Source organism: Camellia sinensis, chromosome 5 (genome assembly GCF_055761805.1).
Source record: "Camellia sinensis isolate YWXY chromosome 5, ASM5576180v1, whole genome shotgun sequence".
In the NCBI taxonomy this organism is placed as follows: Eukaryota; Viridiplantae; Streptophyta; class Magnoliopsida; order Ericales; family Theaceae; genus Camellia; species Camellia sinensis.
This window is the reverse complement of record NC_138965.1, coordinates 185,773,341-185,845,429: the sequence shown is the minus strand read 5'-3', so window position 1 is coordinate 185,845,429 and position 72,089 is coordinate 185,773,341. Positions and strand designations below refer to the sequence as shown.

The 72,089-nt window shown below is 37.9% G+C and overlaps 2 protein-coding genes and 1 non-coding gene across 14 annotated transcripts; 1 reads left to right on the top strand and 2 right to left on the bottom strand.

Annotated features, from left to right (window-relative positions):
- Positions 1 to 11,913: 11,913 nt before the first annotated feature.
- On the bottom strand, positions 11,914 to 59,176 carry LOC114290287 (DEAD/DEAH box RNA helicase family protein). 12 transcript variants are annotated; one of them, XR_014330700.1, is made up of 19 exons: positions 58,979 to 59,163; positions 52,418 to 52,511; positions 51,068 to 51,150; positions 50,844 to 50,979; positions 48,427 to 48,990; positions 48,218 to 48,330; positions 45,773 to 46,004; positions 43,775 to 43,938; positions 35,068 to 35,149; positions 30,808 to 30,897; positions 28,838 to 29,071; positions 28,007 to 28,078; positions 27,669 to 27,821; positions 27,444 to 27,587; positions 22,540 to 22,701; positions 21,846 to 21,929; positions 16,198 to 16,458; positions 15,081 to 15,653; positions 11,914 to 12,410 (listed from the first exon to the last, which is right to left on the bottom strand). XR_014330700.1 is itself a non-coding variant. In XM_082870766.1 (18 exons), the coding sequence occupies exons 2-18, from the start codon at positions 52,454 to 52,456 to the stop codon at positions 12,318 to 12,320; spliced, it is 3,018 nt and encodes a 1,005-aa protein (XP_082726892.1). In that variant the 5' UTR covers positions 52,457 to 52,511; positions 58,979 to 59,176; the 3' UTR covers positions 11,914 to 12,317. The 12 variants fall into 12 exon arrangements, 11 of the variants coding, with proteins under 11 accessions (XP_082726892.1, XP_082726895.1, XP_082726898.1 ...); XM_082870766.1 differs by lacking the exon at positions 16,198 to 16,458 and having other exon boundaries at positions 58,979 to 59,176; XM_082870769.1 differs by lacking the exon at positions 16,198 to 16,458 and having other exon boundaries at positions 11,914 to 12,427.
- On the bottom strand, positions 19,961 to 20,803 carry LOC145790386 (uncharacterized; the record flags this gene model as incomplete). The annotated part of the gene is made up of 1 exon (XM_082868118.1): positions 19,961 to 20,803. A coding segment is annotated over one exon (663 nt), but the record flags the coding sequence as incomplete, so codon positions are not given.
- On the top strand, positions 48,062 to 48,164 carry LOC114290292 (U6 spliceosomal RNA). Its single transcript, XR_003638961.1, has one exon. It is a non-coding gene; the product is annotated as a U6 spliceosomal RNA (small nuclear RNA).
- Positions 59,177 to 72,089: the final 12,913 nt, after the last annotated feature.

The following is a 72,089-nucleotide window of genomic DNA, read 5'->3' as shown; positions in this document are numbered from 1 at the left end:
ACAGAAATCATGTAAATGAATAATCATAACCATGGTACAAAACAGAACAAAGGTCACAGAAGTGACAGTCAGAACAGAGGTCAATGGATCCATGACAAACAGAGGACCACGAAGTGGCCAAACAGAGGCCAATGGCTATTTAAGTCCCCAAGGCGTGGGACTTCCGTGGTAGTACTTATAAAACATAATTGTTTATAAGGTTATAGTCAAATATTCTTTAAAATATAAACAAACATATTCATGGGTTTCATTTTCACAAATGGGATTCAAAAATTAAACCACGTGACTGAAATAATAATATAACTTATACTAATTTATAAAACATAGCTTGTATAAACTAGGTATGGTAAGTCAAAACATACGTAAAATATATTATGGTAACTCAAGGTATAATATAACTCACCTTAATATTGACCCCTAGCCTTACTCCACTAACACAACCTTTTTACTATAAGCTCCTTACTCCAGTATTCACGTACCTCTCTCTCGTTTTTCTTTCTTTCTTGGCTCATCCTAATTCCACAGCACCTTCCTTCCTATTTATACACATGGCTAGCAGTGATGACTCACCTGTCCATGTTGGCCTACGTGATGAATCACTCCCGTCTCCTAACCTAGATGTACAGATGGCTCATTTCATTTCTTTAACAATATTTATAAATCTATTCATTAATGCTTAATATATTTGCAAATCTATTCCTAATTATTCAGATTCGGAAATCTATTATCGTCATTAATTAAAGATCTGATATCACTTATATATATATATATATATATATATATATATATATATATATATATATATATATATATATTATTACATTTATTATATTTATCTATTTATTTATTTACTATTTTTAACTTTAATTTGACCCAACTAGTATTAGAATTTCATATTTCTGTTAATTTGGCTCCAAATAAAAATCCCTAATTAATCCCATATAACCCAGTGCCAAATTAGATTCTGTATTTATTATTAATTATTTAATAATATATTATCACATAGACCCACAATTAGGGGTGTGCGCGGTGCGGGTCGGTGCGATTTGAGAGAAAAATAGAAACCGTATGGCGGGTGGTGGATTGATAAAAGTGTCACTAGAATTTGCTATTTTCCTTATCAAAAACCGGCGGTTCAGTTGGCAAATAATGGCGGATTTGCTTTGGCGGTTCGGGCGGATTGGCGGTTTATAAAAAATATAATTCAAATTACAAAACTTAAATCAAAGAGTAAAAAAAAGACGAGAGATATCATGATGTTAAGCATCTTACGAAGGTTTCTTCTGATGCAGCAAGTGTAGCAACAACATGATAATATCAACGACTATGCCATCAGTTCATTACAAGCATCTGTGGAAGCTACAATAATCAAATACAATACATAAAATTCCCCTCGAGTAGTAATGTAATACTATATTCTAAGATATAGAACAACAAGCAAACTTAAGTAAAAAAGAATTTTTAGAATCCTATAAAACATGATTTAATAGCGGTGCGGGTCGGTGCGGTTTGGAAGAAAAATAGAAACCGGCGGATTGATGAAAGTGTCACTAGAATTTGCCATTTTTCTTACCAAAAACCGGCGATTCGATTGACAAATAATAACGAATTTGCCTTGGCGGTACGGTTCGGTGCGGTTTTGGCGGTTTCGGCGGTATTATGCACACCCCTACCCACAATTATATATAACTATAAATATTTATGTAGTGTTTAATTAAACGTTCAGGGTGTCACAGCTAGGGTTACTAGCGGTGATCTTAAAGGTAAGAGAGTGAGACACTGTTGCAATGACAAGTGGTACAAGACTACATTATAAAATGATGCAACAAGATGCCCCGTGTCAGGCATAGTCATCTAACAATCAAAGCTTGGGCTATTTTCAAAATATGAAAGGATGTGTGTCAGCTCCTTAACCCTCTCATGCGACCCATATAGTACGACGTATTCATCTCTGTGATTATTCAATTCAAGTAGCAGATCACGCCTAACTTGCACCTAGTCATTCTCTCCAAGACCAAGTAAACCTGCAATAGCTCTAAATCCACAATTCTCATCACTACCGACATCCTTCATCCACTTTATGAATGATATTAACATAGGCGGGAAGTCAGCAGCATATGCACTCGGTAAACTTGTTCTTGTACGATATGTCTTTGTCTTCACATTCCGCTTCTTCTCATGCACTTTTGAAGTTCTCTTTTTCTTTGACTGACTGGAAGCTAATGTGCTCTGGTTATCATGTCCATCGTCAACCAACTCAAATGCACACGGGTCACAACGACAAGATATATCAATTTTCTTATGTCCTCGACGTGGATAAGGTTTCACATCGGGCTCAATAAAAAAAGTGCTCGCTGGATTTGCAATTTCCCTCAACTTCTTCAACATATCCAATTGCGTGTGTAACAACCCTCGTCACTGTTTACCGAATAACCACTGATTACCGTTAAACTGAAACTGATTATGATTGATAATTGAACTGATTGAAATACTGAACTGACTGACTGAAATATGGAATTGATTTGACTAAGTATATCTGTTTAACTGTATGTCTATCTGTTGACTGTTTAATTATCTGTTCAGTTTTTATGTTTAAACTGCAAATTGAAGGCCTTGTCGGCGGCCGAACCGGAAACCGATTAGTGTTTTATGATCATCGTAATTAATGTAATTTTATGGTCTATTTATCTGAAAACTGATTAGGTACGATTAAATTAGGTTAATTATTGAGAAATTACATAGTTTGACTTAGCTACAACCTTGCCATTTGAGTGGGCCACTACACCAAACCTTGTCTAAGGCTTAGTCTTGCATTACAAATATTTGCTCAGCCATTACTCTTGAGTGTATAGCCGACTAGAGAGAGAGAATAGGGAGTTAGAGTGAATTCATCTTGAATTGCTTGGAATCTTTAAGAAATTGTGAGAGATTTGCCTTCTTGAGCCTCCATACCTCTAATTCAAGACTTAGGTAAGGAATTTCAACCTCTCCTTGTTATATTTAAGCTTGTTCATGCGTGGTTCTTGAGCCTCTAGTGATTGAAGTCAAGTTTTGGTCTCATGATATTGAATTGGAGCCTAGTTCTTGCATGCATGCCTTTACTTTGAAGTTTGAAGTTTGAAGTTGTCCTTCATGAAATTGTCACATGCATGCTTATGGTTATGTTAAGTCCATGATTTCATCTTGTTTTAAAAAGAATTGGCTCACTAGAGCATCAAATTGAAGCTTTGAAATGGTTTAAATCCATGCATGTCATGTTTCTTGCATGTTCATGAAAATTGGTTTCAAATTGAGTTTGTTTGAAACACCCTTGGGCTTTGATTTTACAAATTGAGCTTTGAATCATGTTAAAGTATGAGTTTTGATGAGTTTTCTGGAAAATTGGCCCAAGAGGATCGAAATTTATGGTTTAAAACTTGGTTTTGAGCTTGATGTTCAAATCTGGAATTTTCAGAATTTGGACTCACGCTCGAGTGGGGTGACTGGCGCTCGAGCGTGGAAATCGTGCTCCCAGTATTCTTGTTCTGTTTTGAAGTCCGCTCGAGCGGAATAATTGGCGCTCGAGCGGGACATTGTGTCTCATGCTCGAGCGGGTGTCGAGCGCCCAATCGAGCGTGACTTTCACCCATCCAGCACTTTTGACTGTTTTGCAGAACGCTCGAACGGGTAAGTCTACGCTCGAGCGAAAACCTTTGTCTGCATGGCCGCTCGAGCGGAGTAACCTACGCTCGAGCGTGACCCCTGTTTTCTGAAACTTCTGAAAATGCTTTTAAAGTGCATCTTTGCATCCTCATCTTATTCTAGGCATTCTTAGGCTTAGTTTAAAACATCTTAATGAGGATATAGATGTAGAACCACACCGAGGCAATTAGGGATTAAGTTATTATCTTTCCCAACTGTGTAGCTTAGTGTGTGTTCAATCTGTAACTGTGTAGGGTTGGCGATTGGGGACGCGCTCTAGCTTTACTGTAGCCCAGAATTCTGTGAGTAACAACTGTGTAAAGATATGTTCAAAATGATTATCTTCTGAACAATTGAACTGTACTGCTTTTTGAACTGATACTGTTGATTGAATGAATGTATGTTCTATATTCTGAACTGTACTGTGGCATCCTTAGCAACTACTGTTTACTGTTTACTGTTACAGAGATCTCTGTCGATTCCCTTGTTGGAACCACTACTGTTTACTGATTGATGGCCATCATTTACTGCTCGGTCTTTTATGACCTACTGTTTACTGTACTATTATGCTAATGGATGTACCACATATGACTGCACTGACTGAACGACTGAAATACTGATTTAATGAACTGTTTTCATTACTGTAAGGACATTCATTCTTAACCCCTTTACGCATTGTGTTATTCACTAGGCTTTAGCTCACTGTTCATATATATATGTAGGTGTACAGGCACCAGACCGCAGCTAGAAACGTCGGGGTAACTCCAGTTTTATCGAGCCAACCTATGTGCCTCAAAGCGAGGTTCCGAGCCTAGTAAGTTATGGCTTAGGGGTGTTTTAATTCCCCCTTCTGTCTCTGTAATCGTTTTGTAGACTGTACTGTACTGTTTAATAGGGACTAGGTCCCTGAACTGAATGATTGTATATATATGTACATATTGTTTCGTCTGACCGTATATATTTGAATGAAAAGTCTTTTTGCATACAGATTATCACAGCTCATTGGACATTGTTTATTTACTGTATTAGCTTCTGCCAGCCCCTGTACTCTGTATTACTGTATTACTGTGAAGTAGGCCTTCGGTAATCTCGGATTACTGGCCGGTTACGGTGCTAAACCCATAGGGGCGGGTTTGGGTCGTGACAGAGTGGTATCAGAGCGATACTTACCACGAGTTATACCGCACACACGTGTCCAAATGAGCTATAGGGTGTCCTAGAAAAGTAAATAGGGCATCACATGAGCATGATAAGTGTGTGTGGCTATGACATAACTAAATGTATGCTAATGTGTTAATCTGTTTAAACAAATGACTGCCTATGTTGATAACTGTTATAACTGCCTATAGTGAAATGGATAATGCGAGAACTGCAAATGAATCTGAAACCTCATCCTTTGAGGCAAGAATGGCAAGACTGGAGAGAATGATGGAACTAATAACTGAAAGGTTAGGGCAACAACAGAACCAACAGCCCCCACCTCCTCCAGTACAGCCAGAACTACCTATTAATGATGGCATAATTGCTCTCACCCGGAAGTTCAGCAAAATGAAACCGCCATCGTTTCAGGGAGGCCTTGAACCGTTAAAGGCTGAAGCTTGGGTGCTTGAGACAAAAAAATTGTTTGAAGTCTTTCCGTGCTCTGAAGCACATAAAGTACTGCTAGCTACCTTTACACTACAAGAAGAGGCCAGAAGGTGGTGGATGTTAGTCCGCGACACCAACACCGTTATGACTTGGGCTCAATTCAAATGAGCCTTCTTCGAAAAGTATTTCCCTCAGTGTGTCAGGGATAGAAAAGTAACTAAGTTTGAACAACTGAGACAGGGCACAATGTCTGTTGCTGAATATGAAACAAAATTCACCGAACTTGCTAGATATGCACCACACATGGTGGACACCGAGTACAAGAAGGCCAGGAAGTTCGAAGGTGGCCTTAATGTTGCAATTCTCGACAGAATTAATGTTCTGAAGCTACCAAACTATGTAAATGTTCTTGACCGAGCCTTGATGGCTGAATCGAACATCGAGGCACTGAAAACTGAAACACTAGTGTCTGAATGGCATGGTAAAAGGCAGGGTTTTAAATTCAAGAAAGGCAAGCATAACTCATTGAACAAGAAACAGAATACGGGGTCAACAACTAGCCCCAGCCAAGGAAGTGGTTACATACAACCCTATTCTGAGTGTGGCAAGAAGCACAAAGGGGTTTGTTATAAAATATCTGAAGCCTGTTATAGGTGTGGCAAGGTGGGCCACATGGTTAAAGACTGCCCCTCTGCTCCGCAAGCCAATAGTAAAGCTGCACCAAACGTGGCAGCGTCAACTGTTGCACCAAAACCGAACCCCAAAGCTACCGGGAAAGAGCCTATGAGACAGGGCCGAGTATTCGCCCTAGTACCGGGAGACGTGCAGAATACCGAGACCGTTGTGTTAGGTATTCTCTTTATTTGTACTCAAAATGCTTATGTACTGATTGATTCGGGGTCTACGCATTCGTATGTATCGCATGCTTTTTCGCGAAAACTGAATAGACCATTAGAACCCATGAATTATCTGTTAGCTGTATCATCACCCATTGGGGAATCTATGACCTGTGCATACATGTATCTTGCTTGTGAAATTATTCTTGGAGATGCACATTTGTTTATTGACTTACTGCCTCTGAACATTGATCATTTTGACGTAATATTGGGAATGGACTGGTTAGCGAAATACCATGCTACCATAAACTGTGTAACGAAACAAGTAATTTTCCGTCCACCGGGTTTACCCAAATTTGTGTTTAATGGGGTTGGAGTAGTACTTCCTTCGTATTTGATTTCATCTGTGAAAGTTGTTAAATTGATTAGAAAGGGGTGTAAGGGATATCTGTGTTCTGTATTGATTGTATCTACTAACGATGATGCTAGCGTGAACAGTATTCCTATAGTCAGAGAATTCCCAGATGTTTTCCTAGATAATCTGCCAGGGGGTTTGACTGACAGAGAGATTGAATTTACTATTGATGTGATTCCGGGAACGCAGCCAGTATCTAAAGCTCCTTACCGAATGGCTTCAACTGAACTGAAAGAATTGAAAGTGCAACTGCAAGAACTGCTGGATAAGAAATTCATCAGGCCTAGCACTTCGCCATGGGGCACTCCTGTTTTATTTGTAAAGAAGAAAGACGGCTCACTGAGACTGTGCATTGACTACCGTGAACTGAACAAGGTAACTGTGAAAAATAAATACCCATTACCGCGTATTGATGACTTATTTGATCAGTTACAAGGTGCTCAAGTGTTCTCTAAGATCGACCTCAGATCAAGATACCATCAGTTGAAGGTTAAACCAGAGGACATTGACAAAACTGCTTTTCGAACGAGGTATGGACATTACGAGTTTTTAGTTATGCCTTTTGGAGTTACCAATGCACCTGCTGCATTTATGGACCTCATGAACAGAATCTTTAAACCATTCCTCGATGACTTTATTGTTGTATTCATTGATGACATCCTGATTTATTCTAAGACTAGAGAAGAACATGAACAACATCTGAGACTTGCGCTACAGACCCTAAGAGAACAGAAACTTTATGCTAAACTGTCTAAATGCGAATTTTGGCTTGATCATGTTATGTTTTTAGGGCATGTTGTTAGCAAAGATGGAATTTCTGTTGATCCGTAGAAAATTGAAGCTGTAGTGAACTGGCCTAGACCAACAAATGTGACAGAAGTTCAAAGCTTTTTGGGACTAGCCGGGTATTATAGAAGATTTGTCAAAGACTTCTCCAAAATTGCCTTACCATTAACTCAACTGACACAGAAGGGGATGTCATTTGACTGGACTGACCAAAGGGAATCAGCTTTCCAAGAGTTGAAGACTCGACTCGTGACTACACCAGTTCTTACCTTACCTTCAGGCACGGATGGTTTTACCATATTTAGTGATGCTTCTCATAAGGGTTTGGGGTGTGTTTTAATGCAGAATGGGAGAGTAATTGCCTATGCTTCCCGACAATTGAGACCGCATGAAAAGAACTACCCGACCCATGATCTGGAACTTGCTGCAGTAGTATTTGCACTGAAAATCTGGCGTCACTATCTGTATGGGGCGACATGTGAAGTATATACCGACCACAAGAGTCTGAAATATTTCTTCACACAGAAAGAACTGAACATGAGACAGCGGAGATGGCTAGAACTGATTAAAGACTATGACCTACAGATTTTGTACCATCCGGGAAAAGCCAACACCGTTGCCGATGCACTGAGCCGGAAATCGACTGGAAATTTAGCTTGTTTGCTTACCGGGCAGAAAGAATTACTTTGTGACCTTGAAAAATATGAGATTGAAATTGTTTTACGAGAACAAGGTGGAACAATAGTTGCTATTTTAGCTCAACCAGCACTGATTGAAGAGATTAAAGAAAAACAGCAACTGGATGACTTCTTGAAAAAGATCATCGAAAAAAGGGAATCCAAACCAAGACCGGGTTTCAAATTCGAAAGTAATATACTGAAATTTCAAGAAATTTCAAATTCGAAAGACTGTGCGTACCAAATGATTCTGAATTGAAAAGAAGAGTTCTGCAAAAGGGCCACAATTCAAAATTTTCTATCCATCCAGGGAATACGAAAATGTATCAAGATCTAAAACTGAATTTCTGGTGGCCAGGAATGAAGAAAGAAATTGCTGACTTTGTATCGAAATGTCTTCATTGCCAACAAGTCAAAGCCGAATATCAACGACCCGCAGGCTTATTGCAGCCCTTACCGATACCGGAGTGAAAATGGGAGCATATCACCATGGATTTCATTGTGGGATTGCCTCGCTCCAGTAAAGGTATGGACTCAATTTGGGTTATCATTGATAGACTGACTAAATCTGCTCACTTCTTACCTGTTAAGACAATTTATAATGCGAACAAATTGAATATACTCTATATTGATGAAATTGTTAGACTGCATGGAGTGCCTGTGTCCATTGTTTCTGACAGGAATTCAAAGTTTACATCGAGATTTTGGCAAAGCTTACAGACTGCATTGGGTACTGAATTGAGACTGAATAGTGCCTATCATCCTCAAACAGATGGTCAATCAGAAAGGACCATCCAGACTCTGGAGGATTTATTGAGAATGTGTGTCCTTGATTTTCAGGGAAATTGGGAAAGCCATTTGCCCTTACCTGAATTCGCCTACAACAACAGCTATCATTCGAGTATTGGTATGGCGCATTTCGAGGCACTGTATGGTAGAAAATGTAGATCTCCGATTTGCTGGGCAGAAGTTGGAGATGGGCCTTTGCTTGGGCCCGAGATTGTATACGAAACGACTGAGAAAGTGAAACTGATACGACAGAGACTGAAAACCGCGCAGAGTAGACAGAAAAGTTATGTTGATGTCAGAAGACGGGATAGAGAATATGAAATGGGTGATCACGTGTTTATGAAAGTGACACCGATGAAAGGCCAGACTCGTTTTGGAGTCAAAGGCAAGTTAGCGCCGAGATACGTCGGACCATATGAAATTATTGAGAAAATCAATCCGGTGGCGTATCAAGTCGCGCTTCCTCCGGAAATGGAGCATATGCACAACGTCTTCCACATTTCTATGTTGAGGGACTACCTCCGGGATCCTTTCCATGTGATAGAGCCTACTCGTGTAGTGCTAAATGATAACTACACTTACGAGGAGCGGGCTATTCAGATTGTAAACAGACAGATCAAGAAATTGAGAAACAAAGAGATCCCGTTAATGAAAGTTGACTGGCAAAACCATGGTGGCGTGTATGCCACTTTGGGAGAGGGAAGATGACATGGCTAAAAGATATCCTGAACTGTTTCCACTGAACCCTATTTTCTTCCAGAATGAAGGTAATTCGAGTTTAGAGGACTAAACTCTTTTTAAGGAGGGGAGACTGTAACAACCCTCGTCACTATTTACCGAATAACCACTGATTACCGTTAAACTGAAACTGATTATGATTGATAATTGAACTGATTGAAATACTGAACTGACTGACGGAAATATGGAATTGATTTGACTAAGTATATCTGTTTAACTGTATGTCTATCTGTTGACTGTTTAATTATCTGTTCAGTTTTTATGTTTAAACTGCAAATTGAAGGCCTTATCGGCGGCCAAACCGGAAACCGATTAGTGTTTTATGATCATCGTAATTAATGTAATTTTATGGTCTATTTATTTGAAAACTGATTAGGTACGATTAAATTAGGTTAATTATTGAGAAATTACATAGTTTGACTTAGCTACAACCTTGCCATTTGAGTGGGCCACTACACCAAACCTTGTCTAAGGCTTAGTCTTGCATTACAAACATTTGCTCAGCCATTACTCTTGAGTGTATAGCCGACTAGAGAGGGAGAATAGGGAGTTAGAGTGAATTCATCTTGAATTGCTTGGAATCTTGAAGAAATTGTGAGAGATTTGCCTTCTTGAGCCTCCATACCTCTAATTCAAGACTTAGGTAAGGAATTTCAACCTCTCCTTGTTGTATTTAAGCTTGTTCATGCGTGGTTCTTGAGCCTCTAGTGATTGAAGTTAAGTTTTGGTCTCATGATATTGAATTGGAGCCTAGTTCTTGCATGCATGCCTTTACTTTGAAGTTTGAAGTTTGAAGTTGTCCTTCATGAAATTGTCACATGCATGCTCATGGTTATGTTAAGTCCATGATTTCATCTTGTTTTAAAAAGAATTGGCTCACTAGAGCATCAAATTGAAGCTTTGAAATGGTTTAAATCCATGCATGTCATGTTTCTTGCATGTTCATGAAAATTGGTTTCAAATTGAGTTTGTTTGAAACACCCTTGGGCTTTGATTTTACAAATTGAGCTTTGAATCATGTTAAAGTATGAGTTTTGATGAGTTTTCTGAAAAATTGGTCCAAGAGGATCGAAATTTATGGTTTAAAACTTGGTTTTGAGTTTGAGGTTCAAATCTGGAATTTCCAGAATTTGGACTCACGCTCGAGCGGGGTGACTGGCGCTCGAGCGTGGAAATCGTGCTCCCAGCATTCTTGTTCTGTTTTGAAGTCCGCTCGAGTGGAATAATTGGCGCTCGAGCAGGACATTGTGTCTCATGCTCGAGCGGGTGTCGAGCGCCCAATCGAGCGTGATTTTCACCCATCCAGCACTTTTGACTGTTTTGCAGAACGCTCGAGCAGGTAAGTCTACGCTCAAGCGGAAACCTTTGTCTGCATGGCCGCTCGAGCGGAGTAACCTATGCTCAAGCGTGACCCCTATTTTCTGAAACTTTTGAAAATGCTTTTAAAGTGCATCTTTGTATCCTCATCTTATTCTAGGCATTCTTAGGCCTAGTTTAAAACATCTTAATGAGGATATAGATGTAGAACCACACCGAGGCAATTAGGGATTAAGTTATTATCTTTCCCAACTGTGTAACTTAGTGGGTGTTCAATCTGTAACTGTGTAGGGTTGGCGACTGGGGACGCGCTCTAGCTTTACTGTAGCCCAGTACATGACATTTATCCCAATATGGGTGTTCCAGGACCATAACTGAGACCCTTTGAGCTTCTTAGGAGCATACAAAATGGAATAGTTTAATTATGTGTTAAAAGTATGTTTTAATTTTTATATATATATATATATATATATATATATATATATATATATATTATAAAACTAAGATTTAATTTCGCGTTTTAAGGGCATTATAATTTTAAAAATGAATAGGTGATTTAATATTGTAGCCAAGGTGTGTATTAAATGTATATATAATTTTAAAATTGGAAAAATGAGTTCTCTCTATCTACTATCTCTCTCTTTAGCAACTGCAGAAGTTGCCCTAAAAGACAGTGGATGGCTAACCTTACAACCCCCAACCCCAAAAAACAAAAAACAAAAAACAAAAATGTATAATTAATTGCCATAACCATGTAATGATTGACACTGATAACAGATTTAATTGGACCTATGAGTTAGTAAAAAAATGGTACTCCATTCTGCTTTAACCGGTGTAAATATGAAAATTTTTATGGTGCACATTGCTTAGAAGAGTGTATGGTATCACTCCTAACAGATAATTGTTTGGTAGTTTTGACGCACATTGACATATTGTTTCTAAACCAAAAATAAGTATGAGTAAACTAACTTCTTTTTTAATAATCAGAAACCGTGTCCTAGATAGAGTCCAATGAGTAAACCAACTTAACTCATCTTGGTTGGATGCATAAGAGATAAGATCATTTCCATCCATTACACTAGCAGCATTGAAACAGACAATGCATTCAAAACTGTTATATTTTGTTTGGATCCTGAATTTGCACAAGAACAAAGAAAGGGAAAACGTAGAAAAAGAAAATGAGGAAAAATAAGTAAAATTATCCTCAGTTTTGGCCATCTTTTGTTTGACCACTAGATGAACATATGTCAGTCCACATGTTTTTCGATTTACAGTGCATTACAGTTTTTGTACACCTTTTATTCAATTGATTTTTCACAAAATAAATACAACAATGTTATCTTCCAAAGTAGCTGTACAAGTCGGAGAGGAGAATGAAGCTCAAAGGTTACACACTACAGAGCTCCCGGAAACATTTTGAGATGAAATCACAGCCACAGGAACTGGACGGACATTTGAGGTTCAAAAGTATGGGGCCTGACAAATACCGTCTCAGTCACCTAACAGGCACAGTGGCTGTCGCATGCTAAGCTCTGCTTTGAGTTCTGGGAATTTCTCCAAATCATGAGATGAACCTAGAATTCTCTGCATGTATAAGAAAACTAACATTCAATATGTCATTAACAGAGCACATCATTTATTGGGTTATTTTTTCCTAAGTAAAAAGGAGTTAATAAACCAAACAAGAATAATATGTTTCATTACAACACGAAATTTTGTTTGCGAAGAGTTGAGGCAAAGGGAACCAAAACCCATATGGATGTCTGCAATGACCCGGACATGCATCTAATTAATTAGTCATCTAATTGCATTGTTATGTGCTATTTGATTATGTGTTTGTTATGAAATTGTATGTCTAAGGGTGTGAATTAGAAGGATTTGAATTTATATCTATTGATTGTAGAAAAACTTATTGAAATTACAACTTTAAACTGAAAATTGAAGGTCTTAGAGGTGCCATAAACCAAAACCGAGTACATAGTTATAATTAACATGATTTTTAGGACTTACTGAGAAGTTTTGTAAAAATTCAATTCGTATTGAATTAATTGGATTTAATTAAATATTGTATATATATATGAGCCTTGGTTGAGTCTAAGACTCAACAAACAAAAATCTAGAGAGAGAGAGAGAAGGAACAAGAAAGTGCTAGAGAACTCAAGAGGAAGAAAGGAAAAAAAGGGGATTTGAGCCAAATCTTCACCAATTCAACCATCTAAGGTAAGAATTCCTCAACTTCTTGCATTGAAGATGTTATACTCATAAATTTATGGAATCTAAGGCTAATCAAGAAGTAAATTGTGGAAGAAAAGATAGGAATGGACAAGATAAGAGAAGACTTGTAGCGATTAGCTCTCATATCAACATACATGGCATGATTTCACGAATTTCTTGTTCATCCCTACAATTCTTGCATGGTTCTTCAACTTTGGGGGAAACCCCCATGGATTTTGAGGCTTGAACTCATATATGCATCTTTTGACGGTTCTGCACTCTAAGTTCAAGATTTGAGTTTTGTTTTAAAGTAATGGTTTGAGTTTGAAGTTAAACATGCGTAATTCAACATGTTTTTAAGAGTTTTAGGCTTTAATTTGCATGAAAATGAAGTTGAGAGTGCAAAAGTTGAGCCTCAAAATATGAAGCACATTTTCAGATTTCACTCTACCCAGACCACACGTGCGGCCTGAGTCCCGCACGTGTGGCTAGACCTCCCCTGTTCCGAGCTCCTTTCTACAAAAATTGCACGTTCGATTTTCAAAGCAGATTTTTGGTTTTGTTTTCTCTCCATTTTTCTAAGGTTCGGGCCTTCATTTGCATGGTTTCCAACTGTATTTCAAAGTCATGTGCATATCAGGAGCACGAAAGAAATTATAGAATGAATAGAAACAACTGAATGAGCAAGTAACGAGTAAACCGACGGAATGAATTGCATGTGCTTTAAGATGTTGTGCTATGAATGTTTGTGTTTGTAGGTCAAGGTTCATAGACCGATCAACCGGTTTTGGAAGCACTGTGAGTAACATTACTGTAAAGATATGTTCATATGAAATATATTTGAAATGCTATTTGATATGTTATGTTTTATGAAACATTATTTTGCTTAAGTGAACGAATATCTGATTTTGAATCTACTGTGGCATCCAAAGAATGGTCCCAAGTCATAAGGGACAGCATGTTAATGCGGGTTCATGACATATATGTGATTACGAGATATCGTTAGCCACTTGACAAAGTGGTGATATGTTTAATCAGTATCCGGAGCCGATTACTCTAGTCGGAAGACGATATGATGTGTTCCATTGGATGTATCATTATTTTGTTCAGATATGAGATTGGTTTGTTATGATCTGTTTTATATATATGACATGTATGGAATTCGTTCACTAACCTTTTTACTTTAATGTTATTCACTAGGCTTTAACTCACTATGTGTATATATATATGTATAGGTGAGCGTCATGAACAGCAAGCCCAGAAGGAATCCTCTAGCCGAGCCACCGTTTAAAGCTTTTGGAGCTTTGTTTTGGTGCCTCCGAGTTGAGGTTAGGTCCAGAAGACCGTTGTCAAGTTTTTGATCATGATGTTGATATTTTGATATATGTGTATTTGTAGATGAATGTTTTTGTACAAGATGTGATGTATATAACACAGTGTGGGTAAATTAACGTTGTGTGCATGTGTTATTTCATATAGAATCACAGCTCATTGGACTACATGTTATATATATTTTATATTAAGTTTGAGCTAGCCCCGATTATTTTTATTTGTACAGGAAGGCCTTTAGTAATCTCGGATTATTGACCAGTTATGACGCTAAACCTATAGGAGTGGGTTTGGGTCGTGACAATGAGACTAACCAATAGAGTTGAACAGGTTACCATAAATAAATGTGAGCAGACTTGGTTACCATATATTACTATGAATGCTTTTTTTTTTTTTTAACAAGTGAAATTTGCAGTCAATAGTATTAGAACATTTGCATAAAAGGTTTCACATGAATAAATGATCTACATGCATATTTGTGATTGTGTATAGACCTAGTTATATATATGCCCGCCAGGTGGATGACCACAGAAAGAAATAACCATATGCGTGGGTCAATATTGCCAAACATATAACATCAAAAAAAGTATATGCAAACAGATAACGATGTACATATATTTTACTTGAAATTAGAAGATTCATAAATATGGATCAACTAAAAACATCACTAGATTTCTAAAGAAGAGGAAGTAAAGAGGAATCATATTTTACCAATGCAGCATGATGTGCTTCTTGTAGAATATTTCCATCTATCTCTAATCTGGCAATAGGAAACTCTGGAAGGTGTCCCGACTGCTTCTTACCGAGCAAGTCACCAGGTCCACGTAGAAGAAGATCCATGTTTGCTAAATAAAAACCATCAGATGATTTCTCCAGCACCTTCAACCGGTTTATGCTACTGGCCATGGATGCTAACAAAACACACTTAGACTTCCTTACTCCGCGCCCAACTCGTCCTCTAAGTTGGTGTAACTGAGCTATTCCGAATCTCTCAGCATTCATAACAACCATCATGGATGCATCCGGAACATCAACACCAATCTCAATTACTTGAGTAGAGAGCAGTACACATATTTCTCCTGATCTAAATCGTCTTAATGCATCATCTTTCTCATCGCTCCTCATTTTTCCATGTAGTAACCCACAGCTGTAAGCTTCAAACCTCTTAGATATAGTTTCAAGATCAGCTGAAGCAGCACGAAGCTGAGGCAGTTGCTCAGATTGCTCAATGACTGGATACACTAGATATATTTTTCCTCCTGCTTCCAGCTCATCTGTCATCATCTATTAAAAACAAAAAACAAAACAAGTCGTACAAGATAAGATTTCAAATTTAGAAGAAAAGAAAAAAAGATTGGTTCACTACAATTAACATTTGAAAATTTTAGGTAGTGTTTGGTAGAGTTTTAGAATTATGATTTGAGAATAAAATTGTATTTTGAGTTTGTGAGTTTTGAAATTATGATGTGTGGAAAATTTGTTTGGTTATAAGTTTTGAAAAGAGTTTTAAAAAGAGTTTTAAATTGAAAAAAAAAAACCGAACACTGTTCCGGTCAACCGGTGGGACGACCGGTTAGCCCAAATTTTCCTGCCTCGGAAAGAGTTTCAAAAGTTAGTGTAGAATTAATTTTTAAAAGCTGTAAACAAACAGCACGTTCAAAATAAAGAATAGAACTAAAGTTTGAGAGCTCCACCAAATGGAGCCTTAGATTCTCTTCTCTTCAATGGATATGATCCTTAAAAGTTTGCAATATTGACACAAGCAGATAACTTGAGATACAACTTAATTTTTAGAGATGATACAACAATCAATAATACATGAACACACCCAATTCAAAAGGCTTCCATGTTGAGCATGCTGCTATGATCAACAATGCCTTTCATCTCACATGGGAAGAATAATGAATCATGCAATATGGTTCGTGGCAATTGCTAGAATTTTATCATATACTACAATCTTCTGGAGCATTGGCACCCAAGGACAAAATTATAACGGTTGTGCCAGAGTGATTTGCCTTTTTTCCTTTTCCTTTTTTTTTCCCTCCAAGATTTGACTTGACCTAGAGCAATGGCAAATGCTATCCACTTCCTGCATTGTGGCACAGGTTCGAGAAATGAAAATCAGCATCTCCACAAACAAAAAGTGGGGGAAAGGTTTTCTATCTATTACCTCTCCCAAACCCTACCGTAAGTGGGAGTCTTGTGCACTGGGTATGACCTTCGTAACACTTGCCATGACTCTCCTCAAAAGATGCACATGCACGCGCACGCATTTTTACCTGAACCTATGCTCCATAAAAACATTGACAAAAACACATACCTAGGCCTGGGTGAATAGATTTTTACAAATCATCATGACTAAAAAGCTAGTTGATGTCATTCATCCACTAAATTTGTGATCTTTTAAAATGTGCTTAACACCCCAATTCTGGCAACCATGAGTTTGTAAAACATTTGTATACTGAAGTGATGGGAATCCACTAGAAATCTAAAAACTCGTGTAGCCAGCTTTTCAGTGAATAGAAAATTGAACCGAGGACTTTCAGACACGAAATTTATCAATATCACACTGACATCTCTGTCCTGTGATAATATAACAAACATATTCAGAAGCAGAGAACTATCCTAGGCACCATCTTAATTTGAAAGTGAATCCAAATAGAGTGAGAAGGGTGAATAGCTGAGGTATTGATTGCGATCAACAATATGGCTTTAATCTGCAGAGATATGTGTAATTAATCAGGACATGCATGTTGCTCCTTTTTTTCATTTTAGTTATTTGTTCTTTTATTATTCCTTTTCCTTTTCCAGTGAAAAGAAACTGCTCTGGATAAATAAGTTAAGGGTTCAACACTAGAAAACATCTGGAAAAAGCAAATACCCTCAGTTACTCAGCATCAGGACAGAGCAAATTTACAGTATAGGGGGGAGTTGGGGAAAAGACTCCTAGGCTAAAGCATATGCACACCTATTATCTTCTTCAACTACACCAAGAAAGCAAAATTCCAGTTTTTAAGTGCCATAGTGACCAGGCTTTTGTTTAAACTAGGTCACTTAGAAGTTAAACTAAATACATTAAAATGGTGATTTTCATTGTATGGTAACAATTGGATGTGAAAGACATTCTCACAATTTGGACAGTTTTAAACATATATTAGTCATGTGGAATTTGGCAATCATATTTACTATGCAAAGACTAAGAACTAGACCTCATTCAAGTGATTTCTTTTGAAGAGTTGCAGTTCATAAAATTCAGAGAAGTGAACTTTGAATGACTTCCAGTCTATATCATTTGGTTGATTGGGATGTTTATTCTCCTTTAGAAGCACAAGATCCAAGTATGACAAAAACTTAGATTATTGGACAAGCGTCCCTGGGTAAGCGGTTATGAAGATATGCTATATAAAGGAAATGTTTGTGGAAGATCATGATGATGGGCCAAAAAAGTGGAGAATTTCATCTAGTAAGGCAAATCTTATTACCTAGGACCATTAAAAATGCGAGTAGAATAGATAATTCATAAGAATATAAAATCTATATGAGGGACCATAAGGGCTGTAAAGGTGCAAAAGTATTGGTCCATACAGAACGTTATGGTAATTGTAGAAAATTTAATCTATAAAGAGAAATAGAGAATTGTATTATTGATTGATATTAATGTTATGGTTACAATGATTCCTATATATAGGAGAGGGTGAGTGTGTAGTAGGTGAGGAGTAGGTGAAGTGGAGGTGGTAGTGGTGTAGTGGGTTAGGTTTAGTGGAGTAGGTTTAAGTGGGTGAAGTAGGTGAGGTGAGGTGGATTTTAACAGCCCCCCGCAAACTCAAGGGGGATAGGAACTAACCAACTTGAGTTTGGAGAGAGTAACAAAACAAGAAAATACATAAAAATAAAAGAGGATAGGTGACACTGTATGGTCGTGTCAGACCATTGGTGAAGACACTGGATGGAGGTGTCATAACGTTGTAGAGGACACTGTATGGGGGTGTCATAACGTTGTAGAGGACACTGTATGGTGGTGTCATAACGGTGTAGAGGACACTGGATGGCGGTGTCAGACCGATGTAGAAGACAGTTTATGGGGTCATGTCGGACCGTTGTAGCAGACAATGTTGTGACAGTTTACGGAGTCTTGCTGGACCCTTGTAGAAACTAACCGGAATCAATGTCGGGACAGTTTACAGAGTCTTGTCGGACCCATAAAGGAGCTAACCGGAATCAATGTCGGGACAGTTTACAGAGTCTTGTCGGACCCTTATAAAGTCGCACCCTCAAAAGGTGTGCCCAATCTTTCAAAAGGCGTGCCATCAAAAGGCGTGCCCAATCCATAAAAAGGCGTGCCATCAAAAGGCGTGCCCAATCCATAAAAAGGCGTGCCATCAAAAGGTGCGCCAGACACGCGGCGATGCACGTGATCGACAGAACGCGTGTCGGCCTCTTTGTCATGGTCTTTATAAACCGAAGCGGAGGCTGAGGCTTGGAAGCAGAGACAAAAACCTGCTAGAAAAACTCTGAAAAACTCTTCGTTTTCTGAGAGAGATTTCTGAGAGAGATACTCTGTAACACTCTGTTTTCTGAGAGAGATACTCTGTAACACTCTGTTGTCTGAGAGAGATTTCTGAGAGAGATACTCTGTAACACTCTGTTTTCTGAGAGAGATTTCTGAGAGAGACACTCTGTAACACTCTGTTGTCCAGAAAATGGCTTCGTCTTCCCGTAGTCTGCTCACTCTCTTTCCAGACCTTAACGAGTCAACAAGAGAGATAACTGGTGCGGGGGCCAGTGAACCTCAACCAAGCGCCCCAGGGTTTGCTCCGTTGAACTTTCCTATGCGGTCTGTTGAGCAAAAAATGGCAGTGCAAACTGACATTGAAGCCAATCAGTATACTTTGAAGTCCTGTGTGGAGACGATGACGGCAGTCACAAACTTGTCGCACCGGCTGCAGAGTAGGACAAATGAGGTGCAGCATTTAAACGGCCAATTGGCTCTGCTCCAGCGCATGTATAAGGATGCGCGAGCAGAGATAAGTGTGCTGAAGGCGGAAAACAAGGAGCTGAAGCGGAAGGCTACCGTGATGTTCCGATTTGGAGGTCCACCATATGCTGTAGTGGAGGAGCAGGGTGGAGTGAACGTGCTCGGTGGAGTGGGTAGTATGGAGGCAGCGCCGGTAAGGGACACCCAAGAGAAAAGCAAGAAGAAGAGACCTGCAGCAGAGTAGAGAAGAAAAATCCCACTGTGGGTGCGGGTGTGTTGTGGTGGTTTGTTTGTTTGTTGGTTTTTTTTTTTTTTTTTTTTTTGTGTAAAATTGTGATCGGGGTTGATCCCTGAGATGAATAAAATATGATTTGGTGTGCAAAGCTATATGGTATGAAGGGAATTGGAAAAAAGATTAAAAAGAATGTGAAAGAAAAATAAAGAAAAAATAATAAAAATATATTTGAAATCAAAAAATGAAAGATGGAGGAAATAAGGAAAGTGGTTTGGAGAAAATAAATAAAAATAAAAATAATGGAGTTGGAAATCAAACGGAGGAGAGATGAAGATATTTTTTTTTTTATTTTTAATATAATATAATAAAAAGAGATATATATATATATATATATATATATAATAAAGAAAGTGGGGAACAAGAGTGTAAAGAAAAGAAAAAGTATAGGTTGCATCGTGGGTCACATGGGTGAGTAAAAGAAAACAATAAAGAAATGAGTGGGTGCCCCCCATGTGCAAGGATAGTGCTGGCATTTCAATAGGTGGTACAGCCTACTGAGCATCAGCTTTGACAGGAGCTGCCTTTGGACCTTTTCTCTAATAAATGCGTCAAACTGTTGCTGTTGGTGTTATCAAGAATGTGGAGAAGAGGAGGCTTGTCTAATGGCCTCTTGGGCTGTGTAATCATATCGAGGTTGGTGGACCTCTCAATCATGTTGTCACCCTCAAAACCAGAGATGGGGACAAAAGGAATTTTGTCAGGGTTGTAACCAACCTTCTTCAGATAGGAAGAGACTTCCTGCACAATTTCATCATACCTTGCTTTTGAGTACTTAGGAGTGGTAGCATCCATCTTGTTACAGCAGCAAATCATCTGCCTCACTCCACGAGTAAAAGGAAGGAGAGCATGTTCACGGAAGAACTTGGGCTCCTTCTCAATCTCCTTGCCAGATCGACGATCAATCTCAGCAAACTTGACAGTAATGTGGGAGGTGTGGCAGTCAAGAACTGGAGCATACCCATTACCAATCTGACCTGGGTGATTCATAATAATAACCTGGGAGGTGAAATTTGCAGCTTCCTTGGCTGGATCATCCTTTGAGTTGGATGCAACAAAACCACGCTTGAGATCCTTCACTGCAACATTGTAGATGAAGACGACCGAGACGGTGGTGTATGGGAGGACAACAGTGAGAGGAGGGGCAGTGGTGGTGGACTCGAAGAAATTTCAAGGTATGTGTAGAAAATTCTAGCAGATTAGGTTGAGGTCCGGCGGGCGGCCAAGGCGAGGTTGCCGCCCGCCGGTGAAGCGAAAAATACTAAGTGCTTAACCTTGCTCTGATACCATGTAGAAAATTTAATCTATAAAGAGAAATAGAGAATTGTATTATTGATTGATATTAATGTTATGGTTACAATGATTCCTATATATAGGAGAGGGTGAGTGTGTAGTAGGTGAGGAGTAGGTGAAGTGGAGGTGGTAGTGGTGTAGTGGGTTAGGTTTAGTGGAGTAGGTTTAAGTGGGTGAAGTAGGTGAGGTGAGGTGGATTTTAACAGTAATGTAACGGCCGTAATGCCTGATATGGCTGCAAATGTTTTCTTGTATCAGATAAATAGTGTTGTGGTTGTAATGGAGCACCAAAATTTTGTTACGTAATGTAAAGGCCGTTACTTAAAACCATTTTGTACATGCTAGAGATCCATGCACCAACTTCAGACAGAGTGTTAAGAAATAATAATAATAATAATAAATAAAGGAGAGCATTCTCAGTAAGGGTTATACTTTCCTCTTCTTCCATGTTAAGCTTTATAACCTATTTTATCTACTCTCTTTCTCTTTCTCTAATCTTCATATCAGTTATTTCTACAGAGGTGTCAAGAACTTGGCAAGCAGTTGAGTCAGAAATAGGTGTACGCAGGCCTGAACACCACTTCATTCCTTCTCCTGTGGAGTGTTTAGAAGAAGTTTAACTGGTATCTTGAAGATGTCGACATGCCACTCTAAAGATTGAAGTAAGATATGCTCAGAACTCTTTTTCAAAAAGAAACAAAGCACTATAAAGGAAAGAAGTACATAAGGACTAACAAGGATGAATAATCCACCAAAAAAAGGAAACAATATTTTAAATCACAAAAAGCGCACAAATCTCTAGAGATCAAAAACAAAGGAATCTCTTTGACTAGAGGAGAAGCCGAAGCCCAAAAGGAAGACGAAAAATAATAATACATGACAACATTCTTTATACAAGATAAAAGAGCACACTCACTTGGTAGACCTTCTCAAAGCCCCAGTCATTTCCTTCAATGATGCAAGTTTCAACTGGTAGTCGCCCAGGTGGTAAATCAGTTATCTGTCATTTTAAGAAACAAAGAAAATCTATCACCAGGTAGTAACCACTGCATCATCAAGTATCATATAAGAGACTTAATTCAATTAGAATACCACAAGATTTCAGTCAAATCTGAGATGCATAGAAATTATTACTCTCAAATCCTAGATCTGTATGCTTTAACATGCAACTAAACCTTGCCATAGACATCCTTCTCTAGACTTAATCATATAAAAATTAGAAGAAAAAAATGAGGGGGAGAGACAGAGAGAGAGTATCCAAAGCTCATGGAGTCCAATAAAAAAAAAAAAAAAATTGACAAATGATAGAAATGGAAAACTAAAAAATGTCCTTTTCATCAATAATCCGAAAACCCTCTTTATGCTGTACACAAAGAAAAAGGTCAGACAAAGTCCAGAACGAAACAGTAAGCCCATTTTGATGTAATGAAGGATCCAACTTTGTTTCATTAGTTCAACATTTATTTCCTAGCATACCAAAATTTGCTTCTTTTTTTTTCCTACATTTCTCAAAATCATTCTGTAATTTCATGAACATTTGTTCAAACATGACAAGGAACTGAATAGTATGCTACTAAATATAAAAACAAAAGATAGCATACTTAACATACTTGTGTCAGGGACATGTCCCCATACAAAGCCAGAGCAAGTGTCCTTGGGATTGGAGTGGCTGACATAGCAAGAACATGAGGGGCCATATAGACATCACCTTTCAAGGCGCCATTTGATGAACTAGTCACAGCCATTCTTGAACTTATTGAGGTATAATATAACTGCAGGATAAGAAGCTACATTGATCAGGTCATGTTACAAAAAGAATAAATGCACAAAGGAAATCAAAGTCCCCAGGATCAGAGTATTATTTTCTGCAAAACTTATGAGGCAACGGACAACCTTTCAAGAGGATGCAACAAACATCATCACATATATGATCACTGGTGATGCCTAAATAAACATTTCTTAATCCTGGACGAGGGAGAAGGAAATAGTGGGGGTAATTGGATGGCAGTTTCTGTTCTCTACCAATACACTGACAGTAGTCTGTAGCATTCTAAAAGTGGATCACAGCTACGATGCACTGATCTATGGTTCTGTTAAAAAATACTGTATTATTGATTGATATCTTGATGTTATTTTATCTTCTGTCTATTACAAATGGTTCCTTATATAGATGTAGGTGTAGTGGATGGTGGTAGTGGTGTAGTGGGTTAGGTTTAGTGGAGTAGGTGAGGTGGTAGTGGTGGTAGGTGATGGTAAATTCTAACAGCCCCCCGCAAACTCAAGGAGGATAGAAACTAACCAACTTGAGTTTGAAGAGAGGAACAAAACAAGAAAATACATAAAAATAAAAAAGGATAGGAGACACTGTATGGTCGTGTCAGACCATTGGTGAAGACACTGAATGGTGGTGTCATAATGTTGTAGAGGACACTGTATGGTGGTGTCATAACGTTGTAGAGGACACTGTATGGGGGTGTCATAACGTTGTAGAGGACACTGTATGGTGGTGTCAAACCGATGTAGAAGACAGTTGATGGGGTCATGTCGGACCGTTGTAGCAGACAATGTTGTGACAGTTGTTGTGACAGTTTACAGAGTCTTGCTGGACCCTTGTAGAAACTAACCGGAATCAATGTCGGGACAGTTTACAGAGTCTTGTCGGACCCTTGAAGGAGCTAACCGGAATCAATGTCGGGACAGTTTACAGAGTCTTGTCGGACCCCTTAAAACGTCGCACCCTTAAAAGGTGTGCCAAATCTTTCAAAAAGGCGTGCCATCAAAAGGCGTGCCCAATCATCAAAAGGTGTGCCGGACATGATGGCGAGGCACGTGAGTGCCTTGGTTGGCGCGCCCGTTTGTCGTCTGGCGTCAAGGGGCGCGCGATACGCGTGGCTGCCTTGGCTATTTAACCAAGACGAAGGCTGAGGAAACCAAACCAAGCTAAAATCTCTGAACATTGTCATTCTTAAATACTCGGTGAAAGACTCTGTATCCAACCCTTCTCTGAAACACTCAACAACCCAAAACATGGCCTCGTCTTCCCGTTCAGCTACCCAGAATATGGCCTCTTCGTCCCGTGGTCTGCTCACTCTTTTTCCCGACCTCAATGAGTCAACAAGAGAGAGAACTGGTGCGGTGGCCAGTGAACCTCAACCAAACACCTCTGTGTTTGCTCCGTTGAACTTTCCGATGCAGTCGGTGGAGCAAAAAATGGCGGTGCAAACTGATATTGAGGCCAATCAGTATACTCTGAAGTCATGTGTGGAAACCATGACTGCGGTCACAAACTTGTCGCACCGGCTGCAGAGCAGGACAAATGAGGTGCAACAGTTAAACTCCCAGCTGGCTCTGCTCCAACGCATGTATAAGGATGCGCGAGCAGAGATAAGTGTGCTAAAGGCAGAAAACAAGGAGCTGAAGCGGAAAGCCACCGTGATGTTTCGATTTGGAGGTCCGCCATATGCTGCAGTGGAGGAGCAGGGTGGAGTGATCGTGCCCAGTGGAGTGGGAAACACGGAGGCAGCACCGTCAAGGACTGTCCAAGACGGAGGCAAGAAAAAGAGACCGGCGGCAGAGTAGAGAAGAAAAATCCCACTGTTCCGATTTGTGTTTGTTTTGTTTTTTTTTTTTTTTTTTTTTTTTTTTTTTTTGGGTGTAAAATGGTGATCGGGGTGGATCCCTGAGATGAATAAAATATGGTTTGGTGTGCAAAGCTATATGGTATGAATGGAAGTGGAAAAAGATTAAAAATAATGTGAAAAAAAATAAATAAATAAAGAAAGAAATAATAAAAATATAATTGAAATCAAAAATGAAAGATGGGAAAATAAGGAAAGTGGTTTGGAGAAATAAATAAAAATAATGGAGTTGGAAAGTAGACGGAGGAGAGATGATGATTTTTTTTTTTTTTTTTTTTAATATAATACAATAAAAAGATATATATATATATAAAATAACGAAAGTGGGGAACAAGGAGTGCACCAATAAGCTGTATAATAAAAAAAAAGTTTGGGCGGTAGATGCAAAGTGAGGAGAGAGAGTGGGTGTAAAGTGATGTAAAGAAAAAATAAAAACAAAAAAATAATGTGAGTGGAGCACACGGTATTCTTTAGTAAAAGGTAGTTTGGTTCGCAAAAAAGTGACTTTATATCTCTGTTTACTTCGGATTCTCGATTTTGCTTAAAGATCAAAATACCCGTGGTCTGTAGCTGTAGCTACAAAAGTTGAGAGTTGAAAGAGAGAGAAGAGGGAGCTCTGTGTTTTTTTTTAACTCAGATCAAGAGAAGTTGAGTGATGAAGAACCAAGATCTCTGGAACAGAATCTCAAGGCTCTTGACGAGTTGGTGTCGGCCATCCGAGAATGGACCCCCATGGCCGGAGATAAACCCGTCGCCACCTGTCTCCATCGTGCCGACGATTTGCTCCAGCAATCGATGTTCCGGCTGGACGACGAGTTCAGGCTGGAAGACGAGGCCAGAGACGGTGAGGAGGATGCCGGGACGGCCAGTGAGGAAGCCGTAGGCAGAGGCGGTGTAACCGGCGGACTGCTCGTTGTGGAAGGCGATGAATCAAACGCCGAGAGCATTGTTGTGTTGGTTTTGGAGAACAGATCTTTTGATCACATGATTGGTTGGATGAAGAACTCTATCAACCCATCAATCAATGGTGTCACAGGTAAAGAATGCAACCCAGTTTCAACCAAAGACCAAGACCAACCTCAAACTCAATCCATCTGTTTCAAAGATGATGCTGAGTTTGTGGATCCGGATCCGGGTCACTCATTTGAAGCTGTTGAACAACAGGTATTTGGGTCTGGTCCCATCCCTTCAATGACTGGCTTTGTAGAACAAGCTCTTTCCATGTCTCAGAACCTCACTGAAACTAACTTGTCGGTGATCGAGCCGAGATACTTTGACATAAAGGGACTGCCTGCAAATGATGATCATCCATCACATGATGTTGCTAATGGGCAGAAGCTAGTGAAGGAGGTTTATGAGACACTGAGAGCTAGTCCTCAGTGGAATGAGACACTGTTGGTTATTACTTATGATGAGCATGGTGTGTTGGGTCTGTTGAACATAAAACCAGCAAGAGAGAGGAAGCTTGTGTGTTGTGGGGTTGTTCTCCCTCCCCTGCACACCGAGAGAAAAAAAAAAAGAGAGGAGGAGTTGTATTAGTTGGATGATGAGAGGTCCGGCGGGCGGCCAAGGCGAGGCTGCCGCCCGCCGGTGAAGCGAAAATATGAGGTTCTTAACAAAGCTCTGATACCATGTTAAAAAAAATACTGTATTATTGATTGATATCTTGATATTATTTTATCTTCTGTCTATTACAAATGGTTCCTTATATAGATGTAGGTGTAGTGGATGGTGGTAGTGGTGTAGTGGGTTAGGTTTAGTGGAGTAGGTGAGGTGGTAGTGGTGTAGTGGGTTAGGTTTAGTGGAGTAGGTGAGGTGGTAGTGGTGGTAGGTGATGGTAAATTCTAACAGGTTCACATAAGGACAAACATAAATCAACATTTTTGCAGGGATTTAATACAGGAAAGTAACAACAAAAATATTAAGGCAGCGAGAAGAATGCAAAAGGACCAAATTTTAATGAAAATGATAAGAAGATAGATTGTGTTAAGAACGGTATAACCATAACAAACACCAACAGCAAAGTGATCTAACAAGTTACGCAATGGCATTCTAATCGAGTTTGTTTCGATATTTCAAAAGCACCAGAAATATCATCTATGCTTTCCATTCAAATAATTTGATTCGTAATTATTCTCTAGTGCATCTTCAGCATTAACTAAGGTTACACTGTAAATTTCCATATTTTGCACCATTTTCAAAAGTTCACTCACAATTTTTTTTGCTTAACATCGTATCAAGCTCTACACTAATATCTATGCATTCATTGAAACTAAACATTTTTTCCTTTTATCTCCCTTCTGGATCAAAGATTGAGTAGAATCCCACAATTAGAGACTGATTAAAGCACTGATTTCTTGCCTTTATGCTTGCATAAATAAATAACAGATTATATCAGGAATGTTCTCCCAAGAGTTCTGAACTGGAAAGGTAATTGGACTTGAAGATCTAATAATGGTCTGCCTATATATATGGCCAGTGGATATGAAGAAACAAGGTCTCTGGGTTACTAGATAAGGATGCAGTTCCACAGGTGGTTAAAGTTGTCTGCTTACCTCCATGTTACAGTGGTTTTTCTTTTTCGTACTCTTTGACTTTTTCATTTTTTTATCTTCAGTTTGTTGCTCCAAAGATACTAGCAAAGGAAAATGTTTGAGACACAAAAAAAGCTCCCACAATTTGACCCACAATGATGTAGTATGATAGGTGTCAACTTTTGATTTGTTACACACCCAATGATATAATGCCTAACTACCTTGCTACATCATTGTGGGTCTAAAATAGTGGGTCTCTAACATTCTCATTAGCAAAATAGTGACTTTTTCTTTGATAATTTTAGCAGAGATATAATCTCAGGGCAGTGAAAACAAAGCCACCTTGCTGTTAAACCTTCCTCTCTGGATCACACCAAAACGATGTTGCTCGTCTACCACTGCAATGCGTAAAGCTGAGAATTCCACCTTTTCTGCTATTAGACTGTGGGTACCAATGACCAATGAGATATCTCCACTCTGGAGACCCTGCCAACCAATAATAGAAAAGATAAAAATCTTTAAAATGTCATAATCTACTATTCATAACTGCCACATTACAATACATGCCTCACGAACGAGCCGTGATTGTTTCGATGGGGTTGAGCCCGTTAGCAAAGCGACAGAAGGTTTACAATCAACATGCTCCATATTCTCTAGCAAATTAAGAAAGTGCTCATAGTGCTGGACAGCAAGCAACTCAGTTGGAACCATGAAAGCTGCCTACAAATAAACAAAGTAATCTAACAATCAATTTAATTCTGTAAGATTACGTATGGAGCAAATGTTGAGACTAAACACCATGCTGAGAAATCCATTATCAAACAAACAAATTAGACTCTGAAATCTCATAATTGAAGTCAATCACTACTATCCAATATCAATAATGAAAAGTTTACATGGCCTACCTGATAACCTGCACCAATAACCTCCATACATGCCAAAAAAGCTACCACAGTCTTCCCACAACCAACATCTCCCTGAGAAGAAAAAAATGATTGAGATAATCAAAACAAAGAGATTCCCTTAAAAGAAGATGTCACTGAAGGCTAAAAGGAAGACAAATAATAAATTGTTTTTGGGTAAGTGACAAAATAAATCTTACATCTCTTTCCAACCAAATCCCCCTATGTCTTATCCATCAAATAAAGAATATATGATATGGTAGAGACATATAAGGTCGAAGTAGTTGCAAGGATTTTACCCAAACCGACGGTGTAACAATGTTGTATAGTTGACTTCTATCTATGAATGAGTTCGTGTGCAAGTGTGTGTGGGGTAGGGTGACAAATGGGTGGGTGTGGGTGCCTAGTTATGTGAATGTGTCTATGCTAAATGGGGTAAAGAAATTAGGATGAATATAAGTTCACTGTCTTAGATTACCAATTCTCTCAAAATTTTAAGTTGTTAGGAAATGTCCAATATATATCAAGCTATCTAACACCCTCCCTCTCTCACATGGACAAGCAAGGAGGATATATAATCTCAACTAAGGAGCACAAACACACAAAACACAGTGCACAATAAACAACACAGCTAGGGAACAAATACATACTAGGTGACTGCAACCCAAAATAAAAGTAAAAATTCATTGACAAAATCCAAAAATAGCAACTTAAAAGTCTCACAACATCTATTGAAGTTCAAATTTTAATTTGAAAACAACAACAATTGTTTAGATATGAGATACAAATTAAAGAACAACAGTATGTTAAGGGAAAAAAATATAAATCCAATACCTGCAAAAGTCGATTCATGGGAACTGGCCGCTTGAGATCCCAAATAATCTCTGAAACAGCAGTTAACTGACTTGAAGTAAGAGAGTAAGGAAGAGCCTTCAAAAAATTCTTTGTAAGACTAGACCATTCCTCCATAAATACAGAATTCAATACAGGCTTCCTATACTTATCCAACAATACATCTTTCTCTATCTGTGTACCAAGACCTTCAAGCATTTGAAACAAACGGCCCAACTGACAAAAGAGGATAACAGCGATAGTCAGGGGTTGCATGCAATCAATGCACAAAAAAGGCAAGATGGACGAGCACCAGCATCAACAAATTGACGACGAGACATTTTTTTGATAAATAATAAATTTTATAGAGAAAGCATAAAGATGATGCAACTAAAACAAAACAACCAATAGAAGGAAACAAAACTCGCCTAACCAATTACATCATCCAAAAAATCTAAGAAAGAAAAAAGATTCGGATCAACTTTACACTCCAACCCCAAACCTAAACATGCCCCACCATACTTTACCCATCCTCACCCCAAATAGGTTGTATGACAAACAAATGCAATATCATAACAGATTTGAGAGGAGGAGGATGTTCAAAACTAACTTATATGTGGTATCAAATATAGAGATGGCCATGGGATAAAAAAACGGGGAAATGAAAAATCTAATCTCAACTTCTATTTCAACATTGGGCCTAGGAGGGGTGATCTTTATCTTCTCTGATCCATTTTGCGCTACATACACACACACACACACACACACACACACATATATATATATGTCATACCCGGTATAAGGTACTGCAGCACATAGGAGTAGTAGATAACAATCTTACCTCCAGCTATATGCAGAGAAGCTGATTCTCATGACCCCCACCACAGTGCTGGGCAAAATGAGCACTTACAGCAATGCCACGTAATGGCATCACTTACTTACATATATAATACGCACACTACACGTATAACACATGTGAATGGTTGAAAGATATACGAATGTATCTTAAATTGGAGAAAGGAACGGCATGAGAATGATTGATGACGAGCATGGAAAAAAGCAAAAGGGAAAGTATGAAATTTCACATGAAGGGCACCTAGGCCTTTATGTAATCAAAAAGGTATTTGGTGGCTGCAAACGTGAGAGCTGTTTATCAATTCACTTGGAAGATCAAACTTCTAAAATCAAATCGATATGATTGATAAATAAATAAGCAACCTAGAGGTGACACCTTGTGCTTGTACAGTGGACAAAATTTTAAGGCTTGTACAGCAGGAAACGAAGGTGTGCCAGGAGAATAGTGCAACCATTCTGTACCATGTGATAAGCATATACCAATAACATTGATACAAATATAAGCTCCATAACCATAAGTATAATTTCGTTCACGCTCAACCATGTGATAAGCATAGAATACTCAAATTAAAAGAAATTAATAGAACATGAAAACAACCTAAACTGCAAGGAAAGAAAAAAATAACATTTTCATGAGAAAGATTTACCGATGAATAATGTTGAGTGAAAGCTCGATCAGGAGAGCAGGGATGGAAGTAATGAGAGAGTGGCACAGAGAAATACACACAGGAACTAGATATCGTTCTAGTAGACAAAAGAGGCTCTCAAATCCACAAGAAATATAGGGCCTCTTTCTTTTTTTTGATCGGCGAAAGTTAGTGGTTAGTGGTTAATTGTTAGATTAATACATTGGAGGAGTTGAACTCACACCCTCTCCTTGCATGAACTTACGTCTTGCCTCCCATTCCACTCCTAAGAGTGGAACCCAAGACCTCCCCTTAGGAGAGACTTGGTGATCTCCCCTTAGGGTAACAGACAACAAACAGAATGATAAGGGTAACACACCATACACACAATGATAAGGTTTGAGATGATGCAAGTAACCAATTATTTTAGAGGAAAATTACCTTAACAATATGTGGAAAAATTTCAATTACAAATAACAAGTTATATATCACCTGAAGATAAAAAAACTCATCAAATATAAGCCTTTTGCGAGCTAAATCAGCCTCATCCAAATTCTTCGGCTGGTGGATACCCAAATATGCCTGCATTGTTCACAAAAGGCATTTATGTCTCTCTGCTGCTGAAAAATGCACTGAGAACTAACAGTTTCATAAATACATACATCACATGTGCGCAAGCAACTTGCATGATGAATCTAAGCAGCAAAACCCGAATGCTCTTAATGATTTCTAAACTTTATAGAAATTGGAAGCCAGGTCAGGAGACTCAAGACTACTTTCATGAAGTCCAAGACACTAGTTTACTGTAGACATCAAGGATGTGATAGAATCATCAACTCCCTCCCAAACCCAGCGAAGTAATCAACAGCAATAAACAACATTGAGAAACTCCACCAAACAAGCACCTTATCTCTATGGTAAAGTGGGTTAGTTATAAAACTCATGTATGGCTTGAAGCAGACCCCAAAGGCTTGATTTGAGAGATTAAGCCGCTTATCCAAAAGTAAGGGTATAACCAAAGCCAGGTTGATCATACACTTTATTATCTTATTATGCATATACAGGATCAAGTTATTGTCCATATTGTCTATACTCATGATGAATTAGTGCCAATAAAAAATGAAAAGATTTAAAAAAATTGTGTATTGTTATCTTGTGAAGGAGTTTGATTCTTAATTACTTTCTTAGGTTTGCAGATCATACTATGTTCATCAAATGAGGTAGACAATGATATGGAAGAAGTGTCCCAACTCAAATCACTTTTACCCAAGGAGTTTGAAATTAAAAAATTAGATCCATTGAGGTACTTTCTTGATATTGAAGTTGCCAGATTTTATAAGGGCATTTTTATTTTCCAGAGGAAGTATATCCTTAATCTCCTTTAAAAAACAGGCATTAGTTTTCACAAACAAAATGCACAGGAAACAAAAAAACAAAAAAAAAAACAAAGAATATGTCTAATCATTAGAAGATTAGAGCATTCTTTTGGATAATTCAGTTCAATGGAAATAATATTTCATTTTAAATGGTAAGTACGAAACTAAGTGCGTAATTGAACAATGCAGCTAATGGTAATTAGGAACATGTAAGAAATAATGTATAGAGAAAGAGAGAGAATAAATTGTATGTATTATTATTGATTGATATATATTGATATCTATTACAATGATTCATGATTCCTATATATAGAAGAGGGTGAGTGTGTAGTAGGTAAGGAGTAGGTGAAGTGGAGGTGGTAGTGGTGTAGTGGGTTAGGTTTAGTGGAGTAGGTGAGGTGGTAGTGGTGTAGTGGGTTAGGTTTAGTGGAGTAGGTGAGGTGGTAGTGGTGTAGTGGGTTAGGTTTAGTGGAGTAGGTTTAAGTGGGTGAAGTAGGTGGAGAGTAGGTGGATTTTAACAGCCCCCCGCAAACTCAAGGGGGATAGGAACTAACCAACTTGAGTTTGGAGAGAGTAACAAAACAAGAAAATACATAAAAATAAAAGAGGATAAGAGACACTGAATGGTCGTGTCAGACCATTGGTGAAGACACTGGATGGTGGTGTCATAACGTTGTAGAGGACACTGTATGGGGGTGTCATAACCATGTAGAAGACAGTTTATGGGGTCATGTCGGACCGTTGTAGCAGACAATGTGGTGACAGTTGTTGTGACAGTTTACGGAGTCTTGCTGGACCCTTGTAGAAACTAACCGGAATCAATGTCGGGACAGTTTACAGAGTCTTGTCGGACCCTTGGAAAAGCTAACCGGAATCAAATGTCGGGACAGTTTACAGAGTCTTGTCGGACCCATATAGAAACTAACCGGAATCAATGTCGGGACAGTTTACAGAGTCTTGTCGGACCCATGTAGAAACTAACCGGAATCAATGTCGGGACAGTTTACAGAGTCTTGTCGGACCCTTGGAAAAGCTAACCGGAATCAAATGTCGGGACAGTTTACAGAGTCTTGTCGGACCCCTAAAAAGTCGCACCCTCAAAAGGTGTGCCCAATCTTTCAAAAGGCGTGCCATCAAAAGGCGTGCCCAATCCATAAAAAGGCGTGCCATCAAAAGGCGTGTCCACTTTATCAAAAGATGTGCCATGAAAAGGCGTGCCAGTTTGTCGGGCGTCAAGAGGCGCGCGATGCGCGTGGCCGCCTTGGCTATTTAACCAAGACGAAGGCAGAGGCTGAGGCAGAGAAAAACTGAGAGAAACCTCTGAAAAATCCTTCGTGTTGCTGAGAAAGAGAGTTCCTTGTGCTGAGAGAGAAACTCTGTAATACTCTGTTGCGAGAGATATTCTGTAACACTCTGTTGCCCAGAAAATGGCCTCGTCTTCCCGGAGTCTGCTCACTCTCTTTCCAGACCTCAACGAGTCAACAAGAGAGAAAACTGGTGCGGTGGCACTGGAACCTCAACCAAGCGCCCCGGAGTTTGCTCCGTTGAACTTTCCGATGCGGTCGGTGGAGCAAAAAATGGCAGTGCAAACGGATGTGGAGGCTAATCAGTATACTTTGAAGGCATGTGTGGAGTCCATGACGGCGGTCACAAACTTGTCGCACCGGCTGCAGAGTAGGACAAATGAGGTGCAGCAATTAAACTCCCAGCTGGCTCTGCTCCAACGCATGTATAAGGATGCGCGAGCAGAGATAAGTGTGCTAAAGGCGGAAAACAAGGAGCTGAAGCGGAAGGCCAGTTTTATGTTCCGATTTGGAGGGCCGCCATATGCTGCAGTGGAGGAGCAGGGAGTAGTGATCATGCCCAGTGGAGTGGGAAACACGGAGGCAACACCGGCAAGGGCCGCCCAGGACGGAGGCAAGAAGAAAAGACCGGCGGCAGAGTAGAGAAGAAAAAATCCCACCTGTGAATGTGGTTGTTTGTTTGTTTGTTTTTTTTTTGTTTTTTTTTTTTTTTTTTTGTAAAATTGTGATCGGGGTTGATCCCTGAGATGAATAAAATATGGTTTGGTGTGCAAAGCTAGATGGTATGAATGGAATTGGAAAAAGATTAAAAATAAGGTGAAAGAAAAATAAAGAAAGAAATAATAAAAATATATTTGAAATCAAAAATGAAAGATGGGGAAATAAGGAAAGTGGTTTGGAGAAAATAAATAAAAATAATGGAGTTTGAAATCAAACGGAGGAGAGATGATGTTTTTTTTTTTTTTTTTTTTTTTATAATAAAAAAAAGAGATATATATATATATATATAAAATAAAGAAAGTGGGGAAAGTGGCGGTGGATGCAAAGTGGGTTGGAAAGTGAAAAGATGAGAGAGAGAAGGCATGTGGGTGGTTGTCCATTGTGGAGGACAAACATAGTGGGTTATATTATATTCAGAAAGTTGTCCATTGTGAATGATGGTTTTGATGATGGTGATGGAGGAGTGAGTGTGGAGAGTGAAGGGTATTGAAGAAGAGTGAGGAACGATGGGTCTGTGAGACATATGCTTGTGAGAGAAAAGGAATCTGAAAGAAAGAAGAGATGGGTGTTGTAGCTTTCTCTCTCATCCTGGCATTACCGTAAGGGATGAGCTCGGAAAATGGAAGACATGAACACGACTGGACATTCAGCACTCCACATGTCAACCTTGGCATCATATTGCTGAAATTGCAGAATTTCTGGGGCCATATACAGTGGAGACCTGCAAACTGTCTCTGCGTGATCATTAGGATGTAAAATTCTTGAGAGACCAAAAACAGCAATCTTTAGCACTGCATCACTGTGAGGGCTTGAAAGCAAAATGTTCTCTGGTTTCAAAGTGAAGGTATGTGTTGTGTAGAAAATAAGCGGAATAGGTTGAGGTCCGGCGGGCGGCTAAGGTGAGGTTGCCGCCCGCCGGGGAAGCGAAAATACTAGGTTTTAAACCAGCTCTGATACCATGTAAGAAATAATGTATAGAGAAAGAGAGAGAATAAATTGTATGTATTATTATTGATTGATATATATTGATATCTATTACAATGATTCATGATTCCTATATATAGAAGAGGGTGAGTGTGTAGTAGGTAAGGAGTAGGTGAAGTGGAGGTGGTAGTGGTGTAGTGGGTTAGGTTTAGTGGAGTAGGTGAGGTGGTAGTGGTGTAGTGGGTTAGGTTTAGTGGAGTAGGTGAGGTGGTAGTGGTGTAGTGGGTTAGGTTTAGTGGAGTAGGTTTAAGTGGGTGAAGTAGGTGGAGAGTAGGTGGATTTTAACAAAAATGGACAATTCTGAATAACAATGAACAGCATACGTATAGATCAAGGAAACCTTAAGCATATGATGCTTTATTACTCACATCATGTAGGGATACAAGTCCAAAATCCCGAGTGACATCTTGAGGAATAGGATCCACATTATCGGGCAAGGATTTTAAAGCACTGAGAGACAAAAAATAATTATAAACAAGTGAAATAGTTAAGAAATGCACAAAAACACTTTACCAAATCAATATACATAAACATTCAAACCAACTCCAAGGAGATAATTCCAACTCCCACATACCACTAAAAAGGTAGCACAAAGTACTTAAATCTACATTTTTACAAGGACATGGAGACATGCCAACACAGAAGATCCTGAAGGTGAAAAAAATGGTGGAAATGAATGGGAGTGGACCCTGAAAATTCTTTCTTGAAGGATCTGAGGCAAAAGTTATATTCCTCTATAGCAAGCCTAGCATAGACAATAGAACAACTGAGCCCGATTAATAGTCATAACAAGCTCTTCAATAACCATTATTCATTTCCTATAAACCTATGCCTTGGACACATGGTCCTACACAAACCTAACCCTAGCCAGCCAACTAATCCAAACTAAAGCCTAACTCAATTCCCTCGCCATCCGTAAATTCCGGCAAGCAATTACTTTTAGCCTAAAAGGAATTAAACTATTACTTTATCCATAAACCTTACCCTATCAAACTTAAACCCTCAAATTAAATCCCTAACTTAAAACCCAAAGATTAAAGCCCTTGCCCACCATATTTGACCTTCTGTGTGCCTCAATCAGGTCCATCCTTCATCAGGGCAATGAGGTCATAGAATTGAATACAACTGTTTCCATTCTTATATATACGTGTGTGTGTGTGTGTAACGAAATGAATGTGTTTTTTAGTATATAAATCAAATATATATTTTTTATGTCACCCTCTTGTTTCACCTAACAACGACTCATACTCTTATAGTACACCCTCCTTTTATGTCATTCCTGAAAATAACCAAATTTTTCATAATTTCTTTCAAAACCAATCGCATATTTTCTTTTGAAACCAATATAATATAATTTTTCTATCTTAACATTTACACACTTCTTCAATAGGCAGTAAAGTTAAAGGAAAAACCAATTCATGGGGATGAACCAAAATCATGAACCCAGCTTTGTCCAAACTCCAAACCCAAATCATGGATTCAGCTTTGATTATTTGAGTAACATCTCCCAGTTCCTTCACATTATCTCCCAATTGTCAAAGCCAAGGCTGACCATCTATGTACTGTATACACAACAAATAAGGTTTTCAAAACTCAAATAGATGTATAGGCCAATCCGCACAAATCTTAGCACACCAAAGCCTTACCAGACACAACCATGACTCTATGTCAATGCTTCTATGCTAAGTAGTTAAATATCTAGCGCTAATGTACTCAACATAGACCAACATCATAGATGAAATGACAGATTTAACACTGATTTACTAACTCAACATATACACATACATGCAGACAAAAAAAAGATTTTTTTCAAATAATTCTACTATATATTGCAGACGTATGCGACAAATAAAGCTGGAAACATCACATAAACAGCCAATCTTGGTATTTTTAAGATAAAATGGATATGTTCCAATGTCAAGTTGGGATCTGATAACCCAATAAAAGAACTACTAAGATAATTAATAAAACAAACTTAAATGTGATGACCAAAAGAGTCGTTACTACCTTTGCATACTTCTTATGTCATTAACTTAGAAAATATGAGGAAGAAGAACTCCGAAAATATGAGGAAGAAGGAATATATTTTTGTTATATTCAAAACTTCTTATTTTACAAGACCAAATGACACTCCTTATATAGGAGATATTACAAACATCATTATAACCCATTATATGCCACTTACATATTATATATTACCACTATCTACCACTATCATATTATATACATGCCACTATCTACCACCAACACCACTATCATATTCTATACATGCCACTATCTACCACCAACACCACTATCATATTCTATACATGCCACTATCTACCACCAACACCACTATCATATGCCACTATCTTATTATATGCATTAACACAAATTTCCAGCACTCCCCCTCAAGCTGGTTTGAAGATATCTTCCATAGCCAGCTTGCTAGTCAGCTTATCAAATTGCATCTTGTGTAGTCCCTTCGTTAGCACATCAGCTAATTGTTCACCTGTTGGAAGGTAGGTCATACAGATTATGCCAGCATTGATTTTCTCCTTGATGAAATGTTTATCCACTTCTATATGTTTTGTGCGATCATGTAGAACTGGATTATGAGCTATAGATATAGCTGCTTTGTTGTCACAATAGACCTTCATAGGTGTCGGGTGAGAAAGCTTTAATTCTTCAAGAATTCTTTTAATCCACATTACTTCACAGATTCCGTGGGCAACAGCTCTGAACTCTGCTTCTGCACTACTTCTAGCTACCACATTCTGTTTTTTACTCCGCCATGTAACTAGGTTCCCACCTACAAAGGAGCAGTATCCAGATGTTGATCTCCTGTCTGTAACACTTCCTGCCCAGTCTGCATCTGTGTATACTTCAACTTGAAGATGTCCATGTTTCTTGAACAGTAAGCCTCTCCCTGGAGTTTCTTTCAAATATCTTAAGATCTTATAAACGGCCTCAAAGTGCTCTGCCCCTGGTGAGTGCATGAACTGACTTACCATGCTGACTGCAAAGGCAATATCAGGCCGCGTATGAGACAAGTAAATCAATTTCCCGACAAGTCGCTGATATTGTTCCCTCTCTTTGACTTCTTCAGCCTTAGCAGCTTGTAACTTCAAGTTAGGCTCGATCGGAGTCTCCACCATCTTACAACCAAGCATACCTGTTTCTCCAAGGAGATCAAGAACATATTTTCTCTGATTAACGAATATACCTTCCTTGGATCTTGCAAATTCCATTCCGAGGAAATACTTGAGGGCTCCCAGATCCTTAATGTGAAATTCTTTTGCGAGTTTCTCTTTGAGGGCTGCTAACTCTGCTTCATCATTACCAGTTAAAATGATGTCATCAACATAAACAATCAAAATTGCAATTTTACTGTTTTTTGAATGTTTATAAAATATTGTGTGATCTGCTTGACTCTACGAGAAGCCACAACTGATAACTGCCTTCCCAAAGCGTTCAAACCACGCTCTTGGTGATTGTTTGAGTCCGTATAATGACTTGTTCAATCTGCATACTGTGTCGCTTCCAAGTCTCTGCTCAAATCCCGGCGGTAGGCTCATGAACACCTCCTCTTCAAGATCACCATTGAGAAATGCATTTTTAATGTCAAGTTGATGTAGAGGCCAATCTGAATTTACTGCAAGAGATAACAGTACTCTGATGGAATTTATTTTAGCAACAGGAGCAAACGTCTCCTGATAGTCGATCCCATAAGTTTGAGTGAAGCCTTTAGCCACCAGTCTCGCCTTGTATCTCTCAACGCTTCCATCTGCGTTACATTTTATCGTAAACACCCATTTACACCCAACTGTTTTCTTGTCTTTGGGTAGATCAACTATCTCCCAAGTACCACTTCTCCTTAAAGCATTCATCTCCTCCATGACTGCTAATTTCCAATTCGGATCATCCAATGCTTCCTGTATATTCCTTGGAACAAACAAGTGTGAAATCCTAGATGTGAAAGCTCTATGGTTTTTAGACAGTCTTTGATAGGAGAAGTAATTTGCATTTTGCAATAGGATGTTTAATGCAATTTCGGACACCTTTCCTAATTGCTATAGGAACATCAAGGTCGGAAACAGAAGGAATAGGATTACCTAAAATTTCGATGCCAGAACTCGGGTGGACATTCGGGCCATTAGGATGGACATTCGGGTCATTATTCCTCAGATGAAATCGCTTCCTAGTATAAACCTGAAGCTCAGGATTTAGATCATTTTGTAGTACTTCTCCCCCTAAACAAGAATCTTCTTGACTAGGCACCATAGAACTTGGTTCTCCTAAGTGATTATTATCAGACAGATGTGGTTTTTGTGTAGGATAAATGACATTGGGGAGCGGGATAGAAATATCCCAAAAACGGTCTTCTACTCCACTTGTCTCCCCCTGAAGAGAAGTGTTGGGGAAATAGGATTTTGTTTCCACAAATGACACATCCATACTCACATGAAATTTCTTGGTTTGAGGATCGAAACACTTATACCCCTTTTTGTTTGAGGAATAACCCAAAAAAACACATTTTATAGCACGGGGGTCAAGTTTTGAACGAAATTGACTAGGAACATGAACATAAGCAGTACATCCAAAAACTTTGGCGGGTAAATCAGAAAACAACCTCGTGTCAGGAAAAAAAGTTTTGAGACAATCGAAAGGTGTTTTGTATGTTAACACCTTTGAAGGCATCCTGTTTATCAAATAAGAGGCTGTTAAAATTGCTTCACCCCATAAATATTTAGGAACATGCATGTAAAACATTATAGCACGTGCTACTTCAAGTAGATGTTTATTTTTTCGTTCTGCAATGCCATTTTGTTGAGGGGTATCCCGACATGTAGATTGATGAAAAATCCCCTTTTTTTCCAAAAACTCACCCTTGCTCATTGAAATATTCTGTTCCATTATCAGAATGTAAAATACCAATTTTGGTTTGAAATTGGTTTTCAATCATATTGTAAAAATTTGTGAATAAATTTTTCACATCAGATTTTTTATTCATCAAATAAATCCAACATAAGCGGGTATGGTCATCAATAAATGTAACAAACCATCTTTTACCAGAAAGAATAGTGATTTTAGAAGGGCCCCAAACATCACTATGAATCAAATAAAAAGGTTTGGAAGCCTGGTAAGGTTTTGGCAAATAAGTAGAGCGATGAAATTTTGCAAAAATGCAACTTTCACAATGAAAAGAAGAACAATCAATCCCTTTAAATAATTCTGGAAATAAATGTTTCAGATAAAGAAAACTAGGATGTCCTAGCCTATAGTGCCATAGCATTATTTTTTCTCGAACAGAGATTGAACTAGTACTATTAAAGCTCTGAGCTTTTTTATTACTAACAGGTACTTCATCAAAGTAGTAAAGACCTTCAAGCATCCTAGCACGCCCAATCATCATCCCCGAGTTCTGGTCCTGAAATTCACAATGGGATTCAAAAAATGTAACACGACAATTAGAATCCTTAGATAGTTTACTGACAGACAAAAGGTTACAGGCTAAGTTGGGGACGTGAAGAACAGCATTGAGATTAATTTTCTCAGTTAGTTTAATAAATCCTTTTCCTGCAATAGGTGAAAAACTACCATCGGCTATTCTGATTTTGTCATGACCAGAACAAGGGAAATAGGTACTAAATAAATGGGAAAAACTAGTCATGTGATCGGAGGCACTGGAATCTATGATCCACGGAGAGAAGTTTAGGCAAGACAAGGCTTTAGGATTTCTACCTGTTTGTGCCAACAAAACACTAGGAGTACCGGATGAGGAGTTGGATTTTATCAACTTTAAGAGTTGATCAATCTGCTCTTTGTTGAAGGGACCTGAATCGGCTTCATTAGCGGTAGGAAAGCCACGATTCTTCTCTCCTTGTTTGCTGCTTTTCCAGTTGACAGGTTTGCCATGGATCTTCCAACACGTTTCGCGTGTATGGCGAGGCTTGTTGCAAAAATCACACCAGACCCGTGGCTTATCATCAAACCTGCGCTGGTAATTTGCAGCCTTGTTGGCCGCAGCATCGCTAATTAAAGCAGAAATTTCAATTGATTCACCAGTACCTTTTTTCTTAAGCATGACGCTCCTTCGGCTCTCTTCCCTTCTGACTTCGGCAAATACTTCGCCAATGGATGGGAGAGGAGGTCTGCCAATAATTCTTCCTCGCACTTCATCGAACTCAATGTTGAGGCCAGCAAGAAACTTGTAAATACGGCTGTCTTCCACAGTTTTCTTGTGGTGGTTGCAGTCGTCAACCGATTTCCATTCGTATGTGTTGAAGATGTCAAGATCCTGCCACAACCTTTTCAACGAATTGAAATATTTGGTGACGGAATCATCTCCTTGACGAATCTCTCCCAACTTCAAAGTTAATTCGAAAACTTGAGATTGATTGCCTAGGTCAGAATACATCTGACTAACATTATCCCACAATTCTTGTGCAGTAGGATAGCACATGTAATTAGAGCTTATATCCTCCTCCATGGAATTGACCAACCATGTCATAACCATGGAATTTTCAGCGTCCCAACTGTCGAACAGCGGATCATTAACAGCAGGAGCCTTCTTGTCACCAGTGATGTAACCGATCTTTCCTTGCCCACGGATATACATCCGGACAGATTGTGACCAGCGGAGAAAATTATCACCATTTAGGCAGATGGTGGTGATTTGGACAGAGTGAGAGTTTGACGTTTTCACCGAAATGGCAGCGGCAGGGGTTGAAGTGGTTTCGGACGTGACTTCCGACATGGCTATGACGGTTTTAGGGCTGCTGTGTTTTTTGTAGCTCTGATACCAACTTAGAAAATATGAGAAAGAAGAACTCCGAAAATATAAGGAAGAAGGAATATATTTCTGTTATATTCAAAACTTCTTATTTTACAAGACTAAATGACACTCCTTATATAGGAGATATTACAAACATCATTATAACCCATTATATGCCACTTACATATTATATATTACCACTATCTACCACTATCATATTATATACATGCCACTATCTACCACCAACACCACTATCATATTCTATACATGCCACTATCTACCACCAACACCACTATCATATTCTATACATGCCACTATCTACCACCAACACCACTATCATATGCCACTATCTTATTATATGCATTAACACAAATTTCCAGCACATTATTGTGTACATGTATTTTCCAGACATAACCCCAAAAAAAAATTTAAGAATTGCAGAACTCTACAAAATTGGGAGGGGAAGTAACAGAGACAAGTGATATTCACCAAAATATACATATATACATGTAGAGAGAGAGAGAGACAGAGAGAAGTGATGGTAATAACAAGTGAAAGTATTTTACTTCCTAATGATTATTGCCATTAAAAACCTAAACCCAAAATTTGACAAAATATGGAACTATATGAAGCCCCCAAAAAAAAATCGTGGCCACAACATGTCACCTGGACATGGGTACGAGTTGGGCATGACATGACATGGGTACGGATATAAGTTGTATTTCTCATTTAACAAAGAGTACCATACAACTACCACCTGGTGTGTTCAATCTTTACATTGATATTTCAAACTAAGGTACAAAACACCATTTCACCCTAGATCAAAAGAAAGAAATACTGAGAATAGAAATTGTCTTGTCTTCAATGAATCCATCACCGATTTACATATATAAATATATATCCATGCCCAACATAGGTCCCAACTTTATGGAAAAATGATACAGGTTAAAGGAAACCTAAAGCTGAACAAGCATTCACTAATGTTGTTTAACATTCAACATAAAATCAATGTTGTCTCAACCAGATGTTTTGTTCTCTCATACTAAGTCACTTCATTAAAGCATATCCCGTGCACAATTATAATTTAGGGTTGGTTTGGCATGAACTATATAATCTATCTTTTTATCTTTTTTCCATCACAACACCTCTCTACTTTTCTGCACATCTTTTCGTAAAAAGACAAAAAGTGCACTTTTTTAGGACACCCCATTGTTTTCAAACCACTTCTAACCATTGTTTTCAAATCCTTATCAAATTGTGAATCATTCTGCTAAAATAGTGAGTCGTGAATCATACCAAATCATGAATTGTAAGATTTTCTTTATTTAACATAATATATTTTTTATATATGTATATACATATAAAATACGCACATAGTGTTTAAAATAAAATAAATATCAATATAACTAATATTAGGGGTGTTTGGGAAGAAACCTTTTTGGTTTTTTTGGCTAAAATAGCACTACAAGACAAAATAAGCTAAAATAACCAATAAGACAAAATATCACATTAAACCCATAATCATTTCACTTTTTCTCTCACAAATATCACATCCAACTACAAAAAAATCTAACTATCTTCCCAAACACAAAAATTTTAGCCTCCTAAAATAGCCAAAAACTAAAATAGCCTACTAAAATAGCAACTTCTCAAACACCCACATTGTATATATATAATCACATTTATCAATATAACTAATTGATCCTTTTTCTTATTTCTTGATGGAGAGGCAAAAACGTCATTTCATGCATTATGTAAACAAAAACTAAACTAAATTGTTGTAAATCATAATGAATCATAGTGAATCGCAAATTGAATCGCATGATTCACTCAATTTTTGATTCAACATTACGATTCAATTTTGAATCGTGCTTGAAACTCGTATCAAATCATATGAATCGAATTATTAATCATACAATTCTAACAACCATGCTTCTAATATTTGAGAGCCCAAAACTCAAAGATAAACACAAGTATCCACGCTCTTTAAAGGCAAAAGAATATCTTATTCTTAGCATGCGACAAATATTTAGATAACAAGAGAAGAAGATAGTTCTAGGACATTTCTTTTTTTGAAAAATAAAAACTAGAAGGGGGGAACAAAGAAGGGTGTTTGAATCATAAACAATTAATTCCCATCAAACAAGAAACCAACAGGGAGCAACAACTAGCATAAAGGGTGCAGCTCGATTGTCAAATAGGTTTTTTCACAAAGGGAGAAAGGGTAGAGTCAAAAGCAATAGATGATAAAGCTAGTGCACATGTAATAACAATATTGCACATTGCAAGATCTAGATTGCAGGCTTTGAGGCACAAACCTTGAAATAATGTCCCTAAGAAAGTTTGGCTTAAGGCCTCCTTTAGAAGGGTATATAGGGTATGGTCTCCCCTCTGCATGAGCTGATGAATCTTGTTCATCTTCAAGTACATCCAAATTATATTCCCTCATTTCATAGTGGCCTTTCGTACGCATAATCCTCACCTAGATTGAAAAGGCAACATTTAGGTACAAGTTTTGTGTAAATGGCGTGCACATGCGCGTGCGCGCGCGCGTGAGAGAGAGAGAGAGAGAGAGAGAGAGAGACATTTTATTAATCAATCAATATATAAAATAAAAATTATATTAGCATAAGGTCATAGGCAGAAACAGGAACTTTTTCTTCAGGGAACTCAATGTAAGTATTGACACAATTGTTACCAGCTGAAAAATTAATGCATTAAATTATTTCCCCACCAAAGCTTCAAAAAATTTGTATCAACCAGAAGTAATATGAAAATTTGAAGCATTTATGCATTAAAAAAAGTTCAATATAACATAATTATTAAGAAAAACGAGGCAATGATCAAATTAATGCTTTATGCATTACATATATAGAATATAAACACACACCCACCCACCCACACACACACACACACACACATAATATTGGAAACAGGCTGGGCTGAAAGCAAAAACTTACATTTTCTGTCTAGGATACGTATATGTATACATTTTCTGTCTAGGATACATATGTGTGTACATTTCTTGTTAGACTTATCCGAGGACTTGGGGCATCCATGACCCCCGCTGCGCCCTTTGTTCCATCACTAATAAGTTGGTACTTGTCTCCATACACAAAGAGAGCTATTTTTGTAACTATTACCGCCGGAACAGAAATGATGCTTAAGCCAGTGTAGTTATATCAAGGAAATAATTCACATGTAAAAATTTAGAGGAAAAAAAACGTCTTTCTCTTAACCTTCGTTCATAATCCCAAGGATAGTATTCTAGATTGCTAATAACAGAAATGTATCCTAGATGCAAGAATTTAATTTCTCTTAACCTTCATTCAGAATCTCAAGGATAGAAAAGTTGATTCACCATCTAATATTTTGGATCTCACTTATACTAATACATGTGTTTATGTGGGAGAACCATAATTTTAGGTCTCTTTCATTAGTTGTATATTGTCTCTCCCTTCTAATATTTTCACAAAAAGAAAATCAAAAAAAAAAAAAAAAAACCAGTATCTATAACCATTTTCATCAACTTCATTGAAAGTTGTAATTGTTTGCACACAAGCTCTCCAAAGCTCATTTCCTAAAGGATTACTTCACAGAGAGACTCAAACAAACAACCATCAAACCTTCAAATACCAAGGTGCTTTTCTCCATCAATGAGCTCAACTTTCAAACAGAACATCAGAGGAGACTTACTCACTGTTGCTTTGGTCAATCAAGACCTGGGAGAGTGGGCTTCGGGAAAGAGAAGAAATAGGATACAAACAATTACAGGCTCAGTAGGGCAACACGGCAGTGCCAAGAACAGACTTAACATCCCAAGCCCCTGCCATTGTGCCAACAAATGAACACCCAAAAAAAAAAATAGCTGCAAAGGTTAAAGCAATACCACTAGACTTGTTGGTTTAGTAGTAGTATAATGTCAGCCCGAGACACCTAAGATGATAGAGGCTGAGGTTTCAAAATACAGAAATAGGATAGAAGGGGTAATGGGTTTACTAGCATTTCACAGAATTCACCCAAATATATATATATATATATAATAAACTTAGATCAAAAGAAGTAACAAGGAATGAGCAAACTACTTCAACTGAACAAATGCAATATCCATCCACCATTAACTTTCTTACACAAGCAACAACTTTACAAAAACTGAACTCACAAGGTATGTTTGCCTTTGTTGGAGGCAGTAACACACCACTCTTAGATCAAGAACTTGCATAAACAACTAAGATCAGTATGATCAGAAATTAGAACCGCAGTAAATGACTAGAAGTGCTACAAAGCAGCCCAACAACAGAAGTATATAAACACACCTTACCACTAACACATACAATATCCCCCTCTTTATGCTTTCCCTGAATACTTTTGAGAAAAGGTTGAAAAGTGAAACGAGTGCCACGGAAAAATTTCTTTAAATGTAAGTGTATAGTCTGCTTGCTTCTATCAGTTTCATCAATAACATGTGCAGAAGTTGATTCACCACCTCCCACCTCGCATTCAATCACAACCTCTAGAAATGAGAAAGAATAGCTGGTTCTAATTGCCCTGCCAAGAGGGGGGGGGGGAAAAATGTCTTATCAAAATTAAAAGAGAAGTTTAACTCACAATTAACATTTTTAATGCTCTATTGCTCAACACTATTAGATAAATAAATAATTTTTTACACACATGCCTGCATCTGGAAAGCGATATAAACAGCAACAAGGAAAACATTGCTACAATTTAAAGAAAATTATAACTGACTCAACTAGAGCAAGCTAGCTGTGATAAATTCTTCCCAACAGAATATGGGTGGTTGGGGGGGGGGGGGGGGGGGGGGAAGGACTGTAGGACAGTGATCTAGCATGGGATCCAGATTACAACTTTAGCCAGACCAGCTGTCACTAGTCTCTACTGCCTTCCTAAAAGTCATGACAGAAGGAAAAAAATTGAAGCACCAGACTGGAAGATGATAGTATGTCACTCTAGTGTGAAAGAGCCTTTAACACTAAGAGAGCAATTGTAAGGATCCCTGTGTGATACGATCATGGACAGAACTCAGCCCCAAAAGCTAGCTTCTGAAGTGAGAGTGACCTCAAGCTTATACGCCATGCATCCCTTTTATACCAAGAGATGTGGGACTTTGTTTTACACCCTTCCTCATGCCTAACATGCAGGGCACATCCCTGCAGTACACTGCTCGCACTTATAACATGCACATCTTCTTCGTACCCAGGCAATGTGGAACTTTGTTTCACACCTTGAAGAGATGGAGCTTTCATCATTTGTGTTGAAATGTAATTTGGAGAGTGTTAAAATGTTCCAAAACCTACCACCACACCTACTCTACCCACTTCACCTACTCCACCTACTACTCCACCTACTACATACCTACCTCCTTTAATCTTCTATATATAGGACTCATTGTAAACACAACATACAACAATCAATAATACATAACGACAACATGGGCGCGCCTTTTGATGGCACGCCTTTTGATGGCACGCCTTTTTGAAAAATTGGGCACACCTTTTGAGGGTGCGACTTTTTAAGGGGTCCGACAAGACTCTGTAAACTGTCCCGACATTGATTCCGGTTAGCTCCTTCATGGGTCCGACAAGACTCTGTAAACTGTCCCGACATTGATTCCGGTTAGTTTCTACAAGGGTCCAGCAAGACTCTGTAAACTGTCACAACAACTGTCACAACATTGTCTGCTAAAACGGTCCGACATGACCCCGTAAACTGTCTTCTACATCGGTCTGACACCGCCATCCAGTGTCCTCTACAACGTTATGACACCCCCATACAGTGTCCTCTACACCGTTATGACACCACCATACAGTGTCTTCACCAACGGTCTGACACCACCATACAGTGTCCTCTACAGCGTTATGACACCACCATACAGTGTCCTCTACAACGTTATGACACCACCATACAGTGTCCCTCTACACCGTTATGACACCACCATACAGTGTCTTCACCAACGGTCTGACACGACCATACAGTGTCTCCTATCTTCTTTTATTTTATGTATTCGTCTATTTTCTTGTTTTGTTAGTCTCTCCAAACTCAAGTTGGTTAGTTCCTATCCCCCTTGAGTTTGCGGGGGGCTGTTAAAATGTACCAAAACCTACCACCACACCTACTCTACCCACTTCACCTACTCCACCTACTACTCCACCTACTACATACCTACCTCCTTTAATCTTCTATATATAGGACTCATTGTAAACACAACATACAACAATCAATAATACATCAATTTTAACAAAGAGAAATTCTTCTCTTCAGGGATCTCTTAGAAGAATTGTTCTTTCGCAGTTTTGTAGTTTCTCTACTTGTATAATTGGTGTTTTTTTCTTCTCTACCTTGCATCACATGGCCATTCCAATATCCAATGAATCCAATCCTTTGTTTCTTGCATCAAATCTGTTTTATTTGTTCTTTAAAATAAAAAATAAAAAGACCAGGGCATTGTTTCTCCATCTCTCTATTCCAAATTTCTTTTTTAATCAAGAATAATTTTAAATAATTAAAGTGAGAATGTCTTCTATACATAAGAACAGAGAATCCAATATGAATGGAATATTTCAATGCCCAACCAAAGAACATCTATTGGTCACTTCAGGAAAACCTGATAAAATTGAATCACACAGTGAAGATTAGCACAGGCCCCGTGCAAGGATGACCCACACAAATCAAGAAATGGTCCTTGTACATCCAGGAATCTGGTCAAGAAGATCAATATTTACTAACCAAATACCCAAACTCACTTGGAAGTTAAGATTCTCCCAATAAAAATCAAGTACTGTCCATCGTCAATTCCAATCTGCGCATTCTGTAGATCAGCATAGGTCCGAGGAAAATGGTGCAGCAATTTCCGCAACTAACACACAAAAAGGAAACGTGATCTCAAGCCTCAATTAGATATTAAAAACATTTTAATAATAGGATGTTAGCATAACCTCTAAAAAGAGCCCACCGTGTGAAAGCCACAGTTTTCCAGCAGACGAAACTGCCTCTTACTGAATCCAGGTATGCAACTGATAGATTTGTCGAGAATCAACTCAACTGATGCAGCATTTTGTTTACTCTCAAACCCAGCTCTAGTGGAAGATTCCTCCGTAGTGACATATAGAACTGAATTTGTTTCAGACTCCAAATTCAGGGACTGAGAAGATAAAGGTGAAGCGTAAGAACTTTCTTCCCTAAATAAGTTAGAGTTCGCATTTGGAAGGCCAGGATAAAGAGGAGGCCATGCTTCACGTAGATTATCTGGAATGAGCCACTTTGCACCCACAGAGCTAGAGAGAAATCCTTTACAAATTTCAGATGTTAAAAGGCTGTTCTCTCCAAACCAACATGAGGTCTCATCATACAGTTCCACCGCGGGAGAACAACCCAATATGATGGATGGAAATCGTTTACACGCCAAGGAGACATCAAAATCAACCATTGTATCTTTAACATTCATACCAGAATCCTTTTGAGCTCTTTCGCTCTGAATTAAATCATGTAGACTATTGTAACCCATTAAGACAGATACCTATAAGCAAAGCACAATGCAACCATGTAAACAATCTCTCTGAGAAATGAAAACATGCAGAGAAAATATGCAGCTGTCTAAATATGCAGAGAAAATGAACAGCTTACAAGCATAGAAAAGTAAAGAGTCACTATATCAGTAGACCCTTTACTGAGGATATATTCAAGACACTTACCAACAAAATATAAAAATAGTGAAATAAAAACGGAGAAGATCATAACAAGCATTGATTAGAAGTTTATCATAATAAAGCAGCACGTGGTCCCTGGCAAGCCATTCAAGCTCCTGATCAGCCTACATCTTGTGTTTTTATCAGCAATAAGAAAATTTATTAATTAAAAAGAGAATGAGGTACGCAAGGACCAAAAATCCCCAAAAAAGAGAAAAACTAAATTACGAGTCACATATTGCCCATCAATCTCTAGAAACCAAAAGTGGGTATCCCTTAAGGAGAAGACACTGAAGCCCAAAAGGAAGACAGAGAACAAATATTGAACCACTACCCTCCAATATATTTAACCTTGTTCTCAAGAACTCTTGCATTTCTTTCTAATCAAATCACTACCCTCCAATATATTTAAACTAGTCTCAAAAACTCTTGCATTTCTTTCTAATCGAATCACCCAAAACATAGCACAAAATACACAACTGTGACAACTCCAAAATCCTCGAGCCTTCTTATTAGATCAAAAGCACCTGTAATCAATCATAAACATCTTAACAAAAGAATTAGGAGCCACCCAATCAATCTCCACCAACTGCAACAATTTGTGCCATAAGGCCATAGCTACAAGGCAACACAAGAATAAATTATCAATAGTTTGTTCTCCCCCTCTACACACAACACACCATTGTGGAAGCAAAAGGCAATTAGGCCTCCTTTTCTGAATCATGCCATTAGTATTGAGTTTCTTGTGAGTCATAAACCATGCAAACACTTGTAACTTTAAGAAGCGCAATAGCATTCCAAATCATCTTATGAGGAACCAAAAAAGGCTACATTTAGATTATCAACAATCTTATCAAAGAAAGATTTGCAAGAAAATAAATCAGATGAATGAATAGTCTACACTCTTTTATAATTGGAGCCATGATTCAAGGAAACATCATCATGGATAGATAATACAGAAGCCAGCTCATTAGTTTGAAAATCATCAAGATTCCTAAAGAAACAACTCAATCCAGCACCGAATCCAATCCTAATCTGTACACTTCTACATGTACATAAAATTTGTGTTTAAAAAAAAGTTGTATAAAGGATATTCCAAAGCTTGGGAAAAAGCATTAACATAAAATATGAGGCTAAGGGTAAAAGTACTATAATCAATTTTGATATATTAAAACAAGTCACAATTAGATTAGCTTCTTTGCAAAGATAAAGGGTGTGTTTGGTTTGGTTTTGGGAGATAAATTTTCAAAAAAAAATTTGGGGAAAGAGTTTAGAAATTTTTTTGGTTTGTTTGGTTGTATATTTTGGAAATAGATTTGGAGTATGGGAGTTTGGAAAAATTTGATGAGTAGATGTATGTGAGAGGAAAAATGATTGAGAAGGAGAGAGAAGAGAGAAAAAGTGATTGATTGATGTGTAGGAGAGAGAAAGTGATTTTGGAAAAAAAAAATTCCAAAATCACCAAACCAAACAAAATTTTAGAAAATTTCTCCAAAATTTGTTTCTCAAAAAAAAACCAAACAAGGCCAAAATCTTTAATTGCAAATTATAAGACAACAAATTTAGGTAGAAGGGCATAGAAGGTACATATGCAAATCACATAGCCTTGGCTGATTTAAAATGAATGCAATCTAAATAATGCCAAGCTACATATATCATGCAACATAAACACTAGCTTGCAAACCTTATTAAGCAACTTTGAACGGTCTGTGACACTTGCCGCTTCATACCTTTCCACTTCCTCCAACAGCCTTTCTGCAATCTTATGCTTTGATTGAGAGCATAATTTTGAAACCCTAGAGAACAGAAAATTTTTAAACCTGTAACAAATCATGAACATTCAGTATAGCACTTCCTTCTCACTCCCATCTTTGTTTAAATAATTTGATAAAAAACCACCAACAATACCTCATTTTATTACAGAGAACATTCATATATCCTTTCTCTGCTTCAAATGTTATCACACTTCTCAAGCATTTCTCACCAAAACACTAAGAAAAAGGAGAAATGATTTCAGCTACCATCAAGTTCAGGTGGAAAATGGAAAAGCACAGTTAAACATTAAATGGGTGGACCCTGATATTTCAAAATGAGATCTATAATGATTTAGGTACGTAACGTACAAATCATGCAATTGAAATTATCCGGGACTATAGATATGATATACCATAATATAACTAACAGCAATTAAGATAACATCATACAAAGACTAGGTTACAAAAGATAGTATGGACATGTGTAAAGAAGCACAAGTTATATAAGCTACAGCAATAGAAACACCAAAAAACAAGGATAAAAATAAGTAAAAAAGATACATCCATTCTTATGCAATACCAAAGAATATAATATGCTGTAATGGTGAAGCAGGACTCATAATTCCCACACCAAATATTTGAGACAATAAACAATGGACAAAACATTATTTGCACCTTTGTCAATCCAAATATTAGTCGAAGTAAATCAATAGACTAAGGAGTTATTTGACAAAATTATAATTAGCTACTAAAAAATTTTAGTACCAAAATAGTACAGGTGAAATATTTAACGAATTTAAAGTTACAAAATAAATTTGTTAATCTACAAAGTGTAGACAGCATTTGGTGACAAGTCAAATCTCTTTAACTTGTAAGTAAGACCCTTTGGAAGAGAATTTTTAAACCCAAATGGTAAATGATAGCATTATTAAATGCACTCAATCGTCCAGCTATTGAGTAATTTCCTTGTCAAACCTCTAAACATGTTCAATCCACATTATAATGACAAATCGGGGCCCAAAGTAAGTAGAAAGAGGGTGAATTTTAATTTGCACTACTATTGTTATTGTTATTGTTATTGTTATTGTTGTTGTTTATTATGCAAGGATTTTTGTGGTTCACTCTGAAATGGGATAAATTCTCATGAATGTATTCAATTCCTTAAAAATCATGTCTAAACTAAGCTCAAAACAGTCAATTTTGAACTGCTATTTCTTGATTGAGCAATCACAACGCTACAAAGAGAACCTAAACATCTTGTTGCATAAATATCAGATTGGGAACATATGTATAAGGATATAAGCATCAATCCTTAATCAAATTCAGCAATCCAATGGCCAAAAATGTCCATAAAACTAGGACAGTTAAAAAATTGGGTAGAAAAGATGGCTTGGATACCCCTATCATCAACCTTGAAAAATGACCATTACACTCTCCATTAAGAAACAACCAAGCATAAGGAACAAAAAGCTAAAAAAAAGATGAGTGTAGATTTCATTTATACCGTGCCACACGATTGAACAACAGAGACTGCTAGTGCCATGTGCTATGATGTTATTGTAGGAAAGGGCAACGCCTAAATAACAAAGACATCAAACCTGCAAAATCACATTTTACGATCATCTGCAAGGTCAAGTAAAAATATACCATAAAGAACTTAAACAATATCCAAAATTATGAGTTGTCAGTGTACTATGAATGCAAAATGATTGAGAATCTATTAGACTGTTTTAGCACACAAAGATCAAGAAAACAGATATTACTTATATAAACCTACTGCCACCCCACTAAATAAAAACTTAGAATTTAGTGTTAAATCTTCAGAAAATTTTAAATTTGTTGACATGTTCAGCTCCCATCAACTCTTTTTGAAAGAATACTACAAGATGCCTTAACTATTTGAAAATTTGTCTAAAAAAAATAATAATAAAAATATCATCAATTGCTTCATCGAATCTCATAACAAATGCATCCATGGCCACTGTTTTACAGTACAATGACTGCTTCATATGGTCATAATCAGTCTGATTTTAAATCCAAAAACTACCGCTGAAGACGACTGTAAGTGCAACAGACTACTGCTGTTGGTGCTTTGATAATCAGAAAAATAAATCCTGAGAGGCTGAGACAAATAAGCCACTCATAGAACTCTCTCAGATCCAAGGGCATTGCCAACACGTGTCCCAACATCCATCCCTCACAGTATGTAGCTAAAGCAAACCTCCTTTGTGATGTCATGGCAAATAGTTGTAACTTATAAGAGGAAATCAAAAATTTGAACAATTCATTTTAATTTAACAATTATAAGTTAACACTACAAATTTGTTTCAATGTAAAATATTTTACTTCTGAATATATTTTTTTCAAGAAAATCTTTCCACAGGAAAATTTCAGTGTTTGGCTGAAGCTTGAAAACATTTTCCAGAAACAGCTATTTGACATGCAAATTCCTTTTTTTTTAAATCCTTTCTCTTTCTTTTTTTTATGTAGGTAAATTTTTATTGGAGCTATTCTTAATTTTCACTTCAATTATCTGAGACAATAAAATTAAATACTTTACAAAGCATATAAACGAAAGGATGGCATTGCTCCACTACTCAACATACAAGGTTGACCTAGTATTGGATTTGGTTGAAGGTTCATCTATCCAGCAAGTTTATTTTACCAAGTTATCATAAACACATACTATATGGTGCATTTATGCATTGAATTTACTTCACTTAGCACGGAAACGTACTTTTGTAGCATTGTACAGCATCTAACACTAATACAAATAATAAAGATAGTTTAAATTGAATTGTGGTAATTTGGTTCATCATGTCTCTTGTGGAACTTAAGCATCTAATCAGCACCAAAATCCGCTGATTGAAGCAACTAACACACTAGATGAAAGAACTCGAACCCAATTTAGGTTATGTAGGTATTAGGTATGAGAGGTGGTCAGTTATGGACAGACGTTTGAGAATATGCAACGGCCAAAGATCGCTGGAGGCAGCAGAGGAGAAGACGAAGGTAGCCTTAGAGATGGAGAGGGTGATAGTGAGAAACATAAACACCTGAGTTATGGGGTTACTGTGGATGAGCTATTCAAGTGTTATCAAGTTCGACTACATGCATGGATACCCCTATTATAAGCTCTGGAAGTATTGGAGCCCAAGCCATCTATGGATAGGTGGTGAGCTAAGAAGCACGAACACAGACACGTGACACGACATATACAAATATTTTTTATTTTATGTCATATTTTTAATGTTATATATTTATTTATATCAAATATTTAATTTCATCAAATTCATCAACCTTAAGTATGCTATTTCAGCTTGGCCCTTCCCCATATGGATTCTAGGCTCATGCATATTAACGACATTAGGCTCTGAGGTGTCATGGCCAGCAATGACAACATCATCTTCTTCATCATCGTGCTGGTCTAAACCCCATTCTTCAACAAACATTTCATTTTCCTCTTATTCTAGTGAGGCATCAACACCATATATATCATTGTTCATAATACTATCAGCAAACTGCACATAGTTCAATCCCCGGTATGCTTCCCCCAACTTCGATAGGACTAGCATGCTGAGTACAACTAGGGAAATCTAGAGCAGTTGTAACGGCCCAAATTTCTAACCCAAATGATAATACAATAATCATGGCTCTTACAAGGAAAACCGGATATAAATCTCCAAACTTACATTACATGATACAATAGTTCTTCATGCAATAATACATTAATCCAACAACAAGTAAATAAACAAATAAATATCCCCTAGGGTTTACAAGTTTTCAAGGCTTGAGCCTGGTTACACAAAACGATTATTCAAACCCATACACATACAGTCCTTGGCTTACACACAGAGTCACAGCAAAATGAGAGTCTCGTACTTTCAACACAAATTTCCTCGCCTTTAGTTAGGCGGCATCACCACATCTTTTCTTGCACAAAAATCCCGTAGGGTGAGCATAAAGCCCAGTAGGAAATTCTTAACAAAGTATATACATTTTATACAAATCTCAAGAGATGAAATACACATGCCATGCTATGCCCTTTTTGAAGATAAATCACATTTTCATTTTTTAAAATCCATCATGCTCAATGATGTCATGCAATTTCAATTATTCAAAACTTAACAATTTATTTCAAAGGCGGTAAACACGATTCTGGTAATCCCTAGATTGGTGTCTGCAAGTAGACTATACAAGTACTACCAAATTGTCATTTTTACCGGCATTAACAGGAAGGCTCGACACCTATCCGCGCGGGTTTTCGGTCTTTTACCCCGGACTCTCAGGCCAACTTATTCAATATCATCTACGCCACCTATCAAGACTTACCAACGTATTTACCCCAAAACTATTTCATGAAAACCTGTTTCTCAACATTCTTTTCTTAATGCAAGTTTTCAAATCAACTTTCAAAATTTAATGTAATCAAATGAATTGTTATGCCAATAACACAAGATTAATGTAAATACTTTTATTCCAATTTATCATCTAAGGAATAACACAATTCCCTCTTCTCGAGTATCCTTAACAATTAGTCATTTCAAGACTATTTTAATATTTTGAACAATAATTTCCAAAATGAACAACAATTCTCATATTTTCTGAAATTCATCATTTATATAAATATAAATAAGAAATTTTCCAAACATCCATTTATTTTGACACACAAAATAAATATAACAATATCATTCATGGATTTTCAGTCTCTTTAAAAAAAAATCCCTAAATTCTAGGTTTTTTCACCAAAACTATACAGTTCAAATATTTTGAAAGAAAACTTTCCAAATTCATCTTTTCTTCAATTAACGAAAATCGAAACCCATAAGATCATTTTAAAAGAACAAGAGACAAACCCACTTTCAAAATCGCTCAACTTCTTGAATAAACAATCAATTTTCAAAGCTATCAAAAGATGATTTCAAAAATCATATAGATCTTGCAAAAATATATATATAACTCTAAGAAAATCTCTAACTCAAGTTTTGAAGAAAAAATGAGAAAAAACCCCCAAAATCAACGGTGTCGAAACTCGATCTTCACCACATATAACGAAACCCTTGAGAAGTTAACTAATTTTGATGAAGAACTTATGGCAGAACTCTAATGGATCTTGAGAAATCAAGATTTTGATCCAATTTGGCGTAGGAAAATGTAGAGAGAAGGGAGAGGAAAGGGTTTTTAGAGAGAGAGAGATATACAAAAGTGATCTGAAATATCAGATTCACGAACTGATATAACATGGTCTGCTCGAGAATGGAAAGCCCCGCTCGAGCGTCAAATACATTTTCCCAGTACTTTTGCAGACAAGTCAAACTTCTGGAACCAAACATTCTCCGCTCGAGTGCATAAACGGCCGCTCGAGCAGACAAACAACTTCTAATGCATTTTGCATTTTTGCTTCGGGGGCGCTGCCCCTCAACCCCGCCAGGGCGCTGCCCTAAGACTCGCCAAGGGGCGCTACCCCCTGGACCCCCGCAAGTTGACCAGGCAGCTCAATCCCCGACATACTCAGCAAAGTGGCAAAACTGGAATCGCTACAACAGTAGTGTGAAATGCATAATCATACCCCACAGCAAAACTAGATCCCACATCATGCCCTTAAAATGTTTCCTGCGATGCTCTAGGATGCAAATAGAAGACCGATAGTATGTCGTGTCAATCCCTTGCGTCATCAAACGAGTGAAAAGGCCAAAATCCAATTGTGTCCTCTGCAAGACATCACCTACGACCTCCTTCTCAACATACATCAGCTGGCACCAACACTTAACACATTGTTCAACATGTTATCGTCATTGATCAGCAATGTCTTATATTTAGTAAACATTTCCCACTACCGATAGGGATATCTACACATGAACTTCAACTGGGCACTTTGCCTGTAGTTTGCCACCCTTGACATGAACATCTTCTCCAAATTGTTAAGTGTCAAGCCCAGCTGCACTTTGTGTATCTCAACATCATATAATCCTAAACTATGTAAACCCACCCCCCCCCCCCCAAGTAGAACATGATTGAAACACTATCCATATACAAGGCAAATAACATGAGCATTAGTCAATAGAATGTGAGGGCGGTCATTTATGGGGTTTTTTCTTGGCAAATGAGGTGAGTGTAAACAGGACTGAAAATTTGGCAACACACCTTTCTCAAATGTCAGACACATAGCACTCAATTGCCCAAATAAGGTTAGATGCCTAACGTGGGTGTGCTGGAACACATAATTTGGACATATTATCTTATAACTATAGATTATTGTTCAAGTTTAATTAAAATTATATGTTCAAATTAATTTATAATTATTGATTTTTTTTTTTGCTAAATTTTATGTTTTTATTACACTTACCTCACCCCTCTTAACAAAATTATGACCTCATTCCTGCATATAACTACATATGTTTGAGTTTATTCTTGTCCTAATTGAATTTAGTCATTAAGACTATTAGAATCTTAAATTTGATGAGATATTTGTGAAGGGAATGAAAAACAAAGGGCAAATTCATGCATATCATGATTCATGACTAATTCCATCTACATCTAGAACTACTTCTAACTCAATAGTGCATTCTCCAGAGGTGCCCCCGTTGGTTGATGCGTCTGACCAACCACTTGTTGAGCTTGGCCCACCGTTTGTTGGGCTTGATTGTTCACACCAACCATACATGTCGTCAAATTGGCAACTTTAGCTTCTTTTTCTTCCAATCGCCTCCGTAGTTGTGCCAACTCTTCTTCTATAGTGTTGTTAGCAGGTAGAGGAACAAAGTGTGATGTGGAGGTAACATCCGTTGCTGTGACCATAACTTTACAAATGTTTCTTCAAATCCAAGATCCAAACACAGCCTAAGTGGGGCATTCGCTTATTTAGCAACTTTTTGGTTTTTACGAAAAGACATGCAAAAAATCCAATCCCAAACGAGGCCTCAACATAGGTATTGCTTGATAAATCTCAACAAAATAATTAACAATACAAGTTTTATTTATATTTAAAACTTCAAGCCAATGTGCAGTTCAAGCTTGTCTAAGAAATGGTTGCCAGAGTAAGGAAGGATGTCAACCTTGACAATATGGCACCAAGGCTCAATACGAGAAATATTATTGAACAGGTTTGCTTTTCCACCCTTCAAACATGGATATTGTTCAAGAACCATCTTCCCACATCCAACAATGCAGTGCCCTATTGACCTCATAACAGTAACTAGAGATGTCACACAGAACTGACTTCTTCCTTTATAAATATGAACAACCGACGAAAACTTCAGACACAAAAGACTTCAGAAAATAGCATAACAATCAGATGATTTTTATTTAAGTTAAAATGAAGGGTGATTCTAATGCTATGAAGGATTAGAAGATTGTCTTGGCAACAACAGCCATAGTGTTTTGTTTGTGATGCCATGTAAAGAATCTTATCTTGAACTCAAATAAATGGCGTAACAACAAACACGTTTCATGTATCTATGAGTGTATGTATACATTACTTGCACAACTAAATACATTGTCTCGACTATACAACCGGTAGATGCTTCTTTTTGTTATCCCACTTTCCTAAATTACTTACTTTAATATTCCAGGTTAGGTTTTATTCTATATATCCTAAATTTGTTATTATTCTATAAATCTTATGCGTATACAAGGTATTCTGTCCGGCCAAATACGCATATATGTGTTGCTAGAGAAAGCATGTAGTCCCAAGATAAACCTGAAACCATGCATAATTTTATGATCAAGTTTCTATGAGTAGATACTTGGAGATCTTTAGCTATGTTTATTAAGATGTGTCAATCAAATATCTGGATCTTCCTACATATTTTTTCAGTGCCTTTTGTGTATATGACTTCAGAAAATTGTGAACAATGGGAATTTCATCAATTATATATATGTTGTTGAATTGTCAATTGTTTTTATAACTCATGGCCGAGCAAATGAGCAGCCTACCCCAATCTTGTCCTGTCTTTGAGGCATTTTTGCAAACACCTTTAGAGCATTTTAGACACTAAAAAAACACGACAGAAAAATACATTTGCAAAATAAAAATGAAGAAGAGAAAAAATGAAGAGAGGAATACTTGCTACTTTGGAAATCCAGAGAGAGACTTCAGTGCTGCCACACAGAGAGAGAGAGAGAGAGAGAGAGTGGGTCGCTTCTTGTCTAAGACTGGGAGTGGGCCGAGAGGCTTGACAGCCAGGGACGAACCTGGGAGCAGGGGTGCGTCAGAGTTATGCGAGGCTGGGCTCATTTCCGAGATATTATTTTTAGTTTGTTTATTTTTTATAATTCGTTAAATAGAATATTTAAATAAAAAGTTCAAATAATTATATATATTTTTTAAAATATATATATGGAACATATAATTTTAAAAATAATTTTTTTTTTTTACTATAAATTTGATCCAAACATATAGTTACTTATATTCAATCATCTTAAATTTTTGGGATTTTTTTTTAAGGTCCCTAGTATTAAGACTTTAAAACATAAAGGATATCTAATATTTTCATAATATTTAAGGTTTCTCAAGTCAAACCATAGAAAATTCAATCTAGTGAAATTCTTTGGTCCAAAATCAGAGAAAATTCAATTTAATCCAGAGAAATTCTCTGGTCCAAACCAGAGAAAATTAAATCCAGTGAAATTCTTTGGTCCAAAATCAGAGAAAATTCAATTTAATCCAGAGAAATTCTCTAGTCCAAACCAAAGAAAATTCAATTAAGAGAAATTCACTCTGGTCGAATTTTCTCTGGACTTCACAGAGAATTCTGGTTCACAGAGAAATTCTCTCCAAATCAAAGAAATTCTCAAATTTCTCTGACCAAATCACATACTCACCCCTGTGATTTTCTCTGGCCATCATCCATCATCTCTATGTCAAACAACAATCAACGGCTAAATATTGAAATCAAAACTCCTGGGCTCAACACTCTAGAGAATTTTGAAAATTTCTCTGACTTCACCGACCTTCTCACAAAATTACCTCTCAAGAGAAATTTTAAATTTCTCTGGCCTCCCTAGCCTTTCATGGACTTTCTAAAGAAATTTCAAATTTCTCTGCCTTGCATATACTTCCCACTCTCCAGAAAAATATCCCAAGATAGAAAATTTCAATTCACATATTTTACAAGGTAGAAATTGAAAATCCCCATAGCTAATGCTTCAGTAACATTGATCACTGTATTCATGCCAAGAAATAATCAGATTCTACAACTATAGAGCTCACAAATGTCAAATTACACTCTTTTTCGCTTGTTTTAATAACACAATTTGAATCTTTGACATTGTAATTTGTAATACAGACAAACAATCCACCAAAATAAAATAAAATAAAAAATATAAAGAGAGAGTACTGTTGGGAAAGAAGAATCGGAGAGAAAGAAGGCCGGATGGGTAGAGAAATCCATCGGAAGAAAGTCTTTTGAAGGGATCGAAGTCGTAGTGGAGGAAATTGAGAGAGATCTGGAACTTGGAGAGAGAATGTAGGAAAATCATTGATGCAATCAGATGGTTTGAGCTTGTGTTCTTCTACTGTTGCTAAAGCAATGGATTCAATAATCGGTTCATCAGAGAAGCTTCGGTCCGAACTAGGGTTTTAGACGCCATTTTTTGGTGAGAATGAGAGAGGGGTTTTTGGTGCGCGAAGAGAGAGGAGATAGTTGGATCTTGGAGTGTCTGGTTTCGATCGACTTTTTGGATCAATTGTCCCAAATTCTTACAAATATTTTTCACCTTCAGATCTTCACCATCGCGAAATAGGGAAAGCAGAGAAAGAAAAAAAAATGAGGTTTGATTCAAGATAGTCAAATTTCTTTGTGATATATGGGTGTGGAAGTTGAGGGACCTTAGACATTATAAAATAAAATTGTGGATCTCTTCCATTACTAAATATGGGAGAGGGACCTTAGACTAATTTTTCCTAAATTTTTATATTAATATTTTACTCAACGAATCTTAAAATGTGAACTATTCAAATTACCGAAATTAGTCACGGAATAGACCCACCAAACCAAATTATTCTCTCAAATTTGATAGCCAACTTGAGATGTTTTTATTCAAAATATAGAAAATAATTTTTAAGGCACTATTTGCCATTCTTTACAAAAGTATACTTTTTTATCTTTTTATCTTTTTTTGGTCATATTATTACCTTTCTACTTTCTTTGCATATATTTTTATAAAAAGTCAAAAAATATACTTATTTATATCATTTCAAACACCCTCTAAGACTCACGCTTTTAAACCCTTTTTCTATTAAAATAAGGGAGACGTTATTATCACTCCACTTTACTCCAATACACTCTCTTTTTTGTTTTTGTTATACATAGTAACATTCATACCCTTTTTATTTTCGCACATATACCTCAATTGTCTATTTTTAAAGGATATTAATATAACTATGTATAATAAAAAACAAAGAAGATACTGTATTTTAAGAAAAATTGAATAGGAATAGTGGCTCCCAAAAATAATAATATTTTTTGACAACAAATTTTATTTTACAAATAAACTTTATTAAATTACTAATTTAATTTATTATTCGAAAACATGTTTATCTTTGAAAACTCTAAAAATCTCTCTTGCTTTTCTTTTTGGAATTTTATGCCAGATGATAGGAAGATGACGATGGTTCTCTATCTCACCGATCTCTTTCTTATCTCCCTTCTTATTATCCTCTTTGAGATCTGGTCATTAGCCAAAGTTTGATGTTAGCCTTAACAGTCTGACCTTCGTTGCATTATTTTTTTCACTCTCAAGCTTAAAAGTCTAAGATTTGACTTCATATATTTTCATAGTCCGAAAACTAATATTGGATAAAGCTTTTGTTTTAAGGTTTATGACCATCTCAACTTCAATATTTTATCTTAACCAACGGAGGAGAGGTTTTCAAATTTCCAATTGAAGTTTAGTGGCGATTTGAATTTAGTTTTTTATTTATTTGATTTGATTTTCTTAATTTTTAGATTGTTGATGTAATAACAAACATTACTACGCGAGGGTTGTTTTCCCTCCCTTGTGGAGGGCTTTTTCTCCTCTTCTGTGGAGGTTTGATTTTTATAGATGTTGTTTATCTCTTTTTTATATCTTATAATATTGCTATACCAAATTGATCCAATTGTTTATTGATTTTACAATGAAGATTTTCTTTATGGTCTATAAAAACTAAAAACTAAAAACATGATTGATAAAAAAAAAGGGGGGGTAAGTTACACCTTGCCTCTTTATGAGGGTAAGTTACACTTTGTCCCTTTATGTTTTTGTTGGTTTTTTGGCTTTCGAAGGTTACTTTCCTAATTATGAGCGTGCCAGCAAGGATCAATCAGTTCTTACAGAATTGTAATTGCCAAACAATTATTCAGACGATTGTGTTATGGTTCTTTCGGCCTCAATAAAGAGGACTTTTAATGATGGCTTACTGGTAATTTGACTTCAGAAAACTTGAGCATAAGAACAGTTAAATAAACTGAAGTATTTCATTAGTATGAAAAACTTACAATGATCTTAGTTCCGTAGATAATTACAGTGGCAATATACTCAAAAACTACTCCTACAAATGAAGTGCAGCGCAGGAACTTAAAGTACAGAAATATAAAGGACAGGAAATAACACTGGAATATGTAAAGTAATTTTTTAGATCTTTTCTCGCCCCTTTTCTCTGAAGTCCTTCCTGCTATTTATACTTTCCGAAGATAACCATCGAATTTCAAACCGTCGAACTGCTCCTCCGTAATCGCTGATCATGCTACCTTATAAGTAGCTCCACTACGCCTTCACTTGCAGTTAGGCTTCCCCCTTATATTCGAATTTGAATGTGAGCAACCGTTGAAGCCACGTCACTGTACGTCTCTTCGTTGATCCGCTACTACTCAGATCTTATAACGATCAATATTAATTGCCACGTGTATGATCAGGATCGAAGACCTACCTGGTCTCCCCATATTACCCTCACTTTACCACGCGTCGAATTGTCACTGGCTTAGTACAAAATGTGTAGCCAACATTACCCCCCGCACTAATATACCCAAGACTTGGTGATATTAGTGGATCAGAGTCCCTTTTCCCACGTTTTAGAACGTGCATGGGTTTTGCATCTTCCCAGAAATGCAACTGTCGCACACCATCTGTATTAATACTCTCGTCTTGATCCTTTAAGTACTTCCACTGTCTTATTATTCGAACAGACTGATATACTTCATGGCCAAATTAATCCTTTCCTCCAATGATGAAGCATACGAAGAGTCATATGTCGATGATATTCCTCGTCGAAAGCATGCATTTATTAGCCACCTTTACTTACCTTTCTATATTCAGGTCATGGACGCCTTTGCAAATTACCGACCTTTGGATTACGAACACATTGCTCTTAATCCTTCGATTCAGAAGGCTACAAACAAAGACATAAGAATTTTCCCCTCTGACCTACCTTTACAGTTCGAACAATCTGCTCTCAAACCTCTGATTCGTAAAATTGCAAACATGGATTTGAGCAACTCCTCTTCGCAAATTTCTGTATGGGATAAAGCTGCAACTTCTTCCTCTTCTGGAGGTTCTGACTGGACAAGCTGGTCAGTACCTGAGACTTATGATTTAAATAAGCGAATCAACCACCATTTTGTTGAGTTCACTGACCCTTTAGAGTTTTCCTCCTATGCTCGAAGTTCAGTTGTTTATCCTTATGTGCCCATTGACCATCGGCGTAGTCTGGAGGAGAATCTTCTTGTAGCATGGTATACCTCTTCCATGCCTACAATGATAGTGCACTCTGCTCCTCGCCCAAAAGAAACACAAGGGTATAACCCATCATTCTTAGCTCAGAAGGCGAAGATCTATTCTTCGGACTGGCTTGATTATATTAATGCCTTTGTTCTTTCTGCTCCCGTATCATCCTCGAAAACAGAAGCGTCTACACCTTCTTCTTCGTCTCCCGAAATTGATTCTCCCCTACCAATTCTTTCCTGGACAGAAAAATTGAAGATTGCCCTATCCACGGAGAATGTCTTTCCACCTTATAAACCTCTGCCTTCTCCTACCCCAGCTGAGCGGAAACAGGCTCAACTTCTGCTTGCAGCCTTATCTCACTTGCCCTTTAACGTTCTCGAGGACGAAGTCCCTCTCAAGAACCTTCGATGGGCTTGTGACATCATGACTAGGGGCCATGTCCTCAATCCTCTTGCTCAGGCAGAACTTCATATGTTTCTGGACCAACTTCCATTACTTCTCCACTGGCATTGCAATTCTATGGCTACTACACAATCTTTAGACCAACTTTCGTCCCTTCGAATTCATGCTCAGTACGAAGCAGAGAACTTTATTGAAGAATTCAATGATTTCAAGAATAAAGATTCTGCGTATTGGGATGACTTAGACATTGATGAATTGGAACAAGGGTTAAGAGAGGTGGCCTTCGAAATAAAGGCTGAAGAGCTCTACTATGAAGTGAGAGCACATCAACTTATGCAGCCAATACTAGAAAATTTAGAAGATAGAATAAGGAAAGAACAAAAGTTCATTGATCGTTGTTGGACTAAATTTCATGATCTTGTTATTTATTCCATTCCTTATTTTTATGAGCTCGAGTTTATACCGAGATAGGGTCAGCTAATGTAATCGCTCTGATCTTAATATAAACAAAATTTATCTTTGTTTGACCCTGTCTTCACTTGTATTTTTACTTGTGTTTTAAAAATCAACTCAGAGCTTCGAACTTCGAACAATTTCATCCTTTGAATCTGCACTTAATTGTTTTAAATAAAACGCTAAATGAGCCAATTGTAACCTTTCCAATTTGTGGAATAAAGTTTTGGCTGATTTTCAATTGGAAACAGTGCTTCGAATCTAGCAATCTTACATTCAAAACCTGTTTTGACCATAGTTAACATCTAGTCATTGTCATTATTGCTTTTGATGTTTCGAACACCAAATCCCATCCTTAAAGAAACTCAAAGTTTTGCTTCGAAGGACATTACCTTTGTTAAAGAAACTCAAGTTTTGCTTCGAAGGACATTATCTTTGTTAAAAACTCTAAAAACAGGTCTTTATGCCCTTTTAAAGTAAATACTCAATTATTTTTATTTTTTGGGTAGGGCAACCCACTTCGAAGCTGGCTTCTCTGTTTTCAAAGCCGTTTGACTCGGCTTCGAAGCAAAATATCTTACTTCGAAGCTAGCCTTAACAACCGGGCTTTGTTTTTCCCTCCAAAAGCATCAATGTTGAAGGAAGCTTTTGTACTCGTACTTTTAATATTTAACAGCTCATGTAATATATTTTCAAATACGAGGGTTTTAAAAACCTTTTTGTTTTGTGTTTTGAAATCACCTGCTCTTCTAATCGCACAAACCCCTCTTATTACCGATCGTCGGCTTCTCTCTGCTTCCTTTCCCGAAGAAAAGCATACCGTCAATGGCTTCTCCTTCAGTATCAGTCGTAGAGCGTATGAGCCCATCTGTGGCCCTGAAGAGGATTATTGATGCGGAATGCGAAAAGTACAAAGCTGGGGAGAAGAGCGCTATTGATGGACGCATCTTTGTCCCTCGTCGCCATGTGCAGTCAGACTATGTGCTCGGGCCCATATTCAAAGAGGTCCTCACTGAACTCCCAGCCCTGTATCCCCGACTGGAAAACCAATGTCTTCTCTATGAAGGTGGTCTTGACTGGAGGAACTGGAGGGTAAATCGCCCCCACCGATGCTGGCCCACGGTGAGACCAGAGTGGCAAGAGTGGTATGATCGGGTTATTCCTGCTAGGACCCTGGACCTTCAAGAACTCTGCCTTCTCGATGCTCTCAGACTGTCTAGGGTAACTATTTCAGAAGACCCTTTCCTTGTTCCTGCTGCTCTATGTTTTTGGAATCCTGTCTTTAACTTTTTCCAATTTAGATGTGGGATGATGGCCCCTACTATTCTTGATATTTGCCATTTACTGGGACTATATCCTATTGGCACTCCTTTTGGACCAGATTATCCTGATTTAGCAGTCCCTTTCTCTCTCCCCTCCCTTAACTCATCTTATAGTGATTTCGCTAGGGCTGAGAATAAAGGACAGGGCCCTGTGAATGATAGGGAATTTTTTTCTTTCTTATTGTATTGGCTTTGTAAATTCCTTTTTTGCACTTCCTCTCAGAGAATTATGCCTGAATTTGCCCCTCTTGCCAAAGCCTTTGTTTTACAGAAAAATGCGGCCTTAGCCCCACATGTTCTAGGGCATGTATATAGAGTCTGCTCCTTTTTTTGTGAGAAACCCTTAGATGCTAATCAAGGGGGGCCATTCTGGATCCTTCAGTTTTGGCTTTTCGCCTATTTTACTGAATTACAATCCAAATGCCTTAAATTTTCCGAGCCAAACCCTCTTACTCATGGCATAAGGATAGCCAATGCTTCACTTTACCCTTCTACCTTTGCTTTCTACTTCTCTTTCTTTCACCAGCTTCCAGCCTCCCTTCCTACTTACCGCTTTCGTCCCTTCGAACCTTCCATTGGTCCATCTTGGTTGAGGAATTTTCTAAGTGACCAGTCCTGTACTTCACTTATTCACAAGGATATATGGGCTTCCATTCTAATTCCCAGAAAGTTATTCATCGGGACTTTGAACCCGAAAGCCTACAAATGCATTGCCGAACCTTACTGTCCAGCCCAGTTTGCTAGACAATTTGGCCTCACACAAGGAGTCCCAATACCTCTCTGTAGCAATACAAATCTCAGCCTTACCAGAAGGGATTTGAAAGTTAGGAAATCCAGGCTAGAAGAGGCAACTTTGAAATTTGTAGATGACTTAGCCACCTTTGAATACACCCCTTTCATTCCTCAAGGTACCGTGTTGAAGAGGTACCAAAACTGGTGGGTGACTAACATGGAGATTTATTTGGCCATTCCACCTTTAAGCCTACTAACAGTGTTAGATGTGATCAAGCCCAAAGAAACTGGAGAGGTCACTTCTTCCACTGTTTCAGAATTAGTACATGCTGCTCCTGCTGCTTCAATTCCTCGCAGAGTCACCCGGGCTGCCTCGAAGAAAGGTATACCCTTGTCTCTTCTCCTTTTGTCTTTCATAATGCATTTTGCCTTACCTTTAATTCTTCTTTTGTGGAGGTGGTCAATCACAAAAGAAGAGGAGCCTCTTTGAACTTGAGAAGGGAACATCCAATATTCAAGAGAAAGAAAAGGAAGAATCAGATGAAGAGGAAGAGTTATTTTTGAAAAGAAAGAAGAAGGCGATCGTCTCTTCATTCGACTCGGTGACTGCCAGAGAGTCAGAAGATGAATTCATCTCTTTGGAATATGGATCGCAGCTTGAAGAACCTAAGGGAAAAGTTGAGAAAGAAATTGAGAAAGAGCAGACCCTGCCAATACGGAGGAAAAGGAAAAGAAAGGTGACTGTCTCTCCTTCCGATATGGTCGACGACTCTGATTTTGAGACAATCGCCACAGCCATAGAGAAGAGAAAAAAGATGTCTGCTTCCGCTCCTATCTTAGTCGAAGATACCATCCATGAAGCAGCCGTCAAGACAATAGAGCAAGAACATCCTAAAGCCATGATTGTCTTTGAGAGAGTTGAGAAGAGACGGCAGCAACAGTTTCTGAGAGATGAACTTGCTGCTGCTGACATATTACAAAGGGAAACTGTAAGAAGGCAACAGACTGCCAGAGATTACACCCTTCGCAGTTCCCCCATTATCGCCGATACTTCTGGAGCAGGTAATTTTATGCTTCTGCGATTTTTTCCTCTGTTAACCTTTGGTATCGAGGTTTAACATTGCCTTACATTTCTTCCTTTTGCAGCGGCAACTCCTGAGTTCATCTTTCTGATGAGACCTCTCTCAGTTTCATTCGAGGTAGATCAGATGTAGGATGTAGGGACTACTCAGACCATACTTCCATTTTTAGGGTCTATATTTTCTACACTTTTCCTGAGGCCAAGCATTCCTGCACCTTTTCCTCTTGGTTTGGCCCCCTCTCTTTCTTACTTGACTCTTGACTTTCCCCAATTTACTTCTTTACCGAATCTTGCTCCTCTCTCTCCTTACAAGGAGACTCCAAGTGCTACCTTGTCTTTGGTGAGTGCTGACAGCTCTCCAATTTGTGACTCACCACCTTTACCTAGCTCCAGCCCTCCTTCTCTTGATTCATTGGTGACCAGGACCATGGAGACCATCAAAGATGCTCCACCCATTTCTCCTATTGCTATGCAATCTTCTGTGTCTCCCATGGCAACTCTCTCTGCTCCCCTCATGTCTACTGATAAGATTGATATTTTTGAAGCAAGATTAGCTAGTCTTTTTGACATCACTTCTACTTCTCCGACATTCGATGAGGAGACTGAGCCATTAGTTTTAGCTGATTCTTTGCTGGAAATTTTTGAGAGCTCTCCTTCCTCCAGCAGCCAACCTTCTGTGCCTTCGATAGACTTGGACACCTGTCTAGACCTGCTAATTTCTTTTTCGAGGATTCCCTTCGAGGCTCTACAAAGGCCTATAATAAAAAACGGGTTTCTTCAATGCTGCAAACTTGCTGAGCAGTCTGGTATGGATGTCTCTAACCACCTATCCCAGGCAGCAGCTACCATCGATTTTTACATCAGCATCTGTCATGCTGCCAAGGCCGCAGATGAGAAATTGGTCAGAGATCAAAGTTTTGTTTCTCAAGTGCATACTGAAGTATCGACGCTTAAGGAACAACACTCATCTGCCTCTCACTTTCGAACTCAACTGCTGGAGAGGAAAGCTCAACTCGAAGAGGAGCTTTCTGCAGTGAATCAAGCCTTACTCCGAACTGACCTCAAACTGCAAATCACCAATCAAGGACTAGCTGATCAAAAGAAAGATATGACTGCAGCTATTCAACTGTTTTCGTCATTTACCAATAGGAAATCTGTTGTACAAAAACAGCTAAAACATTGTAATGATTTTTGGGCCAACTTGTGGCACAATGTACTTGACTCTTTATAAAACATTTCCTTGTTTACTATTTTATGTTCTTGTACTCACTGTTTATTTTATTCTCTGTGTTTCCCAAATAGTTGGAAAATAAGGTTTTAAATATCTGCCATTAATCTTTTTGGGATGCACATAACCACTCAGATCTTTCAAATGGTATGCCCCAAAAGGCAAAACTCTATGAATTTGATATGGTCCTTCCCAGTTAGGTGACCATTTGCCAAATCTATGGCTTCTAATCCCTATTGGGAGTATTGTCTTCCACACCAAATCATCTTCATCGAAGCCAATGTGTTTGACTTTCTTGTTATACTTTTTGGCTGCTTTCTTCTTCTGAAAGAGAATGCTATTTAATGCCAAAATTCTAGCTTCATCTATATCTTCTAATTCCAAGCACATACTTTGATAGTACTGCTCAGGATCCAACTGGTCTTGGCATCTTACCCTTAAGGATTTAACATTGATCTCCACTGGTAACACTGCATCATGCCCATAAACTAAGGCATAAGGAGTGACTCCTGTGCTTGACCTTGGGGAAGTTCTATAAGCCCACAATACATCTAACAATAAGTTGTTCCAATCTCTCGGATTATCTTCCACAACCTTTTGTATTCCCTTTTTTAAGGATTTGTTAGATGACTCAGCTTGACCATTGGCTTGTGCGTAATATGGAGTGGAATTCACAAGGCTAATCCCGAACTCAGCCACAAAAGACTTTACCATTTTCCCATAAAAAACGGTCCCATTATCGACCGTTATCGTTTGTAGGATGCCAAATCTATGGATCAAATCTTTAATGAACCCAATAACCTCCGTCTGATCTACAGCTTTATACGGTTTGGCTTCGACCCATTTGGTGAAATAATCAGTAGCCACCAAAATAAAACAATGATGCTTCGAAGAAGGAGGGTGTATTTTTCCCATCATATCCATGGCCCATCCTCTAAATGCCAAGGCTTTACTACTGCATGTAGATCAGTTATGGGCACATGCCTTATTGTACCATGCTTTTGACATGCCTGGCAGCCCTTTGCATATTCTATGCAATCTTTAAGGATAGTCGGCTAATAATAGGAATGTCTTCGAAGCAGCATCTCATTTTTACACCAGGCTGATGTGCACCACAGATACCTTCGTGAACTTCAGCCATAGCTATTAATGCTTCTTTTGGCCCTAAACATTCTAACAATAGACTATCTCCCCCTCTTTTGTAGAGATCATTGTTGTATATGATATATTGCACAGATTGCAATTTAACTCTTCTGCTGGCTTTCGAGGATGGGCCAGCCAAGTATTGTATTATTGGATGTCTCCAATCCTGTTCCTGCAGATCATTATAGTTGATTTCCAGGACTATGTTCCTCTTACTTAAAGGAGGTATAGGTTTTTGGTATGTCGTTTGGCTTACATCCCAATGGGTACAATCTTTACTCTTGAAATTCGAAGCTTTCTGCGCCACATCGTTAGCTCTATTATTCAAGAATCTCGGGACATAAGTTACATTTACTATTTCAAATTGAGAGAGCAAATGTAATGCGACGACATAATATGGCAGCATACTTATACTTTGACACTTGAAAATCCCTTTTACTTGGTTAACGACCAATTGGGAATCTCCAAATATGTCAACTGCATGTACTTGTAATCCAATAAGAATTTCCAATCCTACTATCAAAGCTTCATATTCAGCTTGATTATTAGAACAAGCAGTTTCATCTATTCTGAAACCATGTGTGGTTTCAATTCCTTGTGGTGACTTGATTACTATACCAATTCCAATTAGGCCATTGACTTTCGATCCATCAAACCACATTTGCCATGGCTCGACACTAGCCATACTGAGTTCCATTATTTCTTGACTCTCTGTTTGAGATGGATGGTCTGCCAAAAAATTGGCTAAAACTTGTCCTTTCACTGCCCTTTGGGGCACATATTCTAAGTGAAATTCTGACAGGGCTAATACCCATTTGCCAATTCTTCCCCTCAACATAGGTCTAGATAACATGTATTTAACCAAATCTGTGGTTGCAGTTACCAAGACAGTTGTAGGCAAAAGGTAATATCTTAATTTCATTACAGCAAAATACAATGCAAGGCAAAGCTTTTCTACAGCCGAATATTTATATTCGCACGAATTTAAAAACCTACTAAGGTAATAAACAGCTTACTCCTTGCCTTCCTCATTGTCTTGGGCCAAGAAAGCTCCCAATGAATCTTCTGCTGCGGCTATGTACAACTTCAAAGGCTTAACGCCATTTGGTGGCATCAGTACTGGAGGGTTGGCCAAGTAGGCTTTGATTCCATCGAAAGCACTTTGATGCTCCGTTGTCCACACAAATTCTTCTTCATCCTTCAGCCTTAATAAGAAGAAAAAATTTTAGTTTTCCCTGCAGTGTTAGAAATGAATCTTCGAAGAAAATTAACCTGACCAAGGAACTTTTGTAATTCTTTCTTACTCGATGGAGGTCTGGCTTTAATGATGGCTTTGGCTTTATTCTGGTCGATCTGTATTCCTTTCTTGTGTACTACATAGCCCAAGAAGTTTCCAGATGATACGCCAAAAGCACACTTAACAGGATTAAGTTTCAATTTGAACCTTCTCATTCTTTCAAAGGCTGCCTCTAGGTGAAACAAATGTTCCTCCATGGATTGGGATTTAACCACAATGTCGTCAATATAACATTCTAAGTACCCACCAATAAGGTCATGAAAGATAGTGTTCATAGCCCTCTGATATGTGGCCCCAGCATTCTTCAAGCCAAACGACATTTTAACCCATTCGAAGGTCCCAATATTCCCAGGGCATCTAAATGCTGTCTTGTGAACATCTTCCTCCGCAATGCAGATTTGGTTATAGCCTGAGTGTCCATCCATCATTGATAAAATGTGATGTCCTGCTGAGCTATCCACCAACAGATTTACTATAGGCATAGGATATTCATCTTTTGGAGTTGCCAGATTTAGGTTTCTAAAATTAATGCATACTCTCATTTTGCCATTTTTCTTGACTACAGGTACAATATTAGATAGCCACTCAACATACCTGGCTGTTCTGATAAAGCCTGCCTTGAGTAATCTAAGAATTTCTTCCTTGACTTTCTGGATCACCTCTGAACCCATTCTTCTTGGTTTTTGTTTGTATGGTTTGAAGTTAGGCTTCATGGGAAGCCTATGTTCCACTAATGACCTATCCAATCCTGGTAGTTCATTGTATGACCACGCAAAACAATCTTTATATCTTCTCAGAATAACCAATAACTGG

Coding starts and splice junctions, on each gene's coding strand:
- LOC114290287 (XM_082870766.1), bottom strand. CDS start 52,456: ATGGCACTAGCAGTCTCTGTTGTTCAATCGTGTGGCACG. Junction 22,702..27,443: donor GAGGAAGGTTTAACAGCAAG/GTGGCTTTGTTT, acceptor CTTATCCTGCAG/TTATATTATACCTCAATAAG. Junction 15,654..21,845: donor GCTTTGAGAAGGTCTACCAA/GTGAGTGTGCTC, acceptor TGTTTTTAATAG/ATGATGACAGATGAGCTGGA.